We start from the raw sequence: 72,089 nt of genomic DNA, 5'->3' as shown, positions 1-72,089 counted from the left end.
CGCCTGAGGAAAGTATAAAGGAGTGCGTAAATGCTTGATGCCCATCTTTGTCAAAAAACCTTGCATGAGTTGTGAAGTAAACTGAACCCCATTATCAGTAAGTAATTCCTCAGGTGTGCCCTCTCTGCTGAATACATCTTGAAGGCATAGACACCACAAATTTCAACTTGTGACCCTCAGGTTACAAAAGTATCTTGGATCAAATCCATTGCCAGCCATACAAAAATGTGGTTGAAACAAGCCATAATCCTTGCTTATGAACATGAACTTTAACTCGCACAACCAAGAGGATATAGGTGAATTTTAGAGATCTGTTAATAGCAGGCACCCTTAAAGCTCCCACCTATGCCTATCATCTTCATGATGCACTACTGGTAGAGGACTTGCAGTCAAGAGGAGGAAGATTTCTGCTTATCTACTCTGTGCTCTGGTGATTGACTTTACCAGCTAGTGAAGTAATTAACAATTTCACAAGTGCAATGCATGATAAAAGCTGCCAGCCATGATGATGCCACTGTTTAGAAAGTTCAGAGCCACCACTGATGTCATCCCTTGAGGTTCTCAAAAGTTCCAACTGCCTTCTGCTTTGTTTGTGCAGATACTGACGCATAGATTCACAAAGGGCCTCTGCAATCATGACAGAGGCCCCACAGTCATGGGGCAGTGTCCGTATTTGGGGTAAAATCTCCTCAATGAGAATTCTTATAGCATAGATTCTGCCCTGAGTGCTGAGTTTCCCAGATGGCTGGTGGGCCTCTGCCACAAGTATGGAGGCCCTTTGTGAATCAGTCGCTTAGTTTTTTATGAAGTGAACACACCCAGGGGTCTGTTTCCTCTATTGCTTCCCTACAGTACTAGGATGGTCCTCAATTGTATAATGAAAGTTTGCACTGATGACTTTGAGCTGCTCCCTCTTCCTCTTGGTTATGATATGTGGTTGTGTGGTGATGGGATTATTCTCAGTGTAGCCCTGTATATCCATATTCCAAAGGTAAAGAACTCTCTTCAACAATGAAGGACACTGTCTGCCTTTCAGTAAACATTTCAATGTGTTGCATGTCAGAATATCATTGACGCAAATATTGTCTGACTTAATTATTGCATCCTGCATATTCTTTGCACAAATATTGTCCTACTGGATGTACATTCATGCAATATTTTTGCATAACATATTTAGGACACAATATTTTTGTCCGATGAAAGTCTTCAATATTTTGTTTCCATACCATGCAGAGATCATTTTATGGCCAATTTCATGGGTAACAGTACTTTCTAGCTTCCCTTGACACCTGAATTCATAATGAAACAAAGCAATTGTTTTTCAAGTCTGTTATATATATGGGTAAATATAAAGGCTATTGAGACCTATTAAATGGGGACATTTGGGCCAATTGCATATCAGGTCAGGCTGATAACAATCAGCCCAAATAGATGAAGAAAAAGTATGAAAAATGTATCTAAGTAAATATTCTGAACTTCAGAATATCTATATCCTGACAAGTAGCCAGATAGTGGGGTAGAGATCTGTTGTGCGAAGGCGCCAACTGGGAACTTAGTCACGCTGCTACTATGGCGGGTGTGCCAGTCCCTGATGCCATTGAGGGCAGGGTTGGTGAGGGCACTGGTGACGCGGCCAGCACCGGCCCCGAACTTTCCCTCCTGATTGGTAAGCACTACCGGGGCCTGGGAGGCAAGTCTAGATGGATTCTGCTGGCTTCAGCAGGTTGCAATTGTGACCCTTTAAAGAGGGCCATGGAGCGGAGGGACAGTCTCTTTCCCCGCCGCTCTGCACCCTGCAGGCTACTTCATCCACGCAATGGAGTTTTTTATTACTAATCTGCTTTTTGTTTCCCTTGCATGTCGGCTGCTCCTCATCACAGCGATCGGAGGAGAAATGAGGATCAGCTGTGTGCTTTCTCATCTGCACAGCAGCAGGGAGTGACGCGGGTTCAAGTGTATACTCCGTTGCCCCGCATGATTGGAATTGCGGTTGTGGCTCCAGCTGATTGTGCTAACTGCCTCTTTTTGGGTGCTTATGAGGTTAGGAGCAGCGGAGGGGCAAACGCTTTGATGTGGTGGTACTGGCAGTAAGGTGAGGGGCATTATTCTGTCCTGCTAGGTCAATAGTTGTTGTTTTCTTGAGCCTCAATTGTTTACTGTCTCCTAGGCATTAATAGGCTGGCCTTTTGTGAGGGACAGTTGTATCCAATTGGTTTGGATTAGTTAGTTTGAGGGGTGATGTACAAAGGTGGTTGGTCATTTTGTTGGCTGTGGTTTAGTGTGCTGTAAAATTGTAGTGGTCATGGCTCCTCAGGTAAAGAGGGGTGAGAAGCGCTCACAGATGGAGGAATGGATGGAAGCAATGATGCGTAGGATGGAGTATATGGAGCAGTCCTTGACAGACTTGCGGAACCGAGTTGAGGGACAGTATGGTGCAGAGGAAATGCCTAGGTAGGCGGGGTAGCCCCCCGAACTGCATTTCCTCCAGTATCTAAAAAGTATAAATCCAAGTGGGGTGGGGGGCCTTGCCCCGAGGTCACCAGACATTGAGACTGCACCTGGCGGGGGACTCCCAACTGAAGGGGTGAATGGGGCAGCTCCAGCTGGGGTTACACCAGGAGGTACAGGGGACCCCAGTCAACCAGTTGTGGCGGTGCCAGAGGGAGGTCCCTGTTCAGAAGGGGCCCCACGCCAGCCAGTTTCGGTCTCCTGTGAGACCCTGGCACGTGGTGTGCCTGGGCATCCAGACTTGGTGACCAGTTTAGCAGCGATGCTCCCGTGGTTAGCTAAGGCAGGTACATGGACATGGACCCCTTCAGCAGGTAGTGTGGCCTTGCTAGACAAGGGGGATGCCTTGGAGAGGGCCAGGTAACTGGTGGCACAGGTGGAAGGGTCAAAGCTGTTGGGCAGGTCCAGCTGCTAGGGGTACTGTGTCAACCAGCGGGCCAGAGCAAAGTGGTCAAGTGAAAGACAAGGGTGGACCTGAACTTCAAAAAGCAAGTGCAGCAATGGATGCAGAGTACACCAAGAAGCAGGACGCGACGGCAGCAGGTATGGCGTAAGTGTTACCACGTTTAGGCTTAGGAGAGTTACGGTCTTCCAGAGATCATCTGGGTAGACACACCTCACAAGAAGTGAAGGAAAAAATCTAGAAAGGGGAGTATATTAAAATGTCTTCCTTATTAATTGATAAAGATGAAAAGGAGGAAGAAAAAACTTAGGGAGTGGGCCCATCTCAGGGATTGAGGTAATTGGTCTCACAAGAAGAAGATTGAGGAAACTCTGGTGAATAGGATAAAAGGTTTTTGCCAATTATCATGCAGTAATGGTGGAGCATGTCTCTGGGTTAGGCGCGCAGATGGTGTGCTAGCAAAATAGGATTGCCTGTGTGCATGATGAATACAGGGGAGTGGGATGGAAGGAATATGACAAGGAGCTCAGGAGGGAGAAAGCAACTGACCCTGGCTAAACCTGGGATCAGACTGATGTCATCATGTGGTTGTGCCACATCAAAACTGTAAGTAAAGATAGTACACAAGGGCAGTCCTTTCAAGTGGGCCCTCAGGCTAACACGGGGTGGAGAAAGGGGTATGCTGGGATTTCAATGGGGGAACCTGCATCAGGCCCCCGGGTTCATGCAGACATAAGCACGCCTGTTCCTTCTGTGGCCTCTCTTCACACGCTGACTCCAATTGCTTTAAAAAGTCAAGGAAAAAAGGAGGTAAAAAGCAAGAATGAGGACTTAATCCTCACCAGAACTCACTCCCCGATAAGGACAATGGCATTGTTACCATGTTTAAATAAATACAGTTACCCAAACACAGCTCAGATTATTTTGGAAGGCACAGGGATGGTTTTAGATTCCTGTACCTAGCTACCTAGGGGTCTCTTTCTGCCGCAATCAGCAATCAGTAAGGTACAACAAGGCGGTTGCGGTAGCCACAGTTATGAAGGAGCTGCGGTTGGGGAGGGTAGCTGGCCCATTTGATACTGTACCTGTGGAATGTTTTGTTTGCTCACTGCTGAGGGTGGTACCCAAAAAAGACCCAGGAGAGTTCTGCTTAATCCATAACTTGTTCTCTCTCAGGGGCTAATCACTGAATGATGCTATCGATGGGGCCCTGTGCACTGTGAAATACACATCGCTGGATCAGGCGAGAAAATGTTGCAGGGTACACCCACGGGATTTCCATTTGTTAGGTTTTGAACTAGAGGGGCGTTACTACATTGACAAGGGCGTGCGCATGGGGTGCTCTGTCTCTTGAAGAAATTCAGCGCTTTCCTTGAATGAGTTTTCAGGCAGCTGACATGACATCGGTGGGTGCAACATTACTTAGACGATTTCCTTCTTTTGGGTGCACGGTGGTCTCAGGTGTGTGGCAGAGTTTGAAAACCTTTTTGCGCACTCCTGTGCAAATTTGGGGTCCCCATACTGCTAGGAAAGACAGTAGGGCAGGCCACTAAAAATGAGTTTTTGGGCATAGAATTGGATTCAGTGAAAGGGGTATCATGACTCCCACATGGGAAAGTGGTGGCTTTCACCTTAGCATTACAAGAGTGCCTGAGCAAAGAAAAGGTCACCTTGCAACAGCTGTAAGAAAATGGTGGGACGGCTTAACTTTGCGCTAAGAATCATCCCCATGGCCTGCCCATTCTCGCATTCCATTGCACAGCAATGTCAGGTGTAAAAGACAACACCACCACACTCTGTTGTCTGGCAAAGTCAGACAGGATTTGTGAATTTTGATGGCATTTCGGCTTGATTTCAAAGGCATTGTTGTGTGGCCCAGTCCTTCTAGGTCCACCCAGAGCTTGTCCTAATGACAGACGCTGCAGGAAGTGAGGGGTTTGGTGCCATTCTGGGCCCAGAATGGCCGGCGCAATGTTGGCCAGCTTGGTGGGTGGAGTCTGGCCTGACAGGTAACATTGGGGTTTTGGAATTGTTTCCCATTTTGGTGGCACTAACCATCTGGCCAGAACAGTTTCACAATCATCTGCTATCATATCTGTCATGAGGGCATTGAGGGGGGCATTGCATGGCATGCAGAAGACGCCACACGGCGGCAAACTTATTTTCACAAAAATAAGGGGTCATAAAGATCCCACCAGTACTTTCATAGTGCCAAGGGCATTGAAGGAGAGGCGGCATTTGCAAGGTCCCCAGCCTGATGTCCAGCCTGATGTCCAGTGCCCGATGAGCATTAAGATATTGTCATCTGCACTGGGGGCACTAGGGAATGTATCTAGATCCACCGGGGAGGTTCATCTTTTCAGGGCAGCCCTTTTCCCTGGTCTTCTACGGCGCCTTCAGGGTTGGAGAACTGGTGGTGCATAACAAGCAAGACTGGCAAGGGGCTTCAATTTGACCATGTTCAAATGCAGGGGGGTTTGCTATCTTTATTAATCCCTAGATCCAAAACAGACTAGAACGGTAGGGAAGACCATGTTATTCTGCACAATGCTCAAGGAAACTCATGCTGTCCAGTGGGCAACTTAGAGTCTTTCCTAGCCTAAAGACCGCGGGGCAGGGGGGTCCACTCTTAATTCACAAAGATGGCACCCTGTTTACAAAATTTCAGTTTGGCACTGTTCTGGCGTTGGTGCTTGGGGCAGCAGGGTTGCATCCATCTAAATTTGATACCCATTCTTTCACCATTGGGGCAGCCACCGAGGCCATGGTCTTCTGATTGTTACAAAGGATATGTGCATTTACTCATGCTTTGAGGTATGTTATGTCTAATGATGGTGCTTTTCTGTCTTCGGTTTTCACACAGTTTCCATGTCCTGTGCTGCTGGAAGGAAGCTTGCCATCATGTGCCTGTCCCTGGAGCCTTGCACAATCCAGGTCCCCACCAGGGGACCAGGTCAAATGGAAGTTTGAACAGTAGGTAATTTGTATGTGAACAGGTTGAAACATCATTTTTTCACTGGCAACTATGCGGACAGGGCCCGCAGGGGTGGTTTGAAGGTATCATTGCATGGGCAAGGAGGTTTGTGCCTGGGCCAGTTGCAGAGCTTGTTGGAAGTTTTGCTAGCTAAGACTCACACACACCCCCCACTGTGGTAATTGTGCATCTAGGGGCAACAACCTGGTGCATTTGGGCAGAAAGGGTGTTGGCGAGGCACTGATCACTGAGATAGGATGGTTGGCAAAGAAGTGCCTGCAGGCAGTATTGGCTTAGTCCTACATCTTTCCCAGGTACTAATGGCGGGGGTGAGTCAGTCTGGGCTTTGAACCACTCAGTAAAAAGAATTAATAAAAGAATTGCTAAGTTGTGTAGGTCCCCAAGATTTCAAACCATTGTGCATGGGTGCATCCGGGGGAGAGTTTTTTTCTGCAGGATGGAGTTCACCTCTCAAAACTGAGCAATGAAATTTTTATAGAGAACTTGCTAGCATGTTTGGTAGGGACAAGGGACTGGGCATGACCTTCGGACGTCTCTGAGGGGAGGGGGCACCAGATAGTCGGTCAACTATCCTGGCCTGTGGCAGAAAGATCCTGATTGGCAGGGCATTTTACTGTCTTTAGTAGACATCACCATTGCTAATGGGGACGCCTGGGGGGACAGTGGTCTCTCATCGAACTCCAAGTGGTGTTTACAGACAGTAGGCTGGCGAGTGCGGGGTGGGAAGTTACGCTTCAGGCAGGCCTTTGGGACAATCCCCGCAGAAGCGCATGTGCACCAAGTTGGCATAACAGCACAGTCCCTTGGAGGTAGTATTTGAGGGCATAGGGGGTGCCCACTGAGGCAATCTTCTGGGCAACCAGGCCTCCTGCGCAAGGTCACTCTGGTAAGAGGGGTGGACATAGCACATATTTGGACCCGTCATGACCTTGCCCGTAGACTCATTTGGGATACTCAGGAAACAAACAATTTACATAATTTAGTTGTAGTTTAAGAATGGCTATGTATTGGACAACATGTTAATGTTAGCCATCACAATAATTGTAAATACATGGTAAGAAATGTGGTTGATGTATTAGTATTCTGTACTGATGCGTATTGTAAATATGAAATCTTAAATATGTTTTTTCTCCTTTAATAAAATATGGCCGGGGTTCTCCAACCCCTGATCCAAGACATGTGTGTTGATTTTATTTATGCCTCAGGGAAAAGGGGAGTTGATTCGGGGTACCTAAGGGGCCATTGATGGGGAAGGGATGTCAACTTGGGGGTGGGAGACTCAGAAATACCTGGACTTATTAATTTGTCAGTAGTCTATCATTGGTTCACACCACAGCTGCCGGAAGCAATCACATGGCAAACGTCAGTGACTTTTGGAAGCATCATACATAGGGGGCAGATTTATCAACGAGTTGTTAACCCTCACCTAACAAAAGGAGACACAAGAGCAATGCAACTACTAAGTAAGATTTATCAAGTCACACAAGGCCACCTTGCGTGACCCTGCATGGCTTGATCAATCTAGAGAAATGCAGCACAAATCTGTGTGTTGCATTACTCTGCCCCAGGGAGTGTTCCATGGGTGTTCCCATGCACCCACCCATGGATTCTGGTGCATTCTGACATTTATCAATACTGATAGACCTGGCAATGCGTCAAAATGCTACGCCTCCCCATGTAAGGCATAACACAGATAAATATCTTCATTCCTCCTCTTTTTTTCCTCTTTCTACATGTGCTGCATTTTGCAGCACACAGAGAAAGAGAAAAATGCCTCAGATGATTGTTTTTGTGCCGGAAAATGCCCATTCTTGAACTAAAACAACACTGTATGCAACACAGGCACCCCGGCAGCATAGCGTGTGGATGCCTGTGTTACTACTAGGCAGCATGTTGTGCACCAGTGAAAGGAAAGGACAGGAATGCACTTTCCCAAGGTGGCTTGTTGAGCTGCATGAAAATTGGATAAAATGCTCCTAAACTTCATCAGAAGCTATTACAGTTTAGTCACAGATCAAATTTCCAGGGACAATGTCAGTTTATACTCACAGCATCACTTGCTCATCGTTTCTCTATCATGCTGAGATACAAGCAGATGCTAAATGCAGCAATCGACTACTCCAGTTTTAAAGGACTCCTGAGCAAGTTATTTTGTGTGAAACACATAAACAAGCTCAACATGCTCCCATACACCCGTGGCCACTTTCCAAATAAGAGACTTCATTCTTGAAATAATGTTGCATAGGAGAACCCAATTTAAAACCAGAAAGAGCATATTGGAGAGATTTTAGCACGCATCTTGGTTACTGGGAGCCAGAAAGAAGCATAACTCACGATCAAGTCATGTAGTAACATATAGTGATATTTGTTCCAGATATTTAATAGATGTAAACTACATATTATATCGGTCACAGATGTGTATCAAGACAATGGGTCCCCAGGCCATAGAACATTCTGACTAAATGCTTGGAGGGAATAGTACTGGCATAGCTAGTGGAGTCTTTCATGGAGTGTTTTCCTGAGCGGAATCTTTGGCTGAATGTGACCGGTCCATAGTCAAATTACCCTGGTCAAGAATTGACATCCTGTTGGTAGCCTGGAGGTCAGATTTGTCGGCTGGTGCTACTCCCAGTCATCTTTAAATGAGAGTGTTAACTACTTCTGAACAAAAAAGTGGTACTTAGGGGGACCTAAAAGTTTGCAGATCAATGCCTCCGTAACTCTCTAAGGGGTATACCTACAAGGCGGCGCTAAAAAATTATCGCCGCTTTTGCGGCCGTTTTCGGCCAAAAAGCGGCTATAATTTTATCGCTATATCGCGTGAAACCTTGCCTTAGCGCCTGAATTCCTAACGCACATCTTTGCATCTCTAATGAGATGCAAAGTGGGCGTTCCTCCCAGGATAACGGGAGAAATGTCGCTAAGCGACATTTCTCCGATTATCAAGCCTCACGCAAAGCAGTATAGCGACAAGAAAAGTAGTGATAACCTCTGTTATCGCTACTTTCTTTATGCCGTGCTTTGAAACTGACTTAGCAATGATATCCTATGTAAGGTGGATATCATGGCTAAGTATGTGAGGCCCTATCAGCAAGCTATCGCCAAACTTCGTGGGATTCTCGCTGTATTTCCAGCGATAATCTCACGCTTGGCAGTTAGCGCTAGGATTTTTATCGCTTTTGAGATAAGCGTTGCTAATAGCACGCTATCTCAGCTATAAAAATCCACGCTAGCCGGCGATAATTATCCTAGCGCTAAGTGCGCTTAGCGATAATTATCGCCGGTTGTTGCTGATATGCCCCTAAAATATTATGGCACCATGCCCGTTCAATAGCTGATACCAAAAACAGGAGGCTCGTGACCCCATTGGTTGAACACAAAAAGTTCGGGTCTTGAACATATGAAATAAAGGTGATCGATTGTCAATTGGCTAGCCGCCGCTAGCAGAACATTGTACGTAGGTCAAAGCATGATTGGTTACCTGTGTGCCTTACTGTCCCGTCCATCTCCTCTACAGAGCATGTGATCAGTCCTTTAAAAGCATCATTGGCAAGATATCCATCCGCATTAGAATAAATATTAGAATAAAACACACTGGGGCAGATTTACAAGTCCCCTTCGCCACCACTATGTCACTTTTTGTGACGTACTGGTGGCGCAGGGGGCTCCTCCATATTTACAAGGAGAGGAAAAGCCACCATGCGTGACTTTTCCTCTCCTCGTAAATATGGCCCCTTCACACCCAGCACTGTGCGTGGAAAGGGTGTTCCATGGGTGTTGCTGTGGGTGTTCCCACGCAACACCCATGGAACAAGACACATCTCCATATTTACGAGAAATCGGAAATCTGGAGATGTGTGTGAATGCTACTCCACCCTAGAGGTGGCCTAGCGAGGCGCAACGAGGAGAAATGTTTTCATTTCTCCTAGTTTTTTCCTCTTTCAATACATGCTGCATTCTACAGCACGCATTGAAAGAGGGAAAAGCCTCCTGTGAATATTTTTGTGCAGGAAGGTGTCCCTTCCTGCACAAAAACAATCTCCCCACTACGCAGGCATCCTTGCACCATGGTGCAAGGGTGCCTGCGCCAGCGCATGGCTGCAGTTTGTGTGCCAGCGCAGGGGAAGCACAGAGATACGACATATTCTTGAAAATATGTCGCATCTCTGTCAGTGAAGGCCCGTGTAGGGCGTTTTACCAGGGCGGTGACGTGGCGCAGAGGAGGGGCAGGGTGGGGGGTTGCAAAATGCGGCATATGGCCGAGTTCAGGTAAGTTACGGAAAAAATTTATAAAATGAATTTCGTTGCGCGCGCTGCATCGCCAAATCCGATGCAGCACGCGCAACGAAATTCGTTTTAGTAATTTTTTTCGTAACTTACCTGAAATCGGCCGTTTGCCGCATTTTGCAACCCCCCACCCTGCCCCTCATCTGCGCCACGTCACCACCCCAGTAAAACGCCTTACACGGGCCATCACTGATCTCTGTGCTTTCCAAAGTAACGCAGCACGGTGCAGCAAAATGACTTGCTGAGCCGTTCTGCGTTACTTTGTTTTAAATCTGCCCCACTGTTTTTATTTATGGGTCATGTACATCATCAGTGAACCTCTGCATACTCAATCAGAGGTCACTGCAGGCTATTTTGAGGAGGAGACATCTACCGTGCTACAGCAAGAGGCCAAGAATGTTAATATGGTACTTGGATTATGAGACCACCATTTATGTTTTCAGTACATTTTATTCAGCTCAACTTTTGCGAAATATTGAGTCCAACCTATGCAGGTCATCAGATCGCACTACTCTCAGAAGCCTGATTAGTTCTGTCATGTTTAATGTACAATTGAATGTGCATTCATGTGTATCAATTTAGTAAAATAACAATGTATGAACATCTTTCCCTATTAGTTTGTTTACTTAATTCCTTGGCACCACAAGGCGTTCTACAAGAGACAAGAGTCAAAGAAAAAATGAAACTCATGTAAAACAACGTATTTATTTACATTATAGTTTAATAGTAAATAAATGCTACAAACTGAGGTGCAGATTTACAAGCCCCTTGCGCCACTTTTGCGTCTTTTTTAACATGGGAAAAATGACACAAAATTGGCGCAAAGGGCTTGTAAATCTGCCCCTGTGGCTTGCACTAGACGAAAAAAAATGGATTCAAATTAGGAATAGAAAGCATCTTTTTCGATGGGCGAAGTAATTCGAAATATATACATTTCGTGTTATCCACATTTTGCAATTTTTTTGCGAAACTGACTTCGGGAGACTGGTATAACCAATAAACGACTTTTCTGCTACCATGATCTTGTGTGAAACACAACACATTAAACAAAATAGAAACAAAAATGGTGTTAAATGCAATTGCAGAATATAGGCGTAATAAGTGTTTACCAGTCTCGAAGCAGCTGCAAACAGATGAGTGATTGATAAAGGAGCCAATGCTAATTTACAAAAGCACCAGAAATAGAAAAATAGAACATTGTCCTGATTAAATATGGAATCCCAAGAACTGTGACAATTAATAGTAATTCTCAAAATGTGAATATCAAATATCGAGTAACACATTTTTGTACAAATAATCTCCCAAACAATGTTCTCAATTTACCATCGAGTGTAAATGTATTGATACCAGGTGAATACAAAAATGGAGACCCAAAATGAAATGCAAACTTCAGCTTTCACAACGGCAGCATTCTATGGGATGGGTGAAAAGGAAGTGCATACTTACTCACCACCTAATTAGAAGAAGGGAGACATATTTAGCCAGAGGCTTACCACCAACTAAACAGAGGAGCTAAACGCCAGTTGCAGATATCACAGGAGAGTCCTCCTAGAACTAATAGGGGAGCAACAGTCTGTGCTTATAAGGCACACATAACACATAAGGGCCATCCTGACACAAGTACCGGTCTTGTGTTCCCTACACCTCTTAACATCAGGAAACTTCTAATTCACAGTTGCAGTGGTAGATGACATCTAGCAAGGTGTCGTGTCAAGGTCATTTAGGAGCTTACAGGATACAATATTGTCTAGAATGTATTGCCATATAATATTCCAAAGTACCTTTAGTGAATTACAAAACAAAGAAGATGTAGCTTAACTACTAGGGCGGTCGATCTCAAATCTGGGGAACCGGGTTCGAGTCTCGGCACTGACGCTCAACATCCTGTGATTCTGGACAAATCACTTAATCTCCCCGTGCCCAGCAAAAAAAATTGTTGTGTCCTTGTGTAAGCAACTGGTGGTCATGTAAAGCGCTATGATTCCCGATACCTTTTGGTCAAATTCGCTCTATATAAAACTCCGGAAAAAAATAAATAATAATAATAATACGCAAATCAATATGATATGGAAATTCCTACATATGAGAGGTCGTGCCCTGGCAAAGAGTGAGAACCTACACAGAATCTGGAAGAGCCAGCATTTAGTACACACACCACTTGTCTGCAGTGCTGAGCGCAGCATCACCAACTAATTGTCATGGTACCCAGGGAGCACATATGGTTTGTAGTTCCGTCCCTGCCCCCTTTCTGAACAGCTTGGGAGATGAGAGTTAGCAGGTTGTTAGGTAACTTTCTAAATTGGCAAGTTCCTGTCATGTTTGTTGGGACATTGTCAGTGTCAGGTCTGTCATCTTTATGGTGGTCTTTACCCACACTGATTGCCTTTTACCTTGTTTTTGCTGATTCTTTTTGTTGGCCTTAAGACTCTGAGCACTTTACCACTGCTAACAAGTACTAAAGTGCATGTGGTCTTCCACTAAACTTGATGACATTGGTGTATACCTGATTGGCGTATTTGATGTACTGGTAAGTGTAGGAGAGTAGGATCAGCTTCACATGGGTGTCCCCACTTTTTGCTGGTGTTTCACTGTTTTTCGACCTTAGTCTGGCTGTGACCCTGCTAATCAGGCCCACAGCCAAGCTGCTTGCTCTCTAAAATGGTTTCCATGTACATTAGGTACATATCTAATTGGATTCTGGAGTGCCTTATAAGCCCCTAGTATATGGTATACTATGTACCTAGGGCATGGGTACCTCAGAGGCCTACCAGGGGCTGAAGCATGTATTATGCCACCCCTGGGAAGCACTCCAAAATGGCACCACAGGTCTGCTACTGCAGCCTGGGTAAGGGTGTGCTTGCACCCCTTACAGTGGTATAGGCTACCTATATGCACATATATATACAGACACATATAAACCTATAAATCACTCCTATGTCAGGCTTTGACAATCCTGAAGGCAGAGTGCTTGGTTTTGTGTGAGAGGGTGCCCAAGCATGAGCCGATCCCCTCTGCAGCTTTCGGAAATACTTCCTTATGGCTGTTCTGTGATACAGCCATACCATACACTCTTAAGTGCATTATAGCCTCACGGTAAATGCTAACTTTGGAATGGCTGCATCAAAACATGTCGTGTTTGGTGTCAAACGCTTTGGAATACTACCCCCCACTGGATCTGGCGGCGGGGGTAGCATTCCACGCTACTAGAGGGAGAGACATGTTCACACTGGTCAAACCCGGTAGGACTTTCCTGAGCCCTGGCATCACAAAATGGATGCCTCTGCCACAGACACGGGTCTGGCCTCCTGCTGCTGACCAAAACTCCGGCAGGGGAGGCCTGGACAATAGGTTTCCTGTTCAAGGGGGGTGTAACCACCTCCCCAGACAGGCAGATGTGTATTGGGGCTGGGTGGGAGCACTCTCTGGTACTTTGAAGTCCTGCACTGGGGGCACATTTGGTGTCCCTGTGCATAGTACAGTTCAAACCGGTTGCAGGGGCTACCTGCCCCTGCTCTGGCGCAAAACTGGACAAAGGAAATGGGTGTAACCACCCCTCTTTCTAGGTCCAACCATAGGTGGGGCCTTAGAGTTAGTCCATCCCCTAAACTTGCTATAAGTATAGGAATCCAGTCCCTAGGACTTTAGATTACCCTGGACGAAACTCTGCAACGCACATCCTGGACCTTCGACATTCTAACTTCTATCCTGACTAGAAGACTGAAGAAATCTCCCTTGAGGTCAAGGAGTGACTCCCCTGCTTGGCAGGCACCAAAGAAGCTACCGACCGGTCTGCATCACTGAACCTCCCGCCGGACGCCGAAGTCTTTGCCTCACCAGAGGTGGATTTCCAGACTTTCTCGAGGCTACCCTGAGTCCACAGCAAAGCTGAGGCCCGTGGCTATCGTGGGTGACATGGAACCGTGACCCCTGGACACCGTGAACTTTTGCAGCAACACTATCTTCCTGGTCCTCCTTGAAGTTGTGCTTTGGGCTTTGAGTAGCCCCAGCCATGAGCACCTCCTACATCAAAGATTGTTGGCTCCCACTCCACGAGTGACCCGTGGGCCAGTTTCAAGTGTGACCGCTTGAGGCTCCTTCGCGATCACTAGCCCGTTGGCTAGCAGGTCCCCACGAAGGCAACTCCTCTTCTGCTTGGGCTTTCCTCGTTGCTCCCAATGTGCCCTGACTTACCCTCACTGGGTGAGTCACTCAGACCTTGCTGGTCTGCACCGCAGTCCTTTCTCTAAATTCCAGTGACTTGCCGTTGCCAAGGCTTGTTGGGTCCATTCTGGTCGCCGACACCACAGCACTATACAGACTTTGTGGGACAGCTCAAATCCGGCTTGTGGACTTCGTCAACGCCTCCTGGACCTCATGGATGAAGAGTCAAGACACCCATCCACTCCCTGAAGCACCCGACATCTGTGGGCATTGGTCCATCCTGCCCTTGGTCACTGGCAAGTGACCCAGACTCTGTCCCCTCTGCTTTCAGGTTCCTTCCATCCTAGATCCGGGCTTGGATCTCTTCGGACACTTCTCTTCTTCACGGCAGCAGCAGTTCTTTGCAGGCTTCCATTGAAATCGACGACGCGACCCGACACCAAAAGACAGCTATGCACCCGGCTTCCCTAGGTGAGGTAACTCAAGTACTCCGGTGCTCCCGTGGGTGCTAGCCCTAGAACTTCTTAAGTCCAAAAGGGTTTGGTCCTGACTCGATTAGAAGTGTCCCTAATCTTTAAATTTCCAACCACGACATTGCCCATAGAAGATAAAAGGAACCCGCGGTTGTGTTCACACACTGCACACGGCCCCCGTGGGTCCCCTGAGTCACTACCTTAGGTGGGTCCTTGGGGTCCCAGAGATTCTACAGGCTTTAGGCCTTGTGTCTAGTTCAGTCGTGGTTCTTATACCACTTTATTGGTATATGGTTTGGAACTCCCCTAGGGCCCAAACGTGTATTTGTACTATTACTGATGCTTGCTCACTTGTAAATTAAGTACTTCGAACTCCAGTCTCATAAAGAGACTAGAGGTGTGTGTTTTAACCTAAATACATATATTTTAAATATATACCTGGTGTGGTTGTCCTTTCATTTGATCATTCAAGAGATTATAGACTGGTAAAACAAGCTGCTTTACATTCCTTCAAGACTTAGCCTGAAGGCTGCTCTCCATAGCTTCCACTGGGATAGCTTTCAATAAAGGTTGCCTTTAACCTATCACCATAAGGGGTTGTTTGGACTGATACAAGGTGCCCACTAGAACTAGTGGACAGCATATATCAGGCCACCTTCTCACAGTAAGTACCTTGTAAAGTGATATAGCATATAGCCAGGGCCTTTACTTCACATGCTATTAGTGGGCTGCAGCACATATTGTGTCACTCACCGAAGTAGCCTTTCAAACCTGTCTCAGGCCTGCCACTGCACTGCGGTGTTTGTGTGTGCAGTTTATTGCCACTTCGACATGGCATTTAAAACTACGTGCCAAGCCTTAAACTCTCCTTTTATTACATACAACTCACCTCTAAGATCAGGGTGCTATGTAAGTGAAAGTTATGACATGTACCATCATGTTTTGCATGTCCTGGAGTGATAAACAGCCTATTTCATTTTTAACTACTTCGGCCTACTCCTTGCATAGGGTAGAATGGATAATCCCTAATACTCTTTGAAGTTGTAAGTCCTAATCAGAGCGGAGTAGCTTTTTCATGTTTCATATGTTTGGCAGTGGTGGCTGGTGTTAAGGGGCGTAGGGGGTGTTGCCCCACCTACCAGGCAGCATCGTAGAAAACTAATGGGAGAGAAATTGAATGAACACCACCAGAGCAGTTTAAAGAAGTGCTCACTGCTTGGTGCTCCCCCGTGAAACTTTAAAGTTCAACTATGTAAAATAAATATATATATATTTTTACTTACTTTATCTTTGTCCCGGCTGGAGTCTTCCTGCGCAATGTGCGCATGTGCAAAAGCTGGGCGAGAACTATTCCTCGCCCTCGAGGCACAAGTGAGGAGCGAGGAGGCGGGTGACATCAGCCTTGTGGGAGTGGCTGAAAAAAGCAGCAGTAAATAGGTTTCAAATGGGGCGATAATGAATTGGCCCAGGGCGCGGTCAGTGGAGCGCTATTCAGAGTAATGGGAAGGAGCAGGGCTGGCTCACAGTGCACTGAGTGCAGGGGGTGGTAACAATTACAGCACTCCTTTTGCCTCCGTAAATGAGGCTTTCTCATTGGGTAATGCCGAGGCCACCGGGAGTGGCTATCCATTTAGTTTCAGTTTGGCAGGCAGGCAGCTCCTATTTCCGGGAGGGGTGTATCTGTTGCTAGAAAAAGGCGCCTGCAGCCGTGGTTTCAAACGACACGACACGACACGACACATGTGCAGGTAAGCTTTTGCCCTTTTTTTGAACTCCCGGACTGGGTAGACCTGCTGGTAAAGTCGTTGCACAGTGGAAGCCTGTGGAAGCGGGCGCGGCTTGGCCTCCCCGGTGTCCAGGGGCCACACTCGTCGTCGGGCTGACCTCGGGGCTCCATCTTAAGCTTGTTCTGTTGGGAGGTGGTGTTCATACGGTGCAGGCAGCTCACTGTAAACTGCCACTTGAAAAGGGAGAACCTTGTTGAAAATGCGTTTAGAATGCTACAGTATACCTCATGCCCGGCATAGCCAATTCCCCTTTGAAGTATGTCATCTCTATCCTCTTGAGACCAGACTTTCTTTCATTGCCCGCGCAGTATGTTCGCCTCGCTGTTTCACTGGCGTTTATGCCATTCACTGCACTAGGATTTCACAGCAATATGTTCGTGTATTTTTTGACCGTTTGCCAGATTAGTTTAAAGATAAGCAGTCCTGTTGGCTTCAGTCTTTGTTGCTTTCTTTAGTTTTTGCCAGTTATTTATTATCAGGCAGTAGATGGATGTGATTTTTTTAAATTGTGCTTGGGTTATGCTTTTTATGTTACCTTAAATTCATAATTTGCCAACTAGGGTTAACTTCCAGTTTCATGTTTGTGTGTATTGTATTTTTTACTTAAACATGTTGTGTTTATCATGATACTCGTGGCCAACCTAATTGCTAAGCCATGCTGAATTCGGGCACAGATGCAGACACAAATAATGTCTGGTTACTTGCTGTCAGTGCAATGTCCACATTCATGGCTGACTGATCGGATGCACTCCTTTTATGCACAGGGGACTATGCAATGGCATACAGTTTGGAAATCCAGGCACTTAGTGAGAACATCCCATTCCGATTACAGCACGGAAAACAATTGTTCTAGGCAGAACAGAAGGATTCACAGTGGACTGAATCTACAAATGCCCCTCAGCCCATCACCTGAAGTGCTCTCCTGCACCCCACTGCCTTGTCTCTGGCACCTCCATTTCCTCCCAGCCACTAGTGTAAGGCCACCACAACCAAAGAAAACAAGCATTTGCAATGCAATAGGTCTAGCATTTATGTGAGTTTAAGATATTGGCATTGTAAATAATAATGACGTTTATTTATGTTTTAAAACCCAAAACATAAATAAAAGGCATTGACATTTACAAAGCCAGTAGCTCAAACTTGCGTAATTGCAAGACCGATTGCATTGCAAATGCTTCTTTAAATTACGAAGAGCTTGCAATACTGTCATCATGTGGTTTTCTTTGGCAACTAATTTTACAGTTTTGTCTGAATCAAATGCACGTGTTGCTTGCTGGTGGCAGACAGGCCCACAATGAAAGTGCATCGACTTAAGGTCTATTGATCTGGTCTGCGATAACTGAAGGCAGCAGGGGTGCTGGAACAATTTTCAGAGTGGGGGTGCTGCCATCAATGCTGTGATTGAAATCATAGGGATTGTGTAAAATCCAAAGGTAGCACAAGACAAGTGTCACAAATGCACTACACTCGTTCATCAGGAATGTGGTGGTAAGGGTGTAGTATTTACCTGGTAAGATAATTAAAAGCTTACATGTTGCACTACTATGTGTACACTACGCTCAAAGTGGGATATGTTTAGTGCTGTAAGATATGGGGTACTTTGTAATGTATTTGCATATTTCAAGTCTACACCTTCAGAATTGCTTTAGAAACATTCTTGCCCTCTCAAATTTGCTGTAAACTTTGTAAGTCCCTCTTCCCTTGAGTCCCTCCTATGATAGTTGGCTCACTCGCTATCGACATAACACTTATCCTCAACTTTTCCGCCTCACCAATTTCAAATGTCACCAGCTGCCCCTGATGTTTGGAACGGCAATGATAAATCTTCTTTACTGGAGAAGTTGAATTTAGATTTATCATTACTGTTTTGTAAATGCCATTTATATGAATTGAAAAGTGGGTGGCAGCTACACTTTGCGAATTCCTGCTAGACAGCCTCAACAGATAAATGATAGGTGTGTCTGTGTACCTGTCCACATTCATCTGCATTCTGATGGCCTTGCCTGAGCAGGATGGAAGGAAGGGGCTATCACTTAACTTACATAGGCTGTCCCTACACAAAGGTCTGACTACCCCACACAGACATGACAGAAAATACTGGTTGGAAATTGATACTTGTGCAATTCAGAGCGCTGCTTTGAAGTCACCCCACCACAAAGACTGTTTTGAGTATAAGTACTGGGTCTCTGACCCCCTAAAATCAAACACTACTGGACTTGTAACTGAAGCTCTGCCAGAAGAACTGCTGTGCTGCTTAATGGACTCAACTAGACTGCTGATCTGAAAGGCCTGCTATGCAGTTTAATGGCCTGCTGCCTGCTGCTTCCTGACTCTGCTGTAAGAGAGCTGGACTCTGCCTTCACTCTAAATGATCTGAAAGGGTTTGTTGGCTTGCCTTCTGTTGCTTTAGACTTAGGGATATTAAAATCTCCACCACTGCTCCTGTGCCTGGCTCACTCGAAGAGGCCCAGATACTTGCAGCATGGATTTCAACACATCACTTGTCTGCGGGAAGCAGAACAGGCACATCGACCTGCGTGTGGGAGTCAAATGGGCACATCGGAAACAGGACTTTGCTTCCAGAGATCTGTGCATCGGACTGCTTATCACCGCCACCAGAGCTTGATGAGATCAATGCATTCCCTCAGCTGCATGGCAGAAACCGGTGCATCAATTGACACTTTTTGACTCCTCCACCCATGGAACTGATGTATCACCTTCACTGAGTTAAGAAGATCGATGCATCTCCTTGTTTGTGACCAGGAATGCTATTTTTTACACTGGGGCCTGTGGGGGCCCGGCAACTGGCTGGAGCTCCATCGCGGTCAGCTGAATTTTGACTTTGCCCTAGTCCAGTGTGACCTAAAGTATCCTTTTTAGTGCTACTTGCTTTTAAACGCTTTACTGCATTTATTCCTTTAAAATTCAATGTCTCAACTTCTATACATTTTTGTTGTTGTTTTGGTCTTGTTTTGTTCAGAATATAATAATCTATTTTTTCTAAACCTATGTTAAGTCTATTTGTGGTGTATTCATTGTGTTTACAAGTTGCCTGTTTATATATGCCTAAACGCTCTGTGCCAAGCTACCAGTGGGTGAGCACAGGGTATTTTTTAGTGTGGCTTGGGTGAATACCTCAGCCAACCAGGAGTCCTATTTTTAACAGTCATCCCCTCATCTGAGCTAATGTATCTATGTTGTAGATGACAGTTCATATCTCATATACCTGTCAATCTTGACACCTTACTTCTATCAACGGCTATTGAGAGCTTGGAGGTATGATAATGAAAAACAGTCCAGACCTGTCATTGAAGGTACCGTCAGAAAATTAGAAAATTGGAAAGGCCAATTCCATTTACATGTCAAAGTGGGGTGCACTGAAGTACTCAAACTCCCTACTGAACCACCACCCCAGAACAGAATCCAGCAAGAGCTGCTAAGGTACAGGCAAGCAGGACTAATGTGACTAACAGCTAATTTTGAGATGAATTGCATTTGTACGCAAGTAGATAAAATGGCATTAACAACAATGGTGATAGTAACAAAAAATCTTTGCTTATTCACAGGTCATAACAGCTGTCAATTTGGAAAGAAATAACTATGCACACTGGCCATGGTGTCTAACAATATAAGAATAGAAATAATGGCTAGCTGAAGGACATCTGATTTTTAAATGTCTACTACTCTTATTCGCTCCTTGGTCTTTCTATAGTAATCCTCTACCTTGGCGGCAGCACTTTTACCACTTAATACACTCGATTCAAAGCATTGTAAAATTGAGATGTATTTAAAGTGAGTCCATTGAGGGTGGAAACATTATGACTTAAGTAGCCCAGACAATTGTATTGTGCAATAGAATGCAATATTCCTGTCAAGGTGAAGTACCAGGGTAATCTAAGGTCAGATCGAAATGGCACCAAAAAATAAATCCTTGGACATATCTATCATACATTTATATTTTATTAAAAATAATGATGTTTTCCAGAAAAGGCAAGGCAAGCAAAGCATGAGTCGTTTTGGTTACCTGGAATATTAACGGTCTCAGAGGCAGAATTAAAGGATACATGGGCACATATACTAAAAAAACAGCATCATGCAGTGCAGGACAGCAAGTAAAGTTGCTGTGCTGCATTGCTATAGGGGGTGAGAGCAGCACAGAGCCATGAATATTAAGATGTGGCACTGCTGTGTGTTGGGTTTAGCATGTATGGGTTTAGAATTGCGAGAGGCATTTAGAATGTATCTATGTTCTGAGAATGTTTAGCTTCAAAACTGAAGGAGCATTTGGAGTAGTCCTGCTTTCCTGCGGGTTATGAAGTTTGAAGCGGAATAAAATAAAAATATTTGACTTACCTGTGGTGAACGAAGCATCTCTACACTGTTCTCTTCCCCAGTGCTTGCACACAAACAACGGGGCATATTTACAAGCAGGCGATAAAATATTATCGACGCTTTTGCGCCCGTTTTCTGCCGAAAAGCGGCGATATTGTCATCGCCTAATTAGCAAGGCCACGCTAACGTGTGAAACCTTGCTTTAGCGTGGGGATTCTTTACGCCCAGCTTTGCATCTCTAATGAGATGCAAAGTGGGCGTTCCTGACCCAACATGGCAGGAGAAATGTCGCTAAGCGACATTTCTCCTATGATCAAGCCCCACGCTATGAAGCATAGCGTCAGGAAAAGTAGCGATAACCCCTGTTATTGCTACTTTCCTTACGCCTGCTTCAGGACTGACTTAGCCATGATATCCAATGGAAGGTGGATATCATGGCTAAGTTTGTGAGTCCCTATCAGCAAGCTAACGCCACATTGCGTGAGATTATCGCTGGGTTTCCAGCGATAATCTCACGTTAGGCAGTTAGCGTGAGGATTTTTATCGCTGTGGAGATGAGCGATGCTAATATCATGCTATCTCAGCGATAAAAATCCTCGTTACCCCGCGATAATTATCCTCACGCTAAGAGTGCTGAGTGATAATTATCGCCGGGTGTTGCTGATATGCCCCAAAGTGCCTAGCATTAGGAGTGGGTGGAACTCATGGAGTTCTGCTCCACGGAAATCTGCGGAGTTATCTGAAAACTCAGTGAGATTCTGTGGTCTCAACTCGATATTTAGGAATGGCTCAGCCGTGAACTTCTGGGGATCTCTCAGTTCATGTTTAACATTGAGCACATGATGTGCAGCATTTTCAGTGAACAAAATGTGAACTCAGAGACAAGCTCTCACCATATATTCCTTAACATAAGGAGGAGATACATTCTGCTTTTTCTACCCCCGGTAAGGCAGCAGGAAAGTTGTAAAGATGTAAGCACAAAAGCACAGCCCCACATAAAAGACGTTAGAACTTAGGGGCATATTATCAAGGACAGCTTTAAAAGTTATCGCCGGTTTAGCGGCAGAAAACTGCAGCTAAAGCGGCGATAATGGGCTTGATCATATGCCCTTAAGAATTCCAATAGAAGTCCATGTTCTGGTGTGAACATGGGCTTCTATTGGAATTCTCTAGGGCATATTATCAAGCCCATTATCGCCGTTTTAGCGGCAGTTTTTGCCGCTAATCCGGCGATAATTTTAACGCCGTCCTTGATAATATGACCCTTAGTTTGTGTTCTACATTGCGAAAGAGTGTCTGAGAGATTCAAAATTCAGATGACCAAGATCAGCATGCTCTCTGCTTCAACCCCCAGGTGGCAGCCAGGTTTTGGGAGACTTGCCAAGGGGGTGTCCATCCCTCTGTGCCTCCTTCCTTTCTCCCTCATCACTATGCCTCCAGAAAAATCATTCCCTCACAGAAGACAGCTGCCAGACCTTCTGCCTCCTTGTCTCTCACAGACTCTCATGCACACAAAAAGTCTTTGAATGACAGAGGGTTGGATTCAGTGGGGAACAAACCATTCCTCGAGGGGGAGACTGGCTCCAACAAAGTCCTGGGAATTTTCAAAAGTTGCAGCAGAAAAACAACAGAATAGCCCAAGTTGCTGGAAGTTTAGTAAGGTGGGCAGTGTCTAAAGAACTGAAGTGAAGTAGTTTTAATAAAACCGGAAATGAAGAGACTTTTCCTATTATTTTTTGGATTATTTGCTGATGTTTCATAATTTTTTTTTTCATTCCCTGTCTTTGTGCCAAGGGATGGGATCATTAACCCTTCCCCAGCCTTAAGGGCTTCCCCACCTCTTGCTCACTTAGAGGGGAATGGAGACTTTTGTTTCACTTCCTTTCCTTCATTGGGATGCAGGGACTGTGGCTGGTCCCCAGAGGCGGGCTAATTCTATTTGGAAAACGAGGAGGAGAATTCCAATCCAGATGGTGACTCTGAAAGGCTTGTTGGGCTGGGAAGCCATGCACAAACTGTTTCAGATTCATTCACATTTAAGGCACATATGGGAGGTTTAAGGACTGGCCTCAAAAGGCTCGCAGAAAATCCGACTGACACTGCACCAGCTATGCCAGACTTTGCATAGCTTATTCTCAAGTATAAAGGGAGATTGGAAATGACTTGCTGTTTACATCACAGATGCCTATTTAAAGGGGTGTGTTGTCTGGGTATATATGTAGTCTTGTGATGGTGTACATTTATGCAAGCTAAAACTTGAAATAATGTGATAATATCTGAGTCAGAAAATAAAAATTCACATTTTTTTATTGGTATGTTGCACATCCCAAACCGTGGGACTAAACACTGGCCGGGAAATAATTTTTAAAAACTATTATTTTATTAAGCCATGTGAAAGTATAAGAGCACATTTCTAGAGACACATTACTGTACCCAAATACAAAAAGTAAAAACCCTTGGATAAAGGTTTATGGCATTATGTTAGCATGTGTACGTTCCCGAGTAGCTCAGGAGAGATCTTGTTAACTTGTGTACTGCCACTCTCTTGTCTTATGGACATTCTTCTGCCTTCATAATCCTGCAGAAATAATTCCTGCAGGATGTTTTTCACTTACTGCCCAAGCGTTTTTCCTGTTTCCCTCTTATGATCATTCATGCTTTGTTGAAAGGCTGAGCACAATCACCCAATACTGACCTGCTTTTCCCCAGAACATTCCTGTGACTGTGAGCAGCCTTTGCAGCAAAACTATGCTGCCACCTAAATATAGCACATGCCTACCATCAACAAAAGGTTTTTGAATTGAACACAGCCCTTTTATGTTGTTGTTGTTTTTGAGCTCATACTTCATGTGATTTCCAGAACAATTACACTTGCTTTTTTTTCAAAGACCTTCTTCTTCCTGCACACAAATGGGAGAGCAGTGCCACTAAACCCTGCTATGCAGCAGTAGGTGGAGTTCTTGCTGAACTCCATACTCCAAGCAGAGTGCAGAGTGCCAATAGTTCTGTGAACTCCACCAGAGAGGGAGAGTTTGCCACCCACACCTACCTAGCACCATGCACACACCTTTGCATCAATGTGTTATGGTGTGTGTGTGTGTGACATCTAGCATAGATTTTGTATTTGAAGGGTATGTCATACCCATCAGACAGTCTTGACAGACATTTAAACTTCCATACATTGGATGTGTGCTGCAGAGTGCATCACACTTTACATGTATTAAAAATTAGGACAAATTAAAAGATTCATCCTATTTAGTGCCTGCCTCAAGGGAATTTTCTTTTTTTTGGTTAAAATGCATTTTTTAACAATTTAAGTAGATAGGGCTTTCCTTCAAAAACTATGAGTGGTAGCATGGAAACACCCATGTACCAGTTATGTGGCATCCCTTGGTGCAAAGCAGTGAAAAGTCACTAAAAGAGCTATTTGAATTACCTGAAAGTCTGCTTTCTAGCGGAAACAAATTTGCTCTGAAAGTAAATGCTTTTCAACACTTTGTGCAACTTTGCATAACTTAACAGTAGTGTAAAGTGTTTAAAAATATGCCCACCAGAACCATTGAGTTCTTGTCTTCCAGTAAGTTCAAGATTATTATTCTGCCGGACCCTCGTCAGGATAGGACTTAATGTACAAGTCTTTTGATGTGGCTTGGATTTCAGACATTACTTAATTCTACCCAACTATGAGGTAGGGAATTATAAGTTGAGGTTGATGGTAGTACACCACAAGTAATAAAGACAATAATATGTTAGGTCCAGTCATTTAAACCTGAGCGCTACCCATGGTAGCTATGGCACAGAGCAGACAGGATCAATGTAAGGAAAATTGGTAAAGCAATTACAATGACAATGACAATGTAGCGCCATGAAACCTCCGGGTGTACGTGCGCTTTATAAATTCCTCCTAACATAACATAACATAACAATTAGAAGTACAAAACAATGAAAAAGTCAAAACACCCTACAATAAAAATCCCAGTCCAAACTACAAAATAAGGTAAAATGTAATGAACAAAGTGAAACCAAAACAACAAAAATCTAACAAGGTGAACCAGATATTTCAATTTTTAAAGAGATAAATGAAAATAGTGTCAAAAAGCACAATGTGGAAACGACAGTCAATATTGGTTGTATAGAGGGACCTAGGCATGCTCTGAGGCCAACTGTGATGGAGCGCTGGTTGAACAAGTAGCTGCATTAAAGTTGGGCTTTAAGATGGGGATGTATGAGGAAGTGTCACAGGGAAATCATCATTATCCTCCTACATCTAACCCTGAAATTCAGTTTGAAACACACAAAGCACCCACAGCAAAACCTGAGACACATGTATGGTAGGACAAAATCATGGGTTCTTCAACAACTAGGCTGTGGTTAAACAAACATTTTCTTGGTATTCTTTTGCACCCTTTCAAGTGCATCCAAATGTAAGATGTGTCTCAACAGACCTGTCAAGCAGGATATGACAGTATGGTTTTAACAGGATGCTCAAAGCCCACACTCTGAATATTCTGCACATTCAGAGGACTCATCTTTGCCCATTCAAGGCAGCCCATTGTTTCTTTCTAAGAGGCATTTCACATCTATTCTAGGCCTGAGCGCAGGCTGGGGAAAGATGGGGAGGTAATGAAAATTAACCTCCAGGAACTTCAGGCAGGGAACAGGTAACATTCTAAAAGTTACTTTGCCATGTTTTAAAACCCACGTTATCACATAATCACGGAACTGGATTATTCACAAGTAATTTGAGACCCCACATGTTGCCAATTAAATAAGAGGCACCAGCTACCCTATTTTGAGAGCATGAATTAACCTGCATGCAACAAGATATAAGCCATTCTTTGAACTTTCATAATTCCTTCATGACCTTGCAAGTTGTTCTAAAATTAGAGTTACCAGCATCACAATGAGAAAAAAGGAATAATCTGAGAACTCAGTTTAAGTATTTCAACTATCCATGTTATTCGGGGAATGCCTGACTAAAGAAGGCTGTGTTCTAGCACTGGGGTTGGAAGAAGTAGAGAATTCCATTACACAACTCCTCATCATTACAGTGGGATCCATCCATTCCAGGATCTACCGATCAAATCAGTTTCATTCTTCAAAATCTAGCCTTTTGGCATCGATCCAACTTGAGGAATCGGCTGTCCCATCACCTTTTTATCCTGAAGGACACCTGTATTGACAAATCCACATTATTGGTACTGTCAGGGTCGAAATGTCGACAGTTTTAATTGTCCAATCCACAATAGGTCTCTCTGCTTCCAAATTAATGTGTTCAATTCCTAGGCTTGAGACACTTGTATTATATTTTGATATTGGACTTGTTTTCTAAAAATCTCCGTTTGTAAATACATGTCAATTGTTTTCTGTTGTCACTTATAGGTCACACACTTTCGTCTTGTCACTTATGCACTTTATTCACCTTGTCACTGAAAATAATAATCACTTGCGCCATTTCATTTACTGAATTACTGGACGGCCTGTTCTTATGAAAAAATTCATAGAATAAAACTCTTGATTTTGAAGTTCCAAATTTAAGTTGATCATTGTTCTATTTCTCTAAATGAATTTGCAATTACTGTCCGTGTTCTAGCGCCGTCTTTTTGATTTACTGTTTATATGATTGCTTTGAATTTACAAAGAAATAGCGATACCCAACAGAACCATTATTGTTTGTAGTATAGATGCCCAGGTTCAGTGGGATACTGGGTCACCCCTTTTGCTTTGCAGATACATTCCTGCTCCAGCACCTGGATATCCTCTTGGGGGATAAGCTGAGCCATACAAATCAACATAACATAACATAACATAACATTAAAAATGGTGCTTTAACTATTTTTCTAGCTGGTCCCAATCCCAAGATAAAGTATTTGTATTTTAATCTGAACTTGCCAATATAGGGACCTGGTAACATTAATTTTCAACATGTCCCCCTTTTAAATGCCATGCACCTTGCCTTGTGGGCTAGCAATAAAATTATTTTTTTTTAAATGGGGATAATCACACAAAAACTATATGTAAGAAGGGAGTTCTTATATTGATTAAATGTAGTTCTTGGATGGAGTTTCTGAAATATAGGACAGATGATACTTTGCAAGCTCTTGGCAAAGGTAGTCATTGTTGTCACCATAGTTTCATTCTACCATACCAGAATTGATAATGTAACTCTCTTTGGACACATACTGCCCACTACCTTATGTTATTGGGTGGGTTCAACATTTTATTACAAAAAAAGTAACACGCTGGATAGACCTTGTCACTGTTCCTTTTGAGATTCTATGAATAGAGAGAAGGCTGGTCAGAATTGAGAATATTTGTTCCATTATAAAAATGGCTATTTCTTCTAAACAGATTATATTCTAGAAGATCATACTATGTTTGACAGTGTAATAAATGTGAAACCTACCACATCGTTTAGACATGAATTACATGACATTTAGTTTCACCCTAGACCTTTGGTATGAAAATAATTTTGGGACATTGACTTGATTGCTGAAGCCAAGAATAAAGCAGATCAGTGTTTTTCAAAATTTCCAGATTTTTTTGTGGGTCACCAAAAGTCAAAGCAATAAATAAAGATGCATTTAATTTCTGTATTTACCTTGCTACATTTGATGTTCTTCAAAGATAATGTCAAATTGTCTGCTATGTCTTCTGCTCCTTATTTTTAACAAGTAGATTGGTGTTAACAAACTCCTCTTGCAATCAAAGAGACAGAAAAGAAATGTGAATTATCTGATAATCTTGCTGGGGTACATGAAGTGAGAAAGGAAATGCTGGAGAATGTCATATTTTCATAACAACAACAAGATATAACTATTTGTAAGCAAACTGTACACATTCAGCAGGGAAGAAAGCAAAAATGTAACAATTTTTTTCTAATTATGAAGTGTGATGGAAACAAATATTTTAATGGGATCATGACCAATCAATACAAAAAACAGGAACACGTTCCCCCCACTGACACGATATATATAGGCAATAAGTCCATAAATTAAACTGTGTCCACAGACCAAACATTAAAAAAAAGGTTAATTAATTTTTTTCACATTTTCATTTATTTTTCTAAAATGATGCTGTACATACTACTATAACTGTGGTAGCAAAATTGCTACTGATGTTCAATTATTACATATACATCAAATACATTTTAAGATAAACTTTGACACAATGGATTTTATAGAAAGAAAACTATCATATGCACAAACCCAACTGTAATGAAAACAGCAAACAATGTTTAAAGTTAATTCAAACATATCAAAGTAACAGCAAAAAGTAAAGAGTTATTAAGAGAATACAATATAACCAAGACAGTAAAGCGCCGACGCGCGTTTCGGAGATCCCAAGCTTGTAAATGAGCTCCTTCTTCAGGGCACAAATACCTTTGACAGTCTCAGTAAGTTAAACCAAGTAATTTCTTTCAAAACTGAATAAAAATGTACATGTCGGGTATGAAGCACAAAGTATGTTGAAGGTTTAGAAACGGAGGGTCTTCCCATCCAGGAATATAAGTCCAAAATGTAAGAGAGGCTTAAAAACCTGGGATATCCATCACGCCAGAAGGTTGTAGCCGGGAGGCCAATTCTTAACTGATAAGCACACCCAGTGCGGCATCATATGGTAATAATGTATGAGTCGTAAGATAAATAATCGGAATGATATAAAATTCCTCGATAGACTCTATGTTCCAAAGGGTAATGTGATTATGACCTCAAATGTGAGACAGGCACGCACTAGTGGTAGATCCACAATGATATAAGATACAGGATAATATAATGTATCCTCTCGTGTCCCTAAAGATCTGCGTGCCTGTCTCACATTTGGTAGTGGAGAGGGAGATGCCCCTAGATCCGATGTGAAGTGACCACAGTGGAGGGGGTGCTTATTTCCCTGGCCACACCTCAGGAGTGGGCACACAGACTCTGCAGAAGGGGAGAAGGGATTCTCCATCTTAGAGTTTGAGAGCGAAGGGCCCTAAGGGTCTGTTTACAGTAGGATAAACAACTGCTGTAAAACTGGGTAGGATTACCCCTGGGGACCTTTGCCCTATCGGTTAGGGAGGGTCTAAGAGTCATCCCATGCACAGGCTGGTGTCAGGCATACATTTTACATCCAAAGCACCCTCCTCATAACAATACTGCATCCATGGAAGATCAGAAGAGGAATTCAAATGCTGTCTGAGACCTGAGAAAATTATGGAAGGATTGGACCTGCTCTCCATCTTGCACCCGTCACAAAGAATTGCATACCAAGGATCTTGGCGGGCCCTCTGTTCAAGCTACAGGAACACACAAAGCTACAAAGAGACCATTCCTGCAACTGCCCAGCTGACCAGTTTGAACTGGACCTACCTTAGACTCTGCCATTGGCTTCTGCGTGGGTGAGTCTTGACCCCCAGGTACTGCTCCTGAGATCAAAGGGTAGTCCTCCTAACATCCTGAGAAACCTTAGACTTATAAATGTTTTGTCTCTGAAGATCTCCTGTTGACTGGAGCTAACCTGCCATAGACAATCTGACTGGAGGGCATTGCCGTTGGGCTAGAGTTTCAGGTTCACCCTACTCTGAGCTTTCCTGGGGCAACAAATCTGATTCAGAAGGACCTCATAGAAGATACCCGGCTTTATGAATCCCTCTTCATCTACAGCCTTTAGCCTTGCCCCTCTGAAAATATCAGCGCTCCAAAAAGCGAGTAAGTGATAAAAGTAAATGTTTGCCCGGAAAAGGTACCAAAAGTGTCCAGGTTGCAAGGGACTATCCTTGTGTGCAAAATTCATATTTTTCCTGCTTTCTTGCCAAATGTCAATGTCTTCAGCTGGACCTTGTCCGATGGCTGTTCGACTCTGTAGAGCCCACCTCATCTACAGCCTCCTGCCTTTCCCCACTGGAGATTTAGGACTTTCATTGTAAAACCCAAAGTTAAAATGTCCGACAGGATTGAACAGTGACGAACTGCCAAATTTTGGTGCTATTTTTAATTACAAATTTTAAAAACCATATCTCTAATTGCCCTTATTGCATTTTTGTCATTTTGGTGTCATTTTATTTTTTGGAATTTACTCTATTCTTCTAAATTGGTTTAGAATTTTTCTTGTGTTATGGTTTGACGTTATAACTGTTTTGGTGCTGCATCAACACTTTACACATTGCCTCTAAGTTAAATTTGTCTCCTCTGTACCATAGAAACCACACAGTTAAGCTCAGGTTTCTTTGGTGATTTAACAGTTCATCTTGACAAAGACTGCGATTATTACATGAGGACTATAGTTTACCTCGCAAAAAACTCAGTACATTCTTACAGGCACACTAAATGATCAATGGTTGAGTACAAAGTGCGATCATTCATTGCACATGATATTGAATGGCACAATAAAAGACAGTAGCTAAATTGGAATGACACATTGTCCTATGCTGTGCTGGGTGGATATAAAATGTGAATGGCACAATAACTGATCAGAGGTTGAGTGGACTGATACAGTCCCGTGTGCAGAGGTGGGCAGAAGCAAAATCTTAATGGCACAAATACTGATCAGTTGCTGAAGTGGGATCTCACATTTACCCATGCTGTGGTGGTCGGATGCAGAGGGGCACATGGGTATCAAGGCAAACTTCATTGCAAATCACTTGCATTCCACTCTTTCACAAGGAACACATCTCCAAAAACATGTCTAGTGGTGTTGTTCTTCAGCCTTCTTGATTTGGTGCAACTTGAAATCATTTTGTCTTTCCAGGCACTGACTCAAATAATGCAGGAGAGCTCTGAGGAAGGATATGATACTGAGACATCATCTTTTGTAGAGCGTCAGGAATCTGAATCGTGAAGTGACTTTTCAGTTCAAATTCCTTCAGATGATGACTCGTCTTCCAGATATTCTGATGAATACACCCAATGTGCCAGGAATATAGGCACTAACCTTTATGGTGTGCAATCTCATGGAGGTGTGATGTGGTAACGTTGTTTAGCTCCAAATTCCACCCCTGGGTTAACTGGACCCAATACCAACTAGTAACTTAGAAACCTGTCAACCACACGAGGAAGGAAAAGGGAACGGGATGAAAGGGGAAATTAAGGTTTCATCCAAAATGTCTTCTATTGGTTCAGTCCTGTTATGCATGCTGCTTCTGGCGGCAGTGGAAATAATACAGCGGTGGAAGAGTCATTATTCTTGTAGAAAGCATAACTGTTTTTCAGGCAGAGCATACCAAGTAAAAGAGCTTGTTACATGTAAATGTTATGCAAGAACTCTACTGGTTATGTGTACAGTTGATATTATATACTGCGAAGGACTTTACAAATCCTGCAGGTTGCCCTCCTACATTAAGATTTAGTAAGAATATTGTATGGAGCTTGCCTAATCTCTCTTTCATAAAGCGTATAATCTTTATGTAGATGAAAACTATACAGAAACCTAGTTGTTTAGTGAATTGTACAAAGCGAGGACTGTGGCTTGCACTACAGTATGAAAGCACTGCAAAGGATTCCCTCGGCAGTCTATTAACAAGAAGCTCCACATAGGCCAGAACAGTGCTCTCTATGCTGTCAAATTCTCAGACAGATACAGTGTATGTGGCTATTATAGTTCACAAAATTAGCTTGGGGTCAGTTGACAGAAATGCACAGGTCCTCCTGTGTACTTAATTACAGCAAGTACACTGGTGAAGTAGATAATAATAACCAGGTCTTTCAATAACAAAATGTGAGTTTTAAATCTTTAATATGGTATAAGAAGTAGGCCACCCACCTGATTTAGTTGGCGGCATACATGCTTATGCTGTCTGTTGGCAGATCACCATAGGAAGACCAATATTCTTCCTTGACTTTGTGTTGGCTGTTATTGAGAGACTTACTGTTATTGAAGCAGTAGCCTCTGCTTCATCGGTGGTGAAGGTTGTTGCTATGCTGCAGGATCGATATGTTGCATATTGCACTGCCACAGCAGAACAAAAGAGTCACTGATATCACTGGTGCACAGTTTGTAGCAAGGAAAGAGGCAAGGGAGTAGATATTAGTGTCTCCTGTGGCTGTCTCAGGCTAGACCGTGTTTCTCCAACTTGCTACAATTTGTATCACACAAAAGTGAAGGTCTGGAAAACTGAAGTGGGGCACACAGATCAAGAGTTAGTATCTGCCCCATAATGGCTATTCATGGATACATACCTTCCACAGCCCATTACTGGAGCAGTTGTCTAGCTTTTTGAAATTCTTTCATCTGATTTGGAGCAAACAGAGATGTTTTAAGGAATGGGCAAAGTGGGCCCTGGCTCAGAGCCCCAGCCTTCTAGGCGGCCACCGGATAGAGCCATCTCTGTTCTTTCTCTGATGACCTTTAATAATTCTTAACCGATTTTGAAGATCGTGTTTTCCTTTAAATTATTTTAAATGTGGGTGATATATTGGAGTCTATTACAGATATTTGGGAGAGAAATGTTTGTTTTTCAACACCTATGCAATAGCCATAAAATCATTTTTTTAGATCAAAGCAAGACATCACATATGAGAAATGGCAGGGTTTCACAAAGATTATTGGCAATAATATTATAGTGAACTGCTCCTAAATGATAATATTGAAAAACACACGTCGCTATACCTGAACATTTGATGTAAATACATTTAGAACTTAGACCAGTGTGCCTGTGCACAGTCAGTGAGCTCACCAAAGAGGGCATGAAAGAACTGAATTTGGGTCATAATTTCAAAGCTGTTAAAAACAGGGTCCCCTAATACGTTTGGCCTCGGGCCACCAAAATCCTTAAGATGTCCCTTGGAACGAATTACTATTATTTAAGACTTTTTCTTTCTGCATTAGATTTGAGCCTTGTCTTTACTGACTACAGTAGAGAGGCACATCTTGGTCTTGCTTTTGTCTTCTTTCCACCTTCATTCTCCATCAAATCATAATGGATATTCTGCTCGCTGTACTATAAGTGCCTTGCAATCAACGAACTGCACATAACTGTGGATAGATAATGTGGAACGTTTTCACTGATTAGTCTTTCTAGAAGTGTTCTTTTGCAAACTTAGCAGAGTATGCCCCAGCATGTTTACTCTAGTTTTCAAATGTAGATTTGGTCACATAGTGCAAAGAATGGACCACAAGTGCATTCTCTAGCACCCATAACTTACTTTCACACCTTGGAAGAAGTTTGATATAGGGCAATGAATGTGCTAAAGGCTAGAGGTATGTATGTTTGATGGCTGATGGAACTTGTGGTTGTTGACTAGTGGTAAGTGTGGCTGTTGGTTGGTAGTATGCATGTACTGGTGTGGGATTCAAGTCAATATGTGAAGTTAGCATAATGTATCTTGGACTGTATCTCTACCCTATATGCATCGAGAACTGCCTTATAAAGTAACGCGTTTTGTCTCCGTGTCCTGCATGATAGAAAGGGCCGAAAAGCCATACTGCGGCCATCTTGGATCATGACCAGTCGTGCCTCAGATCACGTGGCTCTCTCTCGCTCTCTGAACACCGTCTGTATGATTTAGCTCGTACCAGCCTGGAGACAGGGTGAATTGTATTTACGGCTGAGGCCCAAGGTCACATCTGCAGTAGGGAGTATTAAGTGAAATTCCTCTGTGCCCGAGACGAAAGGGAGTCACCCGGCCGACCTTCTCTGAAGAAGATAGTAACCTTATGTGTGCAGATGGTATGAGCTCATTTAGGAGCTCTAGGGCTGACTGGTGTTTTTCCACTTACAATGCTTTGTATGCTGAGTTTAATATGTATATAAGTGTGATCTTGTCAAGGGGCCAACAGTCTTCCTCGGCACACCTGATGGGTGAGGTTCGATGAGGCTCCTCTATGTAGAGTTCTGTTGTGGCCAATAAACGCTTGAACCTTCTACGTTGCCAACTGCTTATTATTGACTTGGTATTGCGGGCCACTGGTAAGTGTGGCCCTTGGGATTACTATTTAGATTACTACAGTTGGCGACTACGAAGGGACCCCGTGATAGGGTCTTTCCTTCCCCGTATTCGGGTGAGAGGATCGGGGGCGTCTTGGCCGGTTGGGCGGAGGGGAGTTCGAGTCCGCTCCGTGCTTCCCATCGGGGTGCCCTCTGCTGCTAGTGGCCCTTCACCGGGGTCCTGCGGGCTTATCCCAGGAGATGACCGTGTTGATTGTAGGAAGTTGGCAGCAGAGAACAAACATTCGTACCTGGGTGCACCCGGTGAGTAATTCATTTTTGTTTGAAGCCTGCGCTGTTGGGCGGTACATTTGTTTGAAACCTGCGCTGTTGAGCGGGGCATTTGTTTGAAGCATGCGCTGTTAGGCGGTGCATTTGGAGCAGTTAACTGCATTTGATTTGAGGGGTCGCGTGTACCCTAAGAGAATTAAGGAGGTCTGCAGGGTGGTCCGGTAGGGACTGACTGTAGAGACTCCGCAGATCTTTTGTGATATTTTGAGATACTGATCAGACGCCTAGTTGTTACCTGTGAGTAATACACCGCCGGATTGCACTCGAAAACGCCCGTGGCTGTAACTGGGTAGCCATGAGACATATCTGAAGTATGGCTTGCACTACATCAGAATAATCTCGGTGGTGAACCAGGGAGGCCATGGGATGGTCCGTAGCCCAGTTCGTGGTTACCCCTGTCTGATAGCCTCTTGCCAGTCTGTCGGAAGACGGTCTGTTGTGATTCTGTTGATCCTTTTGAATAATTCTCCACGAACGGGAGTCGACGGGCTCGGTTCGTTTGTTTGGATGCATCAAATTTGTATAGGTTGAACTGCAGAGGATAATGTCGACATATATGTTATTTGTGATATAAAGTGTGTTATATGTTATTGGTGTCTGTCCACTAACCAACATGTCGTGTTTCAGCAAACTGAATTGTTTTGGTTGTTGTTGCCGGACTAGTGACTCTCGTTTGGCTGAGAGTCAGCCCGCTCCTCCGGAGGGCAGCCCTAGCCATTTCATGTATGTGAAGCATGGAATTGCCCCCCTATTGTTCAACACCTTGTGGCATAAGTATACCAAAGGTAAAGAAGAGTTGCAGTGGCCGAAGACTGGTTCATTTGATGAAAAGAAAATTGCCTTCCTACAGGAACAACTATGCTCTAGGCGCAGTAGGCAATCTATGTTTGATGCCTTAAACGCCTGGCAGAAAGAAGCCAAACAAAGACGGATGAAGGGGGAGAAGCTACCGAGAGCTAAGGCTGGGCAGACTATAACTCAGAAGGCTGTAGCCTATGGCAGAGCTAGAGTAGAAAAAGGAATCGATTGTATGAATCGGGAGTTTAGATTAAAGGTTGATAAAAGTTATGTGGCCCGACCTAATGCAGAGGACGAAATAGAGGACTTGCTGGACATGCGGCCCCGCCTCCTTATGTCCCGCAGCGGTTATATCCGGAGGTAGCAGCGGCTCTTGTCTCGGCTGGAACAGAGACAGTCGCCCCTACACGGGCTCTAGCTACCTCTACAGCAACTCCGGTTGCATCGGCGCCTCAGCCCCCCTCCCTCGCGCCTGTCACCGATCGTTTTCGGTTGGCTTTCTCTGTCTCGGAGATTATGGCCTTATTGCCCAATTTATTGTCAGCCGCGACAGCTGGGGCTCCCCAGTTGTCGCCAGGGGCCATGCATTCTCCCTCTGCCTTGACCTCCTCTTCCGCGAGTGCAACTCCTTTTGCAGCTGTTTCAACTCCAGTACATCCGGCCGGTCCGTTAGATGGCAGAAAGCTGTTCACTCGATCAGCTTTAGGAACAGAGGAAAAGGGGGCCATTGCAGTACAGGCGTCCCAGTGGATGCGGCAATCTATTTACACTCTGTCTGACATATGGGACACCATGCAAGATTATGAACCAGTGATGCAACAGCACGCGTTAGCCCAGATGGCTGACCGCCTCATCTCATTGTGGGAGCAAGCTTATAAAGGGGAAAAGGCTCTGACTATACTGTATGATATTCATACCCAGGCACACAAATCTCAGCTAAACCCAGAAGCGGTATATGGGAATGTGAAAACTCTGGTTAGTTACAGAATGCGCTTACACGCTGCTAGTCCTGTAGGGGTACAGCAGTTCCCAATGCGTGAGGTGCACCCCATTTATCACCCAGAAATAACGGCGATAGTAGACGCACAGGGAACGGTTACGCGCCCGAGAGTGGACGCCCGTTTTCAGGAGCAATGGGTATATACCCCATTGACACGTAGCGAGGTACTTTCATTGAAAACTCAGTTGCCAGACCCCAGAAAGAATCCTACAGCATACTACAAGTTACTCACGGAAGCCGCCTCCTCGGCGGTGATGACACTGGCTGATATCGAGCTATTCTTTGCTCTATTAGTGCCGGTGGACATATGGCGGCAGGTACATGACCAGGATCATGTGACGGAGTTTGGGGGAACTTGTGAGCAGTTGAGAGACTGGGATAGGGATCGTAAGCCAGGAGATAAGCCCAGAACTGAAATATTGACTTTGCCGGAGAAAATAATAACTTACATGCATTCCCTAATCCCTCCCAGGAAAGTAGATTGGGACAAACTGACGGCGTGCAAACAGAAGAAGGACGAGAATGTGTCTGATTTCTTTACGAAGTTCGAAGGGGTTTTCATTGATTTTAGTGGGCAAGATCTGTCTAAGGAGGGTGGCATACGCTTGTTTGTTAATAGGTTTGTAACTAACCTATTACCCGAGATATCAGCCCGGCTTCAGGCCGCGGAGAGTACTTGGACTACATCTACCCCTTCAACCATCCTGAGTATGGCTCAATACTATGAGCATCGGGAGAACGAGAGTAAGGAAAAAACAGAAAAGAGATCGAAGGAATTGAAGACTAGAGTCCTGTTACAGCAAGTTGAAAGAGACCGAGGTAGGGGTCGAGGAGCACAGAACTTCGCCCCGCGAGGGGCGGGGTCTGGCCAGAGTGCAGGACGAACAGATTTAGGAATAAATCAGTGTGCATTCTGTAAGCAGGTGGGGCACTGGCGCGCTCAATGTCCGTTGTTGCAGGCGCAGAACGGCGTTCCGAGGGGCCAAGGGAGAGGCCGTGCTGGTGGTTCTCGAGGTGGACGTACAAGACAGGAAGGTGTCGGACAAGGTGAGAATAGTCAGAATTATTTTGACCATGGTCAGGGGAAACAATATTACAATGAGGGATGTGTGAGCAACGACTCGGCTGGTTATTGTGAGGCGTAGGAGAGCCGAGGACAGAGTGGGGGACGTGTGTCAATTCCAATAGATCAAAACGGACCTTATGTACATGCCCGTTTGATGGATACGTCAGGTAAGTTTCTAGTTGACACAGGGGCTATGAATAGCTCTATTTCGCATGCCCTTGTCCCTGGGGCTGCTCTGTCTGGCCAGAATAATGTGTCTGTAGGTTTCTCTGGAACCCCAGTGGTAAGCCCCATCTCCCAACCTCTTTCTCTTACTTTGGGGCTGATTTCAATTGATTCACCCTTCCTTCTGACTTCGCAGTGCGGGGAGAATCTCTTGGGGATGGATATCCTGAGGAGACTGTATGCCCGTATTTATTGCACCCCAGACGGTGTTTATTTGACGATTAAGAAACCCCTCCCTCCTTCAGCCCAATGTTTCTCCAAAACGGACACTCTGCCCCCTGAGCTTGCACAGATTCCCCAGAGTCTTTGGGCTACCGGAGATACTGACGTGGGTTTGTTGAGCATCCCACCCATTTCGATCACCTTGAAACAAAATGCCTGGTTACCCAGAGTCCCGCAATATAAGATTGCTCCCGCAGGGGAACGAGCATTACTGTCCATTGTTCATTATTTGATCCGCACCGGGGTAGTGGAAGAGACGGCTTCTAACACGTGCAACAGCCCTATTCTTCCCATTCTTAAACGAGCCCCGATAGATCAAAGTCCTGATTATGCTGACACCTATCGTTTTGTGATTGATCTGCGAGAAATCAACAAGATTGTGGTACCGCAATATCCCGTGGTGCCTGACATCACTACTATTTTAACGATGATCCCCCCGACCGCTAGATTTTTCTCTGTCATTGATTTGAAAAATGCTTTCTTTAGCATTCCCATTCATCAAGATAGCCTTTATCTTTTCGGCTTCTCATTAGGAGGCCGCAGCTTCAGATTTTGTCGCGCCCCACAGGGCTATACAGAAAGCCCGAGTATTTACAGCCAAGCGCTCAAAACATTGCAGGATACATTAACTTTGCCACCCGGTAACGTTCTGGTACAATATGTAGATCATCTCCTCGTGGTCTCGGATACCGAGCAGGGTTGCCGAAAAGCAACGACTGCGTTGTTACAGCACTTGGCAGCCCACGGTAACAAAGTCTCGCTGTCTAAATTTCAATATTGTCGACCGGAGGTGACCTATCTTGGTCATCTCCTGTCGAAGGAGGGAAGACAACTGACTCCTGATCGTATCATAACTATATCTAACATGCCTGTACCTTGCACGCAACGTGATGTCCGCGTTCTGCTTGGCATAACTTCTTACTGTCGCCAATGGATCCCTAACTATTCCCTATTAACTAAACCTTTCTTGCATTTGACGTCTAAAGATGTGCATGAGCCTTTACCTTGGACAGCTGAATGTCAAAATGCTTTTGTTTCTTTGAAATCCGCTCTTTGCTCTGCTCCCGTGCTTGGCACCCCTGATTACCGGAAACCTTTCATACTCTACGTGCATGAGGTGGATGGTTGCTCGCTTTCAGTGTTAACACAAGGATTTGGTGGTAAGCAAAGACCTTGTGCATACTTTTCGGCGGTATTGGATAATGTCGCCAGGGCACTTCCCAGTTGTCTGAGAGCCACAGCTGCGGTTCAGTGGTGATCCGACAATCGGAAGGGCTCGTCCTGAATACTGACCTGACAGTGATGGTGCCTCACGCTGTGGACGTATAATTGAACAGCACGCAGACGCAGCACTTAACTAGTGCGCGTCTTACAGGGTACGAATTGACCCTGTTTGCACCACATATCACTATCAAAAGATGTGTCACCTTGAATCCTGCTACGTTACTACCGCTCCCTTTGGAAGACCACAGTCAAGATATACATGATTGCATCTTTCGGACAGAAGAAGAAACAAAGGGGTGGATAGATTTGACAGACATTCCTTTATCTGACCCTCAAGGGGAGTTGTATGTCGGCTCATGTTTTAGGTTACCCAATGGCACCACGACCGCTGCTTATGCGATCACCACATTGCAAACAGTGGTTGAGACGGCCAAGGTACCTTATCGATCGGCCCAGGCTGCCGAGTTAGTTGCACTACTAGGGGCTTGTGAATTGGGTGAAGGGTTAAGGATACATGTCTACACCGATAGCCAGTATGCTTTCGGTGTAGCACATAGCTTTGGGTGATTGTGGGCAGAGAGAGGTTTCCTTACATCCCATGGTCAGAAAATAAAGAATGGACAGTTGGTTTTGAGGATGTTAGCCGCCCTGACCTTGCCCCAAGCCATAGCCGTGGTTAAATGTAGTGCCCACAAAGCAGTGATTGATGATGTAGGTAAAGGAAATTCCTTTGCGGAGAGAATCGCTAAAGAAACTGCCCAATCCAATACCACCTCCATGTTTGTAACAAGTTTGCATAAAGGAATGATAGAAACAGAGACATTCCATAACACTATAGACAGCGTGAGAGAATTGCAATTAGAAGCAACCCCCGAAGAACTGAAGTACTGGCAAGAACAGATAGGGAAGCTAGATGACAATGGATGTTGGGTTGATCTGTCAGAAAGATGCAGATGGCTACTGCCGAATGCATTTGTGAATGCTGTTGTGTCCATGGCACACGGTCCCGCACATGTAGGGATCCAAGGTATTTGCGCAATACTAGACCCTGTGTGGTATAATACCAACATCCATAGGACTGCAAAGCAACTAGTTCAGAATTGCATGATTTGCCTACAGCATAATCCAGGTGGGAGTATCCCTGTTTTGACTGGTAGCTTCGCGCCCCCCACCCTACCTTTTGAGGTATTACAGACGGATTTCATCCAGTTTGAACGGGTTAACAATCTCAAATATGTCTTGGTAGTGGTTTGTACATTCAACAAGTGGGTAGAGGCGTACCCCACCAAGGAAAATACTGCCCTAGCTACCGCAAAGGCCCTAGTAAAAGAGTTCTTCCCCCGCTATGGGTTACCACGGGTGATCTGGAGTGACAATGGGAAACATTTCAATGCTGACCTTGTTGAACACGTCTGCAAGGGCCTGTCAATACGACAGAAGTTTCATGCTGCCAGTCATCCCCAATCAGCGGGGTTGGTGGAAAAATATAATGGCATCTTAAAACTAAAATTAGCTAAGCTACAGGAAACAACGGGACTGAAATGGCCTCACCTCTTACCCCTGGCCTTACTGTCTGTAAGAACTACTCCCCACTCCTGGAGCGGGATATCACCGTATGAGGTGATATTTGGTAGGCCCGCTAACGTATGGGGTGTACCGCGACCGAAATCTTTTAGGGATATTGAATATCCTATGTTGGTGGATTACCTTTATGCATTAACTAAAGATCTCCGTTCCATTCATCAACAGATATCAGCAGTACTGCAGCCTCTGCCGGAGGGTCCTGGAAACAGCCTGGAGCCTGGACAGTGGGTCTTGGTTCTGAACTACCAACGGAAATCGAGTCTAGATCCACGCTGGACCAAGCCCTTTCAAGTGCTCCTGGCTACAAGGACGGCGGTAAAAGTTGAAGGGAAGCGGCATTGGGTCCACGTCTCACACCTAAAAAGAGTTCCACTTCCCTTGCCAGATGATCAGCAGGACCAAGGTGAGGCGTTAAGGCACGGTAGTGATAAACCCACCGAAAAGTCACTCTCCCCAGAAGCCCAAGGAGAAACGGATGGGCGAGTGGAGGGTGTCGTGAGTTCGGCGACATCTGCGACAGGTAATTTGACGCCTGGGAAGGCAGTATGTGACAGAGAAAGTCACACACCCAGTCCTTTACCTGACCCCACTGTGCCTGTTCTTTTCATTAATCCTGAAACACCGGGTCATGTTCGCTACAACCTGCTGCCACGACAGAAAGCAAAGATCCCAGGTTCAGTCTAGAGAATAAGAATGAAGGTCTGAGTAAAACCCTGGGAAAAGGTAAAAACACTAGACTGAACTAGTTGAGAGCTTGGAACTTTTGATAACGCTCTTTTCAGAAAGAAGATAGAGACACTGATCAGTTGGTAGGGGCCCAGGTAGAGTTTTCTTTCCAGCAAGAGTTGTGTCAAGTGCAACTCCGACGCGAGAAGTTTTTGTGCCCTTATTCCTTTTTGTGTTGCATGGAACAATAGGAGTCTGCCTGTGAGGCTCAAATACGGACACAGGAAAGAAGTACCCTCTGGCAGGTTGGACTGCTTGTAGTACCCCCCCCTTTTTCCCGAGGTTATATCTGGACTTTTAGTGAGAATGTACCCTTTTGCCCGTTTTGTCCCTGAAGAGGAGCGTCCCATAGTGCACCGCCCTTCGTATGCACATCTGCCAATGTTTTCGACTTGGAGTTTGCGGGTCAAGATTGTTTTTATTACCATAATAGTTGTTGCATTAATGTTATGTTTAGGAATGTTCATCTATCTAGAATTCCGCCATCCTGTACACACCCTGATAGCTACCACCCCCGCTCCCGGGGAGCACCACTTCCAGACTTTTGCGCCACATAAAGAGAGGCATCGTCAGACATATGTGAATAATGCTTTTATTGAAATGTTACATCAAACTCATAGTTCAACGAATGTCACGAATTGTTGGGTTTGTGGCCTCCTTCCTTCTGTAATGCACAAGCATGATCTATTCATTTCAATGCCTTTGTCATATTTAGGCAGTTGTGAAGCTTGGTTCAAATTATTGTCGATGATGTATGAACATTATACTATTGATGAACACCGATTCTCCAAGAAGGATTACAAACAAATCCTGGCCTATATAGAAAGGCATCAGGGATTCCTGCCAAATGCTAAAGGTACAGATGGAACTTTGGATCCTACCGCTTGCATGAATGTGTATACGGAACATGAAAATGACACCTGGTTGAGGGACGAAGTGTTAGATTTTGTGTCCTTCAATTTTACCGAATATTTCAGATACTTCCAGGAACGAAATGTATCAAATGATAGGATCATTCCGGTCCCTGTGTTGAACACCTCGTCCTCCTTTTTCATACATGGTACTGGCCACCTATCTGTCGGAGTTAGTAAATGTAACTATACCTATAGCTTACAAACCTCTAGTAGCCCGCCTATACTCACTCCTCCGAATGTATATTTTGTGTGCGGAGAAAATGCTTATACCTGGCTCCCCAGAGGGTGGTCAGGAAAATGTTACTTATCCTTCCTATACCCTCCTGTTTATATAGCACCTTCGGACTATCACAGGTCCCACTCATTAAATAGACGGAGTTTAGACTCAGGAAACCCTGATAGAGATGCTACCGATCAGACTGATACCCTCGCCCAACATTTTGTTGATATCATAAAAGGAGTCCTGCCTATGTGGGGACCCATATTGACCAGTAAGGAAATTAGAAGATTGTCTAGGGTAGTAGAGGGAGTGGTGAACACCATTGCTGGGATATTAACTAATATCACAGTTGAGCTTCAAGCGACCAGACTCGTGACGCTCCAAAACCGCCTTGTTTTGGACGTTATCCTAGCTGATCGGGGAGGAGCGTGCAGAGTGATCGCCAGCTCCTGCTTTGTATATATACCTGACTCCGCCCCCTCGGTTCATTTGGCCATTCAGAAGTTGCATCGATTAGCATCTGAAAGACAGGTACCTGGTCCCTTTCGGGGTGGTTCTGGGGTCTCCTTACCACCTGGGGTTGGAAAATATTCATGGTTCTCCTAGGAATAGGGGGTTTCCTTTTTACTTGTTGTATGTGCATCCAATGTGGGCCCGCTTGTTGCTCCTATTGTGCTGCCCAAGTTTGTCTTGCTCTACCTAAGCCTGAAGCAAACTCCGCTAGGGCGAGCGCTCAACTAGCGCAGAAAGAAATACATGACATAATGCAGATAGACAAGGGTATTTTCGAAGAATAGCTTGATGGATAGCTACATTATGCTAAAAAGGGCCGTTCTGTGGGATTCAAGTCAATATGTGAAGTTAGCATAATGTATCTTAGACTGTATCTCTACCCTATATGCATCGAGAACTGCCTTATAAAGTAACCCGTTTGGTCTCCGTGTGCTGCATGATAGAAAGGGCCGAAAAGCCATACTGCGGCCATCTTGGGTCATGACCAGTCGTGCCTCAGATCACGTGGCTCTCTCTCTCTCTCTCTCTGAACACCGTCTGTATGATTTAGCTCGTACCAGCCTGGAGACAGGGTGAATTGTATTTACGGCTGAGGCCCAAGGTCACATCTGCAGTAGGGAGTATTAAGCAAAATTCCTCTGTGCCCGAGACGAAAGGGAGTCACCCGGCCGACCTTCTCTGAAGAAGATAGTAACCTTATGTGTGCAGATGGTATGAGCTCATTTAGGAGCTCTAGGGCTGACTGGTGTTTTCCACTTACAATGCTTTGTATGCTGAGTCTAATATGTATATAAGTGTGATCTTGTCAAGGGGCCAACAGTCTTCCTCGGCACACCTGATGGGTGAGGTTCAATGAGGCTCCTCTATGTAGAGTTCTGTTGTGGCCAATAAACGCTTGAACCTTCTACGTTGCCAACTGCTTATTATTGACTTGGTATTGCGGGCCACTGGTAAGTGTGGCCCTTGGGATTACTATTTAGATTACTACACTGGTTTGTATGTAAATTGGCTGGTGACCAGTTGAGTGGCTATGTGAATAGTATTTTTGCCGTGTGGGCATACTTATGTGGAAGGCCCTTGAATGACAACAGTAATGTGAGTGGTGTGTGTATTGGGCCCGTAACTGGCAGCATGGTTGGATTTGAGCAGCATGCACAACAGACGTGAAAATGCACTATAACGTGGATGCTTCTGCTTTATGGCTCACTACCACTAAGCAATGGATTAATATTCTGAGACTGTTATTAATATTTACTCTTTGACCCTATTACTACTGATAGTGCTAAAAAAAAAATTCAGCAGTGGATGTTCTATGGAGGAAGAATAACAACCCCTCACATTTTTTAAAACTGAACACAGAGAGGAGCCCAGCGTTGTGTCACATGCATATATACCCACAATGCCCTGCAAACCTCAAACTTTGTCTAAATGGTTAAATCACACTTTTTACCAACATTTTTGAGAAAGAAACTTCGGGCAACCTGCAGGAATCCACCCATTTCCACTAAAAGGAATTCCAGACTTTTCCTCATAAAAATGTGTACCACTCTTGTGTGGCTCAGCTTAGCACCAGTGACACATGGAGACAACAGTGATGGGTGTAACTGTGGTATTTGGACCAGGGTTTGCCTTCCAACCCCAAAAAACATATCAATCCCTGACATTTCTAAAAATTAGATACCGCAAAGAAGTACAAGATAGTGTGCTTAGAACTTCAAGAATCTACAGGGATTCATAAAGTTCCTACCACTCAGCATTTCCAGAAATTATCCTGATAGAAATGCTACCCAACTTGTGTGGCTTTGTCTAGTGCCACAACAAGACTGAATCAACCAGTGACAATGCAATTACTTCAAAGGTGCTGGCTAACATAACACAAATCTGGCTTGGATACATTGTGTGGAAAAATTGACAAATTGTTAAGTGCAAACTACCACAAATATCAAAAAATTAGTTGAGCACTGGTGGGGGAGGGTAAATTCACAGCAGCTAAGGAGTGAAAACTTGACGCAGGCAAAACTGATATTCTGAACATAATAATTAATACTTTGGAGCTCTGTTTGGTTCTTATAATCCATGGTGTCTTTCTGCTCAAATCCTTGGGATAGGGGACTTACTCATAGATCAAAACTTGCACATGTGTAGTAATTTTGAGGGTTTTCAGTCAATGAGTAACATCTGAAATGAACATTTTTATCTTGGAAATTGTTCTAACATAATTTACTATTTGTGTGTTTTAATTGAACCCTCCACTCAAGAGTTTGTTAGTTGGTAGGAAGGCTAGTTAGTCAATGTCTTCATATATCTATACGAAGTAGTTGACTGGTGCTATGTTGTCTCAAAAAGAGCCTATTGACAGAGCAAGGAAAGCTGAAGGAAATCTTTTTTGTTTGAGCAATCTTGAGTTCTTCCTGTACCCAAAATTATGTGACAAAGTTGTAAGTTGGTGGTGGTTCGTAGTCCCCATAACATGAAGGTTTATTGAATTTAAGTAGAAATGTCTGAAAAATTCAGGTATTTGCACAAGTGGTGTTTAGTATAAATATGCTGCAATGCATCTTGTTATAGGTTGTTTGAAGTTTTTAAACTCTTGTCACTTATATACACACAGTCTTTCTAAAGTATGGCACTTTCAATCAGCAGAATGCGCTCACATTTGTAGTGAAAATTGATGTGTTTGCATTAGAAACTGCATGATTACCGGTCTTAGAACCTAGATCAATCATTCTTTATGTGATGAATGGTGATTCCAGGTAGATTAGGCAATAAGCCATTCCCTAATACTAGTTGCCATACACTATGGTTTATTCTATTTGTAGACGGTAGAGTAAGAGAACTTCATTATCAACTATAGCTACACGTAAATTCTTCAAGGAACAAGTAAAACAGGAGTTAAGTCATATTAATTCAAAACTACTTTGGGTTAGAGTTCGAAACTAAAACATTCATTGAAGGTGAAAATATTTTAAATGGAAAGGTTAAGGTAATTCTTTCTTTGGGTTCTTTTTTTTCTAAAAACTAGAAATGGACAATTTACATCAGCAGACTGAAAAAGCAACAAAATTGAATGTATGAGCATACTAAAATAGAATAATATTAAATTCAAACCTCATGCTCTCCTACCATATGTCAATATGTCGATTAGAAATCGTTTCACCAATTTTTTCATGCAGCAAGCTGAGCAGACACAAACTGTGAAAACAAAATTCATGTTTTTTTTAAATGCCTTCTTAACATCAATCATAGGTTCACATGTATGAGCACTAGTATATGTAATAAGATTACTGCTTCGTTAGGAAGCTCTTTATGATAAGATCTATTGAGCCCCATTGTTAGTGATACATTTGTTTTGGGCAACAACATTTGTTTTACAGATGGAGTTATTGAGAAACTATTAAGAAATATATATGTACATATCTAAAAAAGTGTTTTCTTTGTAGAAAATGTAAATTAAAAAAATCTGCAACTGAACTTATTTAAAGTATCAGATTTACTAGCAAATCACACAATGCAGTGCAGCAGTCAAAGTTGTTAAGATATGGTGTTGTCCCGCTCTCTCCATATTTGCACACAATTAGGCTGCCTTGTGCCATACAACACACCTTTCCATCATAGGGTAAAGATGTGTGCTTCATGTATAGCACAGGAATCCTTCCAATACAAAACACTATGCCTAGCCCTAGTCTAACTGTAAAATAGTTCCCACTTCAATTGTGTGCTGTACAGTGCAGCACACATGCAAATTCAGAAATGTTTAAAGAAATAAAAACATTTCTCCTTTTTAATACCTGCCTTGAAGAAGTGTAATCTAGGCTACAAAGCCCTGTGCATCATCCTTAGTAGGTAGGTCTGTGGCCAAAACACTTGGGTGGGTTGCATGGAAATGCCCATTTACCACCCATGGAACAATTTCTTGATGCAAAGTAGAGCAAAGAAGCATAAACCATTGCTTTGTGATACTTCCAAGCATCTTTCCAGCTCAAAAGAAGTTTCCTGCTGGAAAGTAAAGGTAAGGTAAAAAACGTTATTGTTCTGTTAATTTAAACTTACAATGTAACACAATATAATCACCAAATGAAACATCAATAATGCATAACATCATAAAGACCATCTTAGGTCAATTAAAACCCCCAAGGTTCACTGCACTGGACTCAAAAATAAGTGATTCTTAACGTAAGTCCAATATGCTGTGATAATGATCCACAGCTACAAACCACCTACTATGAATCTATTCCAAATACCTTTTCCCAAGTCGAACCTAGCGAGAAGAACTCGAAACTACAATTCTTAAAATTCATGTGCTGTTTTATAGTAACTTAGTGTAATTACATCAATTATTCTGCTGGTAATGTAACATTGAACAAGGTTGTACAAAATAGTCGAAAAAAGTGCAACATGCCCTTAATAATTACCTTTTTCATATCAAAACCTAATTTTTATATATTCACAGTGAAAACAATCTAATTCAGCATGTTCAATCATCCATAAATATATTGTTCAGAATAAAACCATTAATACTCATTCAGATAAGTACCAATTTTAATTGCCTCCTACACACTACATGTGCCTCTGACAATAGCCATTATAACTCACACTTTTTTAGTTTGGACTCAGCAAAAGACATGAATTTCAAAACATTTCCACAATATATTAAGTCCTTCCCATGGAGGCAGGTTATAACTACTTGCCGACATATTTGTATAGTATTTATTATAAAAAAGTGTCTCAACAGTCGTTTACACTCTTCCATTAGGGCTGGTAGCACCAGACAGTACAACAAGGTGCCGATTCCGATCCGTTAAAAATAATTTGCGTATGACCCATATCTGTATTTTTTTACGTACGAGTCGTACAAGTACCGTACAAACGGCCAAGTACGATTCGTACGTGAAAAATAACTACGAATAGCGTCGGGAAAAGAGTACGAGAGTGCGTCGGAAAGTTTTTACGTCCGAATATCGTCGGGAAAAGTGTACGAGAGTGAGCCGGACATTTTTACGTGCAAATCGTAAAACACAAGTCCGAGCGCGCAAGTACGATCCCGACCGTCCGTCCGAATACACAATCACACGTAAAATGGCCCGTACGGAGCCAACGCAGTAGCACACATGTACATGGGTAAACTTATGCCCATGTACGAGCCGTACTGCCCCCCACCCCCAAATATGTCAGCACCCTACACCACCCTGTCTGCACTGTACCCCAGCCCCGCAACTGTACGCACCGTACCCCCATGTACGCGCCGTACCCCCATGTACATGCCGTACCTCCACATGTACGTGCCGTACCACCGCATGTACGTGCCGTACCCCCCATGTACGTGCCTTACCCCCCTGTCCGCACTGTACCCCAGCCCCGCAACTGTATGCGCCGTACCCCCATGTATGTGCCGTACCCCCATGTATGCGCCGTACCCCCCCATGTACGCACCGTACCTCTGCATGTACGCGCCGTACCCCCGCATGTATGCGCTGTACCCCCCATGTACGCGCCGTACCCTCCCCATGTACGCGCCTTACCCCCCCTGTCCGCACTGTACCCCAGCCCCGCAACTGTACATGCCGTACACCCCCATGTACGTGCCGTACCCCCATGTACACGCCTTCCCCCATGTACGCGCCGTACCTCCGCATGTACGCGCTGTACCCCAGGCCTGCACCTGTACGCGCCGTACCCCCCCTATGTACGCGCCTTATCCCCCCCACATGTACGTGCCGTACCTCCGCATGTATGCGCTGTACCCCAGGCCCGCACGTGTACGCACCGTACCCCCACCGCATGTACGCGCCGCACTCCAACACCGTACCCCAGCACCCTCACCCAGCATCGCGTATGTATGGACCGTACCTACGCGAAAAAGACTCTTACAGAACCAGGACACTGTCAAACAGCACAAGGAGGGTCAATTCGACTCGCACAACACCACAAAACACGTCTACATGACAAAATACATCTCAATAACTGACCTGGCACATCCAAACAGGCAAACAGAGGACCAAATCACAACCACCTCTTATAACACACCCACCAAAATTCAAACACAGCCGCACCCAAAAATGGACCAATAAAAAGGGCCCACACACACAACCCATGAGCCTTTGCAACAGACCCATTGCTGACAGACCCCACAGAGAAACAACTCTACATTACTGATACCTTCACTACACCTTCACTCAAACACCTTCACACAACCTCCTTCCCAAACATCCCCCTCTTCACATTTACACACACACCGTCACATTCACACCCACACACCCACAACTATCCACACCCACACCCACACCCCACACCATGCCCACAGACAAGAATCCAAAGTTCACAACGGCAGAGCTGGACCTCCTTGTCAACGAAGTCATCAGAGTCGAGCCACAGCTGTTTGGAACATTGGTCATACAGACCAGCATAGCTGAAAAATCTGCCATGTGGCAGAGGTTTGTCGATAAGGGGAATGCTGTTGCGCCCATTCGAAGGACCAGGCATGAATGCCAAGCCAGGTGGTACGATCTGCGCAGGGCGGTCAAGAGGAAAATGAACAAAGAATATGCCCAGAGTAACATCACTGGAGGTGGGCCGCCCCGCAGACCCGTACACTACCATCCCTGGGAGGAGAAGGTGATGGCCCTGCTACCGCCGGTGGGAGTACACGGAGTCGAAGGAGTAACATGGGGGCAATGGGGTCCACCCCACATATACACCAAATGCACGCAACTTCCCCCAAGGACTCACCGCACACAACCACACTCAAAAACCACGCTCATGCCACTAACGTCTCCATGCACCCTTCACAAATTAAGGCAAGGCCATGTCCAAGGCTACAACAACCACAAACACAAGACTGGAAGTCCGGGAGGCTGGGAGGGTGGGCCCCACACAACACATTGTGAAAATGAGAAGCAGACACCAATGCCCTCAGCCCATATGGCATAGGTACATACCCATGCACAATGCACAGGGACTGGCAAAGTACTGACAAGGTAGCTGACACCTGGCCCTGCTGTATGCAGCACAAGGCCCTCCTCGGACCACTGTACACTCAAACACCAACTCTACAAGCACAGGTATCTAGCACAGGAACTCACACTCACTGTCATGCCAGCATGCCCCATGAGGGGACAGACACATCACCTGGGAGACCTAATGACAACTCACACTACACACAACAGCATGCCCGGTCACACCCCCCCCTAACACAAGCACACACCCCCGGGGCAGGCAATGGATTTACACACTCCCACAATGGACATGTGACACAACAAGACCTAACCATAGCCAACTAAGCATCATAGCCAACAATCTACAGGTCAAACACTCAGGAGAACATCCCAATCTGTCCCCCGCAACATCCCCATCCCCAAGTGGACATTGAGAGGAATGCTAGGCACATCCAACTACCTGGAGGAACTGTGTCAACTTGAATATGTATGAAACATAGATGTCGCATGAAACACCATTAACATTGTTTCTCTCTCACACACATGGCAACGTTGTCGATCTCCCCCCACCATTGGGGGGAAGAATCACAGTCCCAGGCTCTGCGTGAAGATGATCCCACCGGCAGCGACGACTCTCACCACTCCGTGGATGACCCCGACCAACCTGGACCCTCTGGTGCCCAAGCCCCTGCAGCACCTGCGTCATGTACATCTGTGCCAACCACCACCCCCATTTCCGCCACATCCCAGGACACACCCAGGAGCCCTGCTCGCACTGAACAACAGAGCCAGTCTGACCAGGAGGGACAAGGTTCTCCGGGCACCCAGGAGGAGGCAGGCAACCCTGCAAATGCCATCCCTCAGGGGTCCCGTAGACCCGATGTGCCCACAAGGGCAGGCCAGGCTCAAGTGGGCAGGGGTGGTGGGAGTGGAGGCAGGCGGAGGCGCGAACCTGACCAGCCAGCTCAGGACACCGGTATGTCACACATACGCAACATCCTGGACACATACCGGCATGACACCAGAGGCATTAACCAGGTCGTGTCGAGACTCTCAGAGATGCAAGGGACCCTCGATAAGATTAAAAACCTGCAGGTCGAGCATCATGCCAGTCATCAACAACACCAAGGACGGATGGAGGCAAGACTGGCTGAGCTCCTGGCGGTGCACAGGGACATGAGCCAATCACTCCGTCAGATCGTCCAAAGCATGGGCAACCCTCCCTGTGCCACCAGGCGCAGACCAGCAGCAGACACAGGGAGGGAGGAGGAGGAGGAGGAGGAGGATTCGTCCGACGGAGCGTCCCAAACATCGTCAAGGCCTGCATCTGAGGGTGCCTGGAGGAAGGTGGGTCGTCCACGGAAAAGACCGTGAGAGTCAGAGGACCATACGCATCTCCCAGGTCACCTGGCCTGGCACCTGGCCCTCTGGCGCAACAGCAGCACCTCATCCAATGACATTCTCTGCCACATTGACTTGCTGGTCACAGTCTGACCAATGATGACCAACACTGTGCCCTGGACTCTGATGACTTCCAATGCCAAGGATACCATCTCCCCCTGTGAACTTTGGATTCTATTCCCCCGGTAGAGCACCTAATTCCATCTACCAGAACACGTACCCCACCACAAATAAATATATTACTTTGGTCATGAGACGTTCCTGTCATTTTGCATTATTCAAAAACATATGTGTGTGGAAATGTCAAACTATGCCTGAGTGTTGAACTAACTCCAGCCATCCATACCCTGGGATCAGAGTCTGGTACAGGACACACATGGGTCACAAGGTATCATTCAATGTAGGCAAGGAGCAAAACACTCACCTGTGATGGCCTCTGGCTGCTGAGGGGGGGCTTGCTAAACTGTGCGGACAGATCTATGTGCATATTTTCATATAAGTGCATTGATTTCTCTTCTAAAAGGTGTTCATATCAATGAAAGCTGGGAGGCATTTAAGCATGACTGCGTATTCATTGGTTGAATAAATGTGGAAATATACCAGTTTCAGCGTTGCTTTTTAAAAAATATGGATAAATACAGATAAAGTTGACAAAAAATAAATACGGATAAATACAGACGGAAATGACAAAAAAATAAATACCATAAAGCCGGGAGCCCTAATTATCATCAAGGCATAGAGGTCGTGGCTCATGTGGAGGTTCCCGGGGAGGGAGTCCCAGGTATGTGTGGCCAGGTGGGAGAACAATGTCCCGTATGCTGGAGTACGGTGGATGTGAAGAACGGTGGCCAGGGCAAGGTTGGATGCACGGAGATGGCCCAACGATATCTAGGATGACAGACGTACAAGGTTGGTTTGGGGTCAGGGTTGTGGACTGCCTCCTGAGTGTGGGTGGGGAGTGTGGAGGTCATCCTGCAGCAGACAGTGATCCATTGCAGCTATCTATGGTGGACAGTGAGGTGGCTGGGGCGCAGGGTGTTGAAGCTGAGGTATGCAGATGCACCCTGAATGTGGACAAGTTTCCTGGGAGTTTGGTATACTTGCTCTGTAGAGGGCAGGGCAGTATTTGACACGGATGTTGTCATGGACCTGGGGGATGGTCTGTCTTTTCTTGGAGTGGATCTATCTGTGGATCATGTGCATAATGCAGAGGGCGTTGCAGCATGAGGTACAGATGCTGTGGACTAGCATGGCAAATGTGAGCGAGCCAAACATGAGGCACACCATCTTGTGTGTGTGGCCACTGGGTGCTTGTGCAGAGCTCTTGCGGGTGGGACACAAGCACTTGACCCAGCTGGAAGGGGACAATCCTCAGATGATCACCTCAGTCCTGTAAAAGTCCAGCCTCAGGTGGCTTGTGTTCAGCCATTCATCAATGGATCTCATGCATACTTGAATGATGGATCTGCCAATGTCTGTGTCTTTGTTGAGGGTGAGGAGCACCTGGCTGTCAATGGCATACGAGCTGATGATGAGGTGCTGTGCGCATGTGATGGTGGAGAGGGGGGTCCTGGACACTCTGTAGATTGACATGCTGAGAGATGATACCTGTGCCATGTCCCAGACGATTACACCATACTACATGCTGAACCCTTGAGTCCCACTCCCATGTACTTGCTGGGCTACAGAGCCGGTGGGGAGTATTATGGACGTAACCTGGTTGGTGTGACAGGGCCTGGAAGGCGGGGCAGTGCAGTGTAGGCAGTTGGAGTTGCACACTCAGCATGCAAAGGTGTCGTGTGTGTGCCTAGGGTATGTCTGACAGCAGGTGTTAGATGTGCGGATGGACATAGCTCGGAGTCTGGCTGCCACATCAGACTGTAGTGTGATGTGGGTTATGCAAGGACAGGATGGTGGTGCAATGTTCACCTTGCATGTGCTGATGGTCCAGCCTTTGGCACCGCGTGTCGGCAACAGTGGCATAGACAAGCTGAGGACAGCCAAATGAATGGGTGGAGGGAGGAAGTGAGGAGCATCTTGGAGGCGTGTGTGTTGCCAAATCTGGATACTCTGTGGGCCCTTGCTGCAGTGAGTACGTGCCTATCACTATAGTTGGGGGTACCATAGGCCCTAGTGATATGGCACGTACTCACGCGTTTACGGCCCGTACACGCGTGAGTACGTGCCTATCACTATAGTTGGGGGTACCGTAGGCCCTAGTGATACGGTACGTACTTACGCATGTATGGCCCGTACACGCGTGAGTACGTGACTATCACTATAGTTGGGGGTACCGTAGGCCCTAGTGATACGGCACGTACTCATGCGTGTACGCCCGTACACGCATGAGTACGTGCCTATCACTATAGTTGGGGGTACCGTAGGCCCAAGTGATACGGCACGTACTCACGCGTGTACGGCCCCTATCACTGTAGTGATGGTGCCCTAGGGGTACGTGTGAAATGCGCCATACCTGTGTGGGGATTTAAGAATTACAATGGGGACACATGAGGGACAAGTATTAGAGCCTAAATGCATGCTGGTTGTCATGGATACCGAGTTTCAAGTTCAAACTTTAACATCATGTGGTCTGGAAAAAGCAGTTGGCCACATTATACATTGTTGAAAAGTGGTTGTTGACTTGACATGATGCTGCAAATTCGAAAGATGCTAAGGCTGTCACTGGTGTATGTTTAAAGGGATTGGAGGAAACGTAGGATGCAAATGAGTCTGACCAATCACTCTGTAATCCTGTAAATGAAATAGGCCAGCAAGGCAGATATAAGGCAGGCAGAACTCATGGGAGGGCACTTGCCTGCACAACATGTCAGTCGATACCACTGCTGCTGTATTGTCTCCCTCTGGCATCATGTCAAGAACTGTGGAGAGGGCCCAGCCTTTCACCCAGGAGGAGAACAAGGCCCTGCTGGATGTGATCCTCCCACGGTACCCGATGCTGTATGGTCGACCAGGGGAGCAGGTGAGTGCTGACTCCACTACCTTTGCCTGTGCACCTTTTTTGTGTCTGTCACTTCTGGCATTGTGTCCAGGTGTGACAGACATGCAGTGTTGGTTGGAGTGGGTCCCAGGGGGGGGGGGGTGGCTTATGTCTCTCATGCAGGGCTTGATGTAGTTCATGTGTGCACTCCTCACTTGCATTGTGCTTACTGTGACATTCACTGCATAGTGCATGGCACATTCAGCCAGCCTAATCCTCTTGGGCATTCTTGTTCTATTGTCCTGCGGTGATTTAGTGGTCACCCCGGTGTGACAGGTGACTGCACCCACAGATGTGTGTGAGAGTTGAGTGGAGCTGTGGTGAGAGTGGTGAGAGTGTCCAAATGATGTGTACGCCCCCTGGACATTGATGTGTGTGAATGTTTCTTGTCATGTGGGTGAGTGTCTATGTGGAGTGTTGCACCACAGCTGCATGGAGGAGGCAACTGCTCAATCCATCTGATGTGAGAAGTAAGCCATGCTGTGTGTCTGACTTGCTGAGCTAGCCCCACACCTGTGACCCCCCCTGGCAAGTGGCACATGTGCAGAGTGAGGTTTGCATCCGCTGTTGCCAATGGCAGGTGATTGATGTGTGCCTGTGTGTGTCTGTGTACTCTGCTGAGGTTTTGTCAGTGGCCTGGGGCATGTGACTGCTTTGCGGTGCTGTCCATCAGCCTTGTGTTGCTTGGGATGCACAGTGTGTGCCATGATCAGGGATTGCTTCGCACCCCTCATGCCACCTGTGTACTTACTATGCCATGTAGTGCATTGGTGCGTCCCCAGTGGAAAAAGTCCCTATGACTAAGGTGCTATTACTTGCCAGCATACTATGCCCTGTTCAACAAATCAAAGATGTTCAAATGTGTGTCTCTGTGACATGGTGCAGGTGTAGTGATGTTGTCCCACTGTGTCATCCACACAGGTAACCGCCTACCACAAGGGGAAGATCTGGAAGGATGCCGTCAAGGCCGTGCAATCGGTGGAGGGTCGCAGTCGGTGCCTGCCACAAGTGAGGAAGAGATGGCAGGACATCCAGTGCTGGACCCGGAGGATCGCCCGGGTCATGCTGAAGGAGGAGGCTCCTCGCAAGCATGGCGGGCGCCGGCGCCTGAGCCACCAGAGTAAGCGTGTCCTGGCGGTGGTCTTCCCTGACCTGGATAGGCGGATACAGGAGTTACAGCAGCAGGAAGGGGGTAGGTACATGTGTGTTTGTTGTGTGTCGCCAGCTTTTGTAGCTGCTCAGTCGCCTGGATACACTGCCAGGCTATATATGTGCAGTGCATATCCTGTTCCCCCAAGTCAACCTGTGATGTTCTTCCTCCCTTCCCCTCCTTGACATGTGTTACCTGGTCTGTGTGTTATCACTATTGCACATGGTCATCTAGGCTGCCAGTTTATCAAGGTGCACACTGCTTTCAGCATCATGTGTGGGGGTGGTCTGCCTGTGCCCTGTCCTGTTCAGTCATTTGGGGGTGCATAATTGTTGGCACCGATGCTGAGTCTCAACATAGGAGTGTGAGGGTTCAAATGAACAGACTTGCTGCATGCATTACCAATGTTGTGGCCTCAGACATGATGTGCATGAGTGGGATATATGCATAGTGCCGGGACAGTTGCTCCTGTAACAGTCAGCTCATTCCAGGACTATGGAGCAGTGTGCCCACAATAGCCCCCTGACACAGCCTGCCCTCCTGCTCATGTGTGTCATCCAACACTGTGCCCATTCACCGTGGGTTCTGCATGGCTCTGCCTCTGTGGCATTGTTCCCTGGCCTAGGTAGTATTTTTTACATGTGTGATACATTTGTCCACTGGACAGGGATACACCAGTTTGCTTGTGCATACTCACACTGGGCAGTGCCTGTGTGGCTATTCACAACAATCTGTTGATGTTTGTTTGTGACCAATATGTTTTGGCAGCCCTACAAGGTGATGTCGTGTTAATGACGCTAGTTTTCAAGCACAGTTATTGTAACCCTGAATAAGAGGTGTCACTTCTTGATCGGTATCAGTCACATTGACTCAGGTATGGGTGGGTGTGTGCGGGAGGGACGTACATGTTCAACCCTGATGTTTCATTGCCAGTTCTGACTTGTGTGTGATGATTCGCAGTACAGAAAGTCATCATGCAGTGCCCCCATGATGTTGGCCAGTGCTTAATGTTCGTGCTTCGTAGCCTGTGTCAGTTTTTGACAATCATGTATCCTGCTTGTACATTTTTGGCACCTGTGTGTGGTTCAGATGCTACACAGTTGTGACTTTGAGTGCTGACATCTGTGGGTACATTCTGGCTTGCCATGAGGGGGAACCCACAGTACAGCTAGGCTTTTTTGCTAAACAATTGCAGGCCCATTAGCTTATGCATTGTCCTGGGTGTGGACATGTGTGCCACTACAGATGACAGTCAGTAGGTCATACGTGTAGCCAACTGTGTGATCAGGTGATGGATAGCCATGTGACAAATGGCATTATTCAAGTAGTTACTCAGAGTAAATGTCCATTGGCACTCACTACACTTGTCAACATGTCTCAATGTTTCATATGCTTGACCTTGTTGTTTTGTTGTGAAGGACAATGATGTGCCTGCATGACAGATGTCTCCGAAGGAAGTGCACAAGACACCACCTTTACACTTTCCAGGGACACGCTGGCACATTTTAAAGTAAGGCACAGTTTGAACAAAACTTGTTTGGAGTTCATACATATACATGTTCCCACAGTGTGGTAGCATTTGGGTTAGTCCTTGGTTGTTGCTGATACCAACTTACGAGTGTCAAGTCATCCAGACCACCGTGGTGCCATGTATATGTACTTACTGATACGCCATTTCTGCCTAACAGTGGCTGATTTGAATGAGTCTGGCAGCTCAGACAATGACTGTGTACATGTAGTTTGGTGTGCACCTCCTTGTGTGACTTCTGCTATACAGACACATGTGTGTTGTGTTCACAGAGTGCCACATTCACACATTCTAGACATGTCCATTGTGTAAAGGGTTGTGATTCTCCAGGAGTCACAATGTATTTCTTTGGGGTGTCAAAAGTACTCACAGGTCTCTGAGTGTGGGGACACCTTCTGCATTGGCATGTGGTATTTGGCCTTGGGTGCGAGAATACTGTTTGGTTCACAGTGAACAAGAGGTGGCATGCCTTCATAGTCTTGCTGTGCTCAACTGATCCCAGACACTAGCTTCTCATGATCTTGTGATTTCAAGTTATTTGCTGTTGTGTCCTAATTTTCATTGTTTCCAAGTGGCATGGTGGGTCAACCAACTGGGGAGTGCAGGGCTTACATATGTGGGGAGTATTCTAGATGTTACTCATGATGCCTTTCCTGACATGCACTGTTGCCTATTTTGTTTGGACTCATGTGTCAGATGTATACAGGTGACTGATTTTTTCCTGTCTCTTCACCTTGCCCACAGCATCATTGGAGGACACTGAGGGAGACACCAGCACAGACGTGGAGGAGGGATCGAGCAGTGGTGCCACCACTGCTAAGGAGTCGGTGGAATCTAGTGGCACGGAGGGCGAGGGGAGTGAGGCGGAGGACCTGCCCAGTACCAACACTGACTACCAGGCAGACAGGTCCAAGGCTGAGCTCCCAGAGGGGGCGCAGGCTGCTCCCACAGCTGAAAGCAGCAGTACATCTCTCGCCGCCCCCTCCATTCCCATCACCGCCTTCCCACTTGCTCGGTCCCTTCTGTCCGTGCTAGGCCACACCGTGTCTCCTTCGTGCCAGGCACCGCACCCCCTGCCCCAGTCCCCCCTGCTGCCCTCACTGCTGAGTCTGTGGACATTCAGCGGCAGTTGCAAGTTGGGCAGACATCGATCCTGACTGACCTCCATGGCCACACCAGACTGCTGACCCAGATGGTGTCGTACATGGAGGGCATGTCATCAGCGATGTCTGACCAACGGATGTTGCTGAGGTCCCTGGACTCGTAAGTGACGGCAGTAGTCAGTCACCTGCAGCGCTGCCTCCCCCCTACCCCTGCCCCATCCACAATTCCAACACCCATGCCTGTCCCAAGCACACCCAGACATCCACACACACGCACCCCACCAGACACAAGCAGCAAACCACCACGTAAGGACAAGCGCACACCTCCTGACACGCACACTCAGGGGGAAGCAGGCACACCCACTGGGTCTGGGGCACACAGGCAGGCACGCAGCCACAGTCCTCGTCCACATGACTCACTCCCGAGTCCCTCCGATGTCACTCACCTTGGCTCCCCTGCCCCAGATTCGGAGAAGGAGGCCTACTTTGCTGGGCTGGGCCTCAGCCCCACTAGTTCACCTGGCCGGAAACGGTCAAGGAACTCCACGGGTAGGGGAGTTAAGTCCCCCAGCCTGTCCACCACCTCCCCCAGTAGCGCTGCAACCTATCCCTCCGACCCCCCCCCCCTCCTTGGGGCCTGTTGTTTCTCTGGGTGCAGGGGAGACCCTTGAAGAACTAGCAGAAGTGTGCAGCGCCGAGCTCACCTCCACCTTTGGCGCTGCCCCACCCCCTCTGGTGGAGTCGTCCGTCCCTGCACCCACCACACCTACCCTTCCCCCTCCTGTCCTTGCGGTGCCTGGTCCTTCCCCACATGATGCTCCCCCCAGTCACTGAACCAGAGGTTTAGTATGTGCAGGCAAACTAGGGGAGATGCGTGGCCATGTGTCCCCCCCAAGGACTTCATATCTGGACTGGCCATTGGCCTTTGTACATAGTGTTCTTTACTACATCTTATTTTTTCATGCTGAATAAAGCATTTTGTTTTCCGTTTTGAAAAGTCTTGCATTTCATATATTGATGTTGATGCTGAGGCTCCAGGAGTTGGGGTTGTGGGAATGTGTTATGTTTCATGGAAATGTTGTAGTCTGCATCTCATGGGGTGGAACCTGGTATCTGCGTGCCCTCACAAGGTCTCTGCAAAGAATCTTTGGTCGTGTCTGCTCTTTGTGTTTGGAGACATTGTCCCTAGGAGTGCTCCTTCCTCTGTGGCACCTGACATCTCACCTGCAGAGGGTTGCACAATTGTTGTGTTGCCCTGTGTCTACATTTCCTTTGTTGGTGATGGATCCCTTCAACTCTGGCCATGCCTGCTCAGCAATGTCTCCGGCTGCATCGTCTGTGCCATCCTTGGTACTCACTGTACTTGTGTATAGAGTATTTTGCCATGCCTTCATGGAGAAATTGTCCCTTTTCTGCACAATGCATGTGTGCAATCCCAGCCTAGTACACTTATGGTACTTGTTCTGCTGGGTATTTGAACACCTGACTCACAATTGTGGCCATTGTATCTGTGGGAACTCCACCCTATTCCTTCCATGACAGACAACATCTTGGTGGCTGTCCCAGCACCTGAACATTCCTATCAGTCCCGGGATGTGCGTGACAGTGTGTGTTCTCTTTGGCTCCCTTAGTTTATTAGGCAGTGACATGATTATACAGTCTTGTGGCATGATCTCAGTGTGTGTTTTATGCTGCATCTGCCAGGGGTGGGTATGCATGTGTTATTTGTCCTCACACCCACATGTGGTGTGTCATGCAGTGGGGGAAAGACATCCATCCTAGGGGTGGGCGGAATTTGCGGAATTAACCTTCGCAAATTATCGCGAGAATGTTTAAAATTATCGCAAACAAGCAGAAATATCGCGAAGATGCGGAAGTTTTTTTCCGGCATGTTCGCGAGATTTTCTGCATGGTTGCGGGTCGCCAACTTACCCATGTGGTTGCTTGCGGGCGCGGCCATCTTGTTTTGAGTTGTTCTCGCGGTGCATGATTGCGAGAAGAAAGACGTGATCGTGCGACGCATGACGTCACTGCGGGCGCGAACTGTCGCGAGACAGCGCAAATGGCTAAAAACAATACAACATCTCATGGAGAACGCGACCGGATCAAGAAAACTTGTCGGCGAACGCAGGGATTCAGGTAAGGCGATCGCGCGCGCGCGAGAATGTATTATTTTACAGCGCGAGCAAGAAACAAATTATCGCCAAGCTGCGGAAACCGGAATTTTTGACATTTTCGCGCTCTCCGCGGAACGCAAAAATGTCAAATTATCGCAATTTCCGCGAACGGAACGAAATTTTTGCCCAGGCCTAATCCATCCTCCTGGGAGTGGGACACTTCTGTCAGTGATGTGTTGTTATGGCACTATCATCATTGTCCAAAGTTAGGGATGCGTACATACACCCATGGAGTTGTGGTCATCTGATAATGATGTACACCCCCCATGTCTCTGTCCACTGCTGGGAGTCCTCTGCACCCACTCATATATGTCTGTCCACTGCTGGGAGTCCTCTGCACCCACCCCCATGTCTGTGTCCACTGCTGGTATTCCTCTGCACCCCCCCCATGTCTCTGTCCACTGCTGGGAGTCCTCTGCACCCACCCCCATGTCTCTGTCCACTGCTGGGAGGGATGGGCACCCACCCCTCACATGTCCCTGTCCACTGCTGGGATTCCTCTGCACCCACCCCCATGTCTCAGTCCACTGCTGGGAGTCCTCTGCACCCACCCCCATGTCTCTGTCCACTGCTGGAGTTGATATGCACCCCCCCATGTCTCTGTCCACTGCTGGGAGTCCTCTGCACCCACCCCCATGTCTCTGTCCACTGCTGGGAGTGATGGGCACCCACCCCTCACATGTCCCTGTCCACTGCTGGGATTCCTCTGCACCCACCCCCATGTCTCTGTCCACTACTGGGAGTCCTCTGCACCCACCCTCATGTCTCTGTCCACTGCTGCGAGTGATGGGCACCCACCCCTCACATGTCCCTGTCCACTGCTGGGATTCCTCTGCACCCACCCCCATGTCTCTGTCCACTGCTGGGAGTCCTCTGCACCGACCCCCATGTCTCCGTCCACTGCTGGTATTCCTCTGCACCCACCCACCCACCCACTTGCGCCCTTGCTGTGGTACACTGCTGTCCTGGGCATACACCACCCCCAATTTACAGCTGATGTGCTGCACCAAGCCGTACACCTACATCCGTGGCGTGTGTACGCCTTGTATCCATCATGTAATGGGGCTGTAGGGGTACGGGTGGTACGGCCCGTACCCATGCTCTGGGGGCGTGGGTACGGGCCGTACCATCATTGTGGCGGTGCCATAGGGGTACGCGTGGTATGGCCCGTACCCATGCTCTGGGGGCGTGGGTACGGGCCGTACCACCATTGTGGCGGTGCCATAGGGGTACGCGTGGTATGGCCCGTACCCATGCTCTGGGGGCGTGGGTACGGGCCGTACCACCATTGTGGCGGTGCCGTAGGGGTACGCATGGTACGGCCCGTACTCATGCTCTGGGGGCATGGGTACGGGCCGTACCACCATAGTGGCGGTGTCAAAGGTCAAAGGTTTGCTTTATTCGGTTAAAATTTTAAAACCATCAAAGCACAAGACAATATTTCATGGTACGGGTAGGTGCAATTACAAAAATTTTAACACAAAAAATAAATACTATACATTTTGCCACTAAATACAATAAAAGTATGTCGTTCAATTAATTCAACCATATTACAAATCTATAAAATAATTTCTCCTCCAACATTCCATTTTTAACAGTTTATTAAAAACAATACTCATAAGAAATGAGGGGAATTTACTGAATGGGCTAAACCCTATTTCTACACCTAATGGCCCCTACGATGAAGCTACGAACCCCAAAACAAACCAGTGGAGACTCCAGCATTTGTAAATATGCCAACGCAGGCCTCACTTGCTCAAATTGGCGATTCTTAAGAATCGGAAGAATGTATTTTTTACGCTGAGAAGAGTAAAATTTACAAAAAAATACCATGTGCAACATATTTTGCTCAGAAATGTTGTCACAAGGGCAAGGCCCCAAAGTTCCCTCTTTGAAAAAACCTTTGGGGTGAGCCAATAGCCAGGGAAGCATACCATGTTTAAACCTTATTAACAAAAACAGGTGGAATGGTTTGTTAATATAGGTTAGGTAAGGCTGGATCTCACAACCCAAACTTAACATGACAAACCTCCTAACTGCCGGCTTCCCAATTTCATCTCCTTCCCTCAGCAGCATCGCTCTGTTCAAAAATTGGGTCTTAAAGGCCTTTATTTTCACTTTATTCAGCGCACAAGGATTGTCAAACAATTTGAGACAGCCAAGTGACTCCAGTGTGTTTTTAATATAACAAATCCATGGGATAGACATAGCTTCATCAAGAGACAAACAATCTTGAATAATTTGTTGGTTTAGATTCGGTGACTGCTGAGCCCAAACTCTAAACCAACCTAATAACGGGGCCACAGATATTTGATCAGTAAGGTATCCCATCCCCAAATCCTCATGTATGTTAAAAGTTGGAGCAGAAGGGGGAAGAGACAACAATTTCCGAAAGAAAGTATTTTCTACTGTTTGGATGTCAGGTGAGGCCTTATAACCCCAAACCTCACTACCATATAGGGCCATGGGAATACACTTAGCACTATAAATCTTCAAAAGAGCCGGAAGCGGTTTGCACCCCAAACGCTTTGCAAAGCCCAACAGCGCTCCTGTTGCTCTAGCAAGGTTATTCTTTTTCTGGGCACGTTGCGTGACCCAGGATCTTCTATCGTCAAATACAATCCCCAAATATGGGAAGGTCTGCACTTTTATTAACTCCTGCCCATTACAGAAAAATGTAACCCTTTTGGCCCTCCCAGTACCTATAGACATGGAATGTGATTTTTTTAAATGTATTAATAAGTCTAAAGAGACCATAAAATCATAAAATCCATTTAAAAGAGCTTGTAAACCTCTCACGGTTCTTGCCAACAAGACAGTGTCATCAGCATATAGTAATGCAGGGATAATTTTTGAGCCGGCTTTGGGGATATCTTTACTAACCGAGGTTAAAACCGCACCCAAATTATTAATGTAGAGCGAGAAAAGCAGAGGGGCAAGAATGCACCCCTGTCTTACCCCGCGCTTTACCTGCCAAGCATCTGACTGACTCCCGTCTTCACTATAGCGGACGACTGCGGTAGTGTCCTCATGGATGACAGCCAAAAAAGAAATCAATACTGGGTCAAGTCCCAAAGCAGCTAATAAGGCCCATAATTTTTGCCGATTTACAAGATCGAAAGCAGTGGACAAATCCATAAACGCTAAATGGAGGTCCCCCTGCTTAGCGACCGTGTATTTCCCAATAATGAGATGTAAATTAAGGCATTGGCCTACAGTGCCCTTTCCTTGTCTAAACCCGTATTGTAGGTCAGAGATTATGGAATTCTCCTCCAACCAAACTGTTAAACGGGCAAGGACAACTTTACCCATTACTTTCATGGCAGAATCCAAGAGAGAAATAGGCCAGTAACAAGCCGGATCTTCTCTTGAACCTTTTTTAAATAGTGGGACAATGACAGCTTTGCCCCAAGACTTAGGAGCACCGGCCTCAGATGCAGCATTAAAAACACAAGTTAAGAGTTTTGCCCAAAACCTTGGATCAGCCCTGTAAAGGTCAGCGGGGACTCCATCCGGTCCTGGGGCTTTACCTTTTGCCATTGACTCAATGGCCACCAGGACTTCTTCCTCCTTAAAAAGGATTCTTGAGGCTAATATACTATCCGCATAGTTTACTGGATTAAGTTCTTGAATCTCCGAGTAAAGACCACTGAAATGAGCCACCCATCTGTCTGGCAGGATAAGACACTCGTTGTTAGTATTCTCCAATTCATCGAAAAGAGGACTATTAATCACCTTCCAGAACTGGCTACTATTTCTCTGAACACTAGCGTCTGACAAATCATCCCATGCCTTATTTCTTAACTGAGTTTTCCTGTCCTTTATTGCTTTTTTATAACATCTTCTTGCCTCTGCAATCTTACTTGGGTTTTTACCGGATTCTTTCAGTGCTGACAAGAGAGTGGAGTGAGCACTAGAACAAGCATGGTCAAACCAGTTTTTAAAGATCTTGGGCCTTAATCTCCCATGGCTGGTAAGATTACCCACAACTTGTTTAGTTATCCTATCAAAGGCACCCAGAATTTCAATCGATTGCGCCACATTTGAAAAACATAGACTAAAATCTTCTTTATTACTGTCATATAAATTTTCCAGGAAATCAGCCGGGGTGATAACATCCCATCTCAGACGTCTTCCCTGGCTGATAGACACTAAGTTTGTGTTGGAAATCAAAGGCAGGGAAACATCTTTCATCAAAGCCTTGACTTTGATTTCCACAGTAAGAGGATTATGGTCACTTAGAGCATTTTGAATAACGTGAAAAGTACCCAGTAAGTTCATCAGAAGACGGGATACGAAGATATAATCAATCATGCTACAACGGCCTTGACCCGTAAACGTAGGGACAGGAACCAACAGGTCTTGAACAGGCATGTCTAAATGATACGCCGATACCATACTCTCTAAATATATCCCACCCTTAGAATGTTCAAAATGGATAGCCTCTTGCGGGCAAAGATCGTGATTGTTATTGCCAAAACAATTAAGATGACATACATGATTATTAAAATCGCCAAAAAGTAAAAGAAAATAAGGTTTAACATTCATTGCATCATACTCGTCCAAGAATGTGAACAGTGCTTTAAGATGCTCTAATTCATCAAATCTAGTAAATGAATTGTAAAAATTAACCGCCAATAATGATGGCAAGTTAACACCTTCCATTTTCACCGCTAAAATATGTGGTGAATTGGTCACTAACAGCTCCATACTATATAAATAACTTTAGGCTGAATAATAACAAAAGACCCCCTCGTGGTCTCCCCATGACAGAAGGCACAGCATATTTAATAAAAGACTGATACCCATCCAAATAGTAAGGGTCTGTAGCCTCCCAAGTTTCTTGAAGAGCAATTATATGATAAGTGGAAAGAAAATCCCTCCAGTTTTGATCGCCTCTTTTAGAGCGCAGACCAGCAATATTCCATGATAAAGAAGTAATTATATCTATTGCTGGGGTACTTCCTACACACCCACGCTCTTGTATTATGCTATTATCCAAGATAAGTAAGAAAGATTGTGAATCAACTTCTACTCCGTGGGTAGGCAACTCAACGTTCAAAGTGTCAGGATTGATAATAGGAGCTATACCGCTCCCAACTACAGGAACTTCCTCAATGCGCCTCTGAGTGGCTCTTATATCATAGTGGCGGTGACGTAGGGGTACGCGTGGTACGGCCCGTACCCACACCCCCCAGAGCATGGGTACGGGCCGTACCACCATTGTGGCGGTGACGTAGGGGTACGCGTGGTACGGCCCGTACCCATGCTCTGGGGGCGTGGGTACGGGCCGTACCACCATTGTGGTGGTGACGTAGGGGTACGCGTGGTACGGCCCATACCCACGCTCTGGGGTGCGTTGGTACGGTCCGTACCACTATTGTAGTGGTGATGTAGGGGTACGCGTGTATGGACCGTACCCACGCTCTGGGGGCGTGGGTACGCTCCGTACACGTGTACCCCTACATCACCACTTCAATGGTGGTACAGACCGTACCCACGCTCTGAGGGGTGTGGGTACGTCCCGTATCACAATTGTGGTGGTGACGGGTACGCGTCCACGTCCACTTCCGTTGTGGCGGAACGTGGGATTGGTGAACACGCCCCCCGAAGTGACCAGACCATGGAGGTAATTAATGTGCAGGATATATTTGTTTTTTGTGCGGTGTGGGTTATGTTTCCTGCCCCTTGCCCCCCCCCCCATTTGCCCCTGGGGGTTGTTCTGACCTTCTGTGGCATCTGCGTCTGTTTCTGAAAACAAGGTCGTAGCCTATGAGGGCCGGGATGACGCGTAGGTTGGGGTCCATCGCTGTCCGTCGCGTACCGGTGCTCCTTCTTCGCGTCGTCCTCAATTTCCCGGCAGTTTTTGGCTCCCGTAAAAAATGCTACGTGCGGAGTGACGTAGGCACGAATCGTACTTGCTGGTCCGTAAAACGCTGCCTGACTCCGTCCGGACGTCGCGTTTGCACCGTCCAGATTCAGATTTGTATGTATTGTTTTGCCGGTCGGTCTTTTGTACGACTCGTACGGAAATGGTATTTCGTAACGAATCGTACTTGCTGGCTTGTACGGTGGATTTCCCGAGTACGAGTCGTACGGAGAAAGCGCTCCGTACGACCATTTGTACCCGGGTTTTAAAGGATCGGAATCGACATCCAAATGTCTTCCTTGTGATAATTGCAAAGACAACATGATATCTCTTTAGACAATCTCCTCCAAGCAGATGAATTAAAACAATTTAGCAAATCTCCAATTTGGAACCAGAGCAACTTTAGTTTTGGTATCAATCCATTCAACCCTCCTAAACATGATTGGAATTGTAAGGGGCCATATGAACCAATAACCATCCATGCATGGGCTGTTTTGACCAGCACATCTCTATCAATTAAGGATGAATAATGTTTTCCTGTTCCATTTATAACTCTGTTAAATGGAGTTTGGGAAAGGGATAAAGCCCAAAGCCCCCCTGCCTTAAAGGTTGATAGAACCAGGTTGACATATTAATGTGTTGCGGTATTTCTAGGATCACTTATTGCTTCCCACACAATTTTGCTAAGAGTAGTTCTTGGATCCTTTTTATACTTATAACTAAATTTCACATACACTCCAAGACTACTTGTGCACTGCATCCTAAGGCTAAACTCTAAATGTATTTGGGCTGGGAAAACCTGCCGAGGTAAATTAATTAGGCAACAATAAGTTCCTACCATAGCATTGTCTATAAATTTGTCTGCTTTTCCTTTCATTATCTCGACACAATACATCACGTAAGAGGCGTGTTTAGCAGCCATTACTTGCAAGAGTGGCTGAAGAGACAAGCTTTTTAAAGAGTTCCGTAAGGAGGAAAACGCAACGACTAATGAGCTATTTCTTCCTAAAAGTGCAGGCCTATGGATCTTAACTGAGCCGCTGGAGTCATAAAATGTTTTATACTCTGATACAGATTCCAGAGCCAACACATGTTGGTGGTGAAGACCTTCCCCTTAAGACAAGCATGGTTTTAGTTTTATTAAGATTGCCTCTTAACCCATGATCCACAGTATACTGGGGAAACAGCCTTTAAAACGAGGTTTTTATCTCGTTAAGCCTCTGCAACATATTTTTTAGCGTGGATTATTTTTACCGCGAATATGCATTTAAAACGCATGCCAATACAACGCATTTAAGGTAAATTGGAGGTGGCGGTGGGGTCTCCCCCCACAAATACTTTGTTTTTAAAAATAAAAACAATGCATGGTATTGGCATGCATTTTAAATGCATTTTTGGTGTAAAAACATGCACGCTAAAACATTTGTGCAAAAGGCATGCAAAGTAATTGCATGCAATGTACCGTCGTACACCCACATACTGAGCAGTTATACTAATCAAACACTGAAGTCCAACCTTTGATTAGCAAATCAGCACAACATCATCAGCATACATTTGTGAAACGTTAAAAACCTAATTTCTCCTGTTTTAAATAGTGTAAAATTCTATTTAAAACAGGAGCAATTATGTACCAGTCAAATAAAAGTGGAGCCAGTACACAGCCTTGTTTTAGGCTATTTTCTTGTTGGAATTTTTTGGGAGACCATTGCACCTTTGCCCAATCTGACTCTTGTCCAAGTGTCTGTGTACACCAGTTGGATCGCTCTTAAGAGAAGAGGAGAAATTCCCCAGTTCAACAACTTTAACCATAAGATGTTTCTCTGCACTGCATCTAATACTGAGCGAAAGTCTGCGTAACACAGGTGTAGCTTTATGGAGCGGTACCTTGCTTGTTCACTTATTACAGCCAGCATCTGAATTTTGGTAGTTGTGCCAATTCCCTTATTAAACCTTATCTGGTGCTTCGGCAACAGTGAGTTGGACCCAGTCGGTAAATCATTTAGCAGACATTTTGCAATTTATTTGCCTCCCCATCCATTATAGCAATCAACCTATAACTTGGAAGGTAAAGAGGCTTGACCAGCTTTATAAATTGGAGCCAATATTGACCCCACCAGCTGTCAGGAATTTCTTGGTTGTAGAAGACATAATCAAATTAAGTGACCGACTTATCTGCCCTGAATTTTAGATTCCGCTTGTAAAGTGACAGTGGAAGAACATTAGGGCCCTGAGCCCCATGCTGGAAAATAAATCTCAATTGAACATTTTGCCCTAGTGTCAGGGCCACTGGAATTACGTTTCAGGAGAGGGCACAATTATGCATCAGGGTTGTGTATATTATGTGGCAAGAAAAGGCAAATTATGCCGCATAATGCGGTACATTTTAGTATTCATTATTTTGTCATTTTTAAACTTTGTAACACTGCCTTGGCATTGTCTGTACCTCGTTTGTGCCAGTTTACCACCTAAATATAGCAATAAGCAAGCAACGGAAACGTGACCAGTCTGCTTTGCAGAGGGCCTTTCACTGTGCAGTAAAATGTGATGCTGCAGTTTTAGTCACTTTTGAACTGCTTGAGAATAGAAACACATTTTTTTCTGTTAAAATCCGCAGATTGTGCTGCAGGTTATGGATTATGTAACAAATAAAACAAATCTTTAATCATGCGATAATTGCTGAGACCCCACAAACTCATAAAACCAGGGGCACTGCCCCACTGAGTATCACTGTTGTAATGAAAACCTGCACAAAATGTTAGTAAATCTTCCCCCGATTCTTTTATGGCATCACAGCTGTGTCCAGTGTGCAATTATTCATGTGTATAGCAGTAATTAAGGATTCACAAAACCAAATTCAAAAGTTCTAGAAATCCGTGCATCAAATGTTGCCTACGGTAACCTTCAAAAAGTTTGAAAAAACTGAAATTCGCAAATCAGCACCCAAAGTGAAAAACGTAAGGGAGCAGAGTCTCAAATAGTTTTATTAATCTGGGCCTCTACGCGGCAAACCAGCATGTGAACTGTGGAAGGCTATAACCTATGGGTACAAATGAATATATTACATAAGAAGAAATTTGATTGACTTTTAAATCACTACTTTATGGTAACATTAATAGTGTAAGCTCAAACTCATCAAATGATGAGTGACTCGTTGATTGATTCATAGGATTGTGAGTCATTTAATAACACTATCCTCCAAAAGCTCTCCATTCACATAGATCTATATAAATTAATTGACAATTCTGATGCACAGGAAAGCGTGCTGTGCGAAGCTTATTAGACAATCAAGCACTACCCTTCAGCTCACCCCATCTCTGGTGCGAGATACTTCCCAGAAATAGATGTACATGCTGGCCAGGCTGCCTGCTGAATAGGTCAACCTGTCATAGAGCCAGAGATGACCTTCTGCGACCTTACACCGCTTATGCATCACCATGCAGGCGATTCTTCTCTACTAACTTTTCAGAGACACCACTGTTTGGAATGAATTTCATGTGTACTTTGTAATCCAAGCGCACAGTAAAACCAATAGACACACACTGTGCTGCGCCACTGTTTCACTGCAAACAAATGCAGTCAGATTTTTCCCTTGTTTGTTTAAAAATGTTTACATCTAGGTATCAGAACCTTATTTTATAAGCCGAAAAATCCCATTATTTACTATCATGAAAGCCTCCACTGCACGTATTAATCTGAGAGAACATATTTATTTTTACATCATTACCTTTTATTTTGATTCTGATATAGTGCAGTAGTAAATATACACTTTTGAGATGTTATTAGGAACATTGCCCATGTCAGTGTAGGAGTGATAGGGCATAATAGCTACCAACCCAGCTTTGGTTACTTGAATCACTGACAAATAGCATAAAATGAAGAAGATATCGCCTAAAAAACACTTTTTAGGTCTAGGAGCCAGGGTAAAAAACAATTGAAAACAAAAATACCTCCCACATGAACTGTGTTACTTCTTTGCTGGCTGGTAAAAGCTCTATGGGCTGACCACCACTGAACGTATTGCATATGAATCAAATATATAAACATACTGATCTTTATCTCATTTTTTATTTTTCCAGATTAGAATTACTTCTCATTTTATTATATAAAGTTAAAAAAAAAATTCTGTATCCACATGTTGATCATTAGTTCAAAATACACAATTCTTCCACATTATAAAGATTCAAATATTTGTCTTTGAAGACAGGTGTGATACATTTGTTAATGTATACCCCCAACTTCCAACCACACAAAATCACTCTCGCCTTACACAAAACAGCGCACTATCACATTCACATCTCATTCATTACCTTCCCAACCACAATTACATACACAGATGGTAGCAACGGGGAGAAAAAACTTCAAACAATGGACGTTATTGTGTTGTAAGTTGGGATTTCAAATTGTGTCTTGCTGGCATCTAGCTTGACTTTTCTAAGCCCAGTACATGAGAAAAGAGTCATGCTAGATACTTGTAAACCATAGTTCACTCAATAAGCATAATTTTTCTGAATATTAGTGGAACTTTATGACATTTTTTGCAAAACAAATTGTACAAATTTGTAAACGCCTAGTTAAAAGCCGCTCGGGTTATGAGGGTCTTTGGAATGAGGTACTCAGTGGAAAATATCATATCATATCATCTAGCATCATCTCACCTATTTAACATGAACGCCAAAGTGATGCAGATGTAGACAAAGATAAAGAGGATCTTTTATGATTTGGCACAGTGGAAGCCCTAGCAAAGACCTCTCTTTTGGGGTTGTATCCCTGAAAAAGGGGATCATTCTTTTAATATAATAGATTTCTTTTAACAGGGTCCGGATACGTTGAGATCTCATGGTAGCAAGTTGCAGTGATGAGCGCTGTCATTAAGTAGGTTAAAAATTTGGGAGAGGGTGACCTCAGTAACCTATTATAACAAAATTCAGTTAGTATGCAAAACATTTCAATGAGAAAACACTGCTCAACCTCTGGTAGCTATGGTGCTCATGAATACATGATAGATTCACGTTGTACTAATAAACATTAAAGTCAAGTAAACAACAAAATTAATTGTCATAACTGTAGTGTCTTGCAAGTTAGCAATGACGGAGCCCTTTTGGCTCCTGATGTAGACCGTGTAGTTGTTACGTAAATGTTAAAGTGGAATGCAATGAAGGCTGATTTAGAATGTTGAGTTCACAGTTACACACAGAAGAATAAAGACGTGTAATACTATCAAGGGCCGAATATGACTTTGGCGGTGCTGCACCAGCTCTGTGCCAGCTCAGCACTGCAAAAGCCATGCTGGGACCGCCTCCCAGATTACAAATATAACTTGTGACTGGCTGGCTTTTCCTGTCTTTTCTTTTGCATTCTCACTGCGGTGCCCTGAAAACAGACACCGCAATGGGAACATAAAAGAAGTTCCAGAACGACATGGACTGTGAAATCCATGGTGCCTTACGGTGCATGGAAACAGGGGGGCACATTTAGTGCCCCCCTGAATGTTTTCCCATGGCGGTGTGGGGAAGGGGGGCCCTGTAAGGCCCCTCTTGTTTTGGCTCCACAAGCACTTTCTGGGCAGAAGGCCTGCCATGAAAAGGCTCGTAGAGGGGAAACTCTTAATATGCTTCGCAGACCGTGGCGGTCCAGCCTTGCATATTATATAGGCCCTCTGCACTGCACCACCGCAAGGGAACGGCAGTTCACTGGCACAGCCGGCGCAGTGGTGGCCAGTCCTAAAAGCTGTCTTGTAATGGGCATGACGCAGGACTACCACAGCTGCCTCTGAGCAAGTCTGGTAGTCCAAGTCCGCCAAACTCAAAATCGGGCCATAAACTCCATGTGTTGTCATAGGTGGGTACACAGGCTGGGGAAGATGGTACATATGGTGACGAGATAGGGGATAAGTAACCTAAAGACTGACAGTGCTCCCCAGAAAGATTACCGTGGTCCAAGCAACCTAAATGTGTGTGCAACGTGTGCCATCGTTGAAGTACTCTAAATCAATGCTTAATGTATGTGGTGTCAAAGTACAGCTCCAGCTGCTGTGAAGCAGTTGAAGACAACAAAAGCATTGCAGAAAATCTACACATTGTTGGCCAAGAACCTTCTGGTCAGGCCCTAAATGTACTGCACTGCCATGCCAGATAAAGTTATACGTTATATGGAGTGTTAATGCTGTTGGAGGATACAGCCAGATTTTCAAAGAACAGTCATTGATAATCCAAAAGTACAAAAGAATGCTGTGAATAGAAATGCTGCAAGGTGAAGATAAACCAGGTGTCAGCAAGTGCAACTTGACATTTAGAAAAGA

This window comes from Triturus cristatus, chromosome 2_2, assembly GCF_964204655.1.
Source record: "Triturus cristatus chromosome 2_2, aTriCri1.1, whole genome shotgun sequence".
NCBI lineage: Eukaryota > Metazoa > Chordata > Amphibia > Caudata > Salamandridae > Triturus > Triturus cristatus.
The sequence above is the reverse complement of the archived record's forward strand: the minus strand, read 5'-3'. Positions refer to the sequence as shown.